Here is a 70,250-nt window from a genome sequence, read left to right as displayed (position 1 = left end):
TCCGGATCTTCGGTCGCTTCCGGATCAAATTGGACCTCCTCCTCTTCATCGTCAACTCGTTCGTCGTCATCTTCTTCATCGATAGGCGGAAGGGCTATCGCTTGTGACTCCATGTCGAAGCTTGTTCACTTCCGAAGATGAAACACGCGTGTTGTGGTCGATCGGGTAGATGAGATGATGTAAGATGGTGATGAAGGTGAGCAATGGCGGGCGAGATGACGTGTCGAATGATAACAAAGACGCAACCAATAAGGCGGACTTAAAACCAAAGACGCAACCAATAAGGCGGACTTGGAATAAAGACGCAACCAATATGGCGGACTTTAAACAGGAAACGATAGGCACAACAAATAAGGCGGACTTGATAAAAGACGCAGCCTAAATATGGCGGACTTGACGGAAGCAAGACGCAGCCAATAAACGTACCAAACGGGAGACGCAACCAATAAATATGGCGGATTCGACAAGGCAAAGATGTGGCCGAAATAAATGTACCAAAACGAGAGACGCAACCAATAAAAATGGCGGACTCGACAAAGAAAGATGTGGCCGGAGTATATTGTATGAGGGACGCAACCAATTAGGCGGACTTGGGCGAAAGACGCAACCAACGTGGCGGACTTGCCGGAAGCAAGACGCAGCCAAAAAATGGCGGACTTAAAGGCGCAAGACTCTATCTATAAAATGGCGGACTCAACAAACAAAGCGAGAGACGCAACCAATAAGGCGGACTCAACAAACAATAGACATGGCCAAAGGGATTTATTTTAAAACGAAGCGCGATCAAAGGCGGGGAGTGGCTAACAAAGGACGCAACCAATATGGCGGACAAGGGATTTATTCTTGACGTCCTTCGTGCTGTGCGGTAGAAACTTGTTGATCGGTTGATTTCCTTTTGGCGAGGATCTGCTGCATAATTTCTTCTGCTTCTTTGATGAGCGCTTCACGGTTGTGAATGATCGGCGCCGGAGAAATTGGACGAACGGCCGGATCAGGATTTCGGCCGGCTCGGATGGTCTTGGCGATTTCTTCGGCTTCCTTGATCGCCTTGTCGATGATGGCCTGTCGATCGCTTACGGGTTGGACAATGATGCGGCGATCGACGACTGGTCTGCGAATGATCGCGCTCCTGCGAGCGAGCGCCAAAGGTGGCGCGCGTGCGTCGGGGAGAGCGGCAGGATTTTGATGGCGCGATCGACGGACGACTCTTCTCTTCTCTCTCAACACTGCCTTCTGTTCTTCGTCCTTCTTCTTGCCACGAGGCAGTTTCAGGCTAGGGGGGAGATCAGCTCTCCTCTGGCTCAAATTGGCGATGAAAGATGACGGGGTGGTAAGATGGCGACGATACGGGCGGATGTGTTGAGATGCGATGATACACGATTATGAACGATGGGACACGAGGGTTGACGGAGGGTTTCACGCGTATGCGCAAACGGCGAAACCAACGAATCTGCCACGCGGGTCTTTCTCGGGAACGTGATGATGATTTTCGGTATGACGGGGTGATGGTGCTGCACGGACCTGTAGACGAATGTACCGGGCGGGATACAGGAAGCACCGATCAGCCGAACGTCGGTATGCAGGAAGCGGGTCGCAGAGAGTGTAGTTGAGCTCAATCCAATCTCTGGGAATTTCCTGACGGAACGCGTGTGTGAGAGGGCCGATGGGCCGAGGAACGTCAATTCCCGGTCGATGCACCAAATGTTTGCTTCTCACACCGGAATGAAAAACTTCAGAGTCGCAATTAACTGGAGTCGAATGTATTTCGGCTCAGGGAAAAACGGGAACACAAAATCAGGTTTAGGCGACGGGACGATAGTTGCCAGCTATACGTCCCCACGTTAAACACAGAGAAAAATCGGAAAACGGAAAGCGAAACTGAAACGTAAAGTGTGGAGCGTCGGCACATGTGCGCTCTACACCAGAAAAAACTTTAAGTGAATAATCTTCTCGGTTTGGCTCCTCCCTTCTTGCCCGATTCCCTTACCCTCGTTACAGGTGTTGCCGGATTGATTTTCTTTGATTCGAGTGGGTCCGAAAAATTGACAGCCTTGGGAATCTTAGACTTTCCAACAAAGTGACCGACCCTCAACATTTTCTCCGGCCATCTTCTTTGCTGGCCTTTCTTCCTCCCCCCGCGCTTGTTTTCTTAGAATATTTCGGGGTAAAAGAACTCGCCAAGTGACTGCCTTTTCTGGTTTCTTCTCCGCACTATCGTTTGTTGTGTTTAATCTGAGAAACAGTGGAGTTACCGGGGTGAAACGTTTGTATAGTTGCCCGCGGACTGCTGCTGATCATTCCAACAGTTTCTATCTTTTTAACCGTCAAGTGCTGGACTCGGGAGTGGTGCGTCAGAAAATACACATACGTTTTCGAGAGAGGAAAAAGCTTTTCTTTGGCCTCAAAACTTTTTGTTTGTTCGTTCGTTTTTTTGGGGGTTTTTTTTTTCGTTTTCTTTTCTATTTCCCGTTTGAATATTGTGCAGAGTTTGTTCAACCGTTTCCAGCGAAGAAGAACGAGTGTGTATTCCATCCATTTTAGTGCCGTGTGCATGTGTATAGACTGCCGTTGCGCATCGCGGATATACAGGACAGCAGCGGAGCAGGCCGTGAGCGGGTCGGGTTCGTCCGTCCCCAGAGAAGACGGGAAAACGTATCATCCTCGTTGGGAAATGCTGCAAATTCGGGAGTCTCGTGTTCACTTGGTCGATTCGCTCACCAGCACGACAGGACAGTTGCCGGTGAAAATCGTACAGAGTGATCCGCTGCCGATAACTACCATCCCGATGTCGCTGGCACGAATATCTTTTTTCGCCGTTGTTTTCCTGACTCTGCCCGGTGAGTCCAGGTGAGTCAAAATCTAAAAAGAGACAAAATGTCAAAAGTATTATCTAACATCTTTTTAGCTTGTCTGTCTTGTTTGTTCTGTGTTTGTTTTCTTTGTTACCCTTTCTTATTACGACTTCCGAGTACTCTTTGTGGCCGTTTCCATGGACTTCCATCCAGCCCACGCGTTACCCCTTTTTATTTTATTTGATTTTGTTGGTTCCGGCAACAATATCGGGAGATGATGTATCGGGAGATGATCGCGAGATGATCACGCGAATCATTTCCCGTAAAGGAGAAAAACGTGACCATGCCTACGCATTAAAAAAATACACACACGGCTTATTTAGTACAGTGTACACCCACCCGAATGTGTATAATGTATAGTACGATAGGATATATTTATAAGTATTATATAGTCCTGTATAAAGAAAATCGCATCCGCACGATATTGGCTTTCCTATCTACGGGTGGAGTCTGGAGTGCCGGTTCGGTTGAGTAGGCGCCGGCGGGTAATTCATCATTGTATCCTCCTCCAAACAGGATACACTAGTCTAATTAGGCTGAAGCCGAAAAAAGAAAAATAAAGAAAACTAGGGAGAGAAAGAAGAAGAACATCCAAGAGCCACAGAAACAAAAGCACAAAGAAATAGCGAGGAACCTGTGCACTGGCTGGCTGGCTGGCTGCTATTATATATACCCTACTTCTACTACTGCTACTGCTACTACTGCTCATGATGGCTATAAAGAGACAGGCGTCTATATAACCACACACACACATATTATATGCTCGAGATCTCTACTCTCTGTAACATTTTGACGATGAGACTTATTGAGTACATTCCCCTCCTCTCCCCGTATATATACACACAGAGAGTGCTTGGCTTGTTACAGCAACAATCCAAAATTCCACGCAATAATTGTATATCTTTGATCTTCTCAATCTATTATTTTCTCTTTCGGTTTTTTCTATACATTTCCAACCCAATGTGAAATGGCGGCTCCTCCTGCTGCTCCTGCCTTCATTATATGAAAAAGGGAAGAAAATGTTTAGTTTTTTTATCTATTCGCTTTATATAGGCTTGTGTGGCTCCTTATAAGCCAACTTATATAGACATCCGGGAGCGAGTACCCCGAACAAAAGTGGTTGGCTACACAATGGACGTTGTGTTGAGTATTTTGGGGTTTTTGCATAAATTCAATGGGTCCAACTACGGATCGATCGTGACGATAATTCTTACGTCATACGCTTTTTCTAAGCAAAATGGCAAAGATGAACTGAGCGATCCGACTTCGTTTTTCAAAAAGGTTTATGTAAGCGAAACAACACCAACTAACGGCGTATACAAAATTAATGATTTATTACGCTCTTCCCAGGGAATTTTACCATGAAACCTTTGGCATCAATTACGAAAGTCTTTTAGTAGATTTGTATCAAAAACAACTTTTACCAAAAAGAGATTTTATAAGACTCAGAAAATTAGACATGAAACGACACGAACATCAAGTCGTTACGTTGATTGAAGAATTAATAGGAAAATGTGGTCCCGCAGAGGACGCCTTTTTGAAATTTCATGAGAATTTAAAGGTTTAAAAAAAAATGTTGCAGGATGATTTTCTTAGATTTACATACAGTCCTGTTATGAAAATAATTTTGGTGTTTAGTTTTAAAGGTTGTTTTAGCAGTTTTTCGAAGGTAAATTCTCTGCCTGATTTTTTAGACTCAGTTACCCTGAGTAATAATTGATTTTTTTTTTCATTTCGTATACGTGTTACTATCTTGGTGTGTATGCACTAGATGTTTTTGGAAAAGGTAATTACTTTTTCAATAAAATAATAAAAAAAAATTTGAATATAAAAAAGAATTACACGGAAATCGAAATGGATATATGGAACTGTGTGATCGATGGTTGCTGGGATTCAACGAGGGCTCGGGTGAGTTGAAGATCGTCGGTGAGATCACGGGATTGATGCCGGGCCAGCCAGCTTTCACGTTCAGGAATTCGGCGACTTCTTCAGCTACGGAAGCGACGCCTCGACTGGCCAACTAAACATTTCAACCCGACCATGACGGCTCACGGCCCGCGAGTGAATAATTTTCTTTTTAATTTGGAGTAATTGCCAGAATAAGAAGTACTTTTCCGTAAGCTCATGATGCGTAAGCCTATCTTTAATATACACAAGATGAAACCTTCCCCAAATTGAGGTCACGGTCACATACGATTGTGGTATTTACTAGTGCTAGTAATCATCGTGCGTGAAACTCGTGATTGCTAACAACAGATTTCATCAATTTATTACCATAAAATTTAACTTTATCGACGAGATAGAGAAGTCATGTCCGCCGTGGGTGGGTACTGGACCTAGACCAGCAAAAGGGGTTGATTGATGGCCTAATTTTATTTCATGTACTACGTGACAAAAGCATTTTTTGGGCGTAACTATTTTTCTTCCGGCGGATATCGCAATCCAATCAATGAACTTTAGAAATTACTTTTTAATCTTTTGAAAAAAACCCACATGAAATTGACTGATTGACAGACGAAAGTGATGTGGAACTCGATTGTTGAAGTATTGATTACCAATCGGTTATAAGCGGTTGCGTATTTTATAAATGTTGTTTATTGTCATTAAATTTACTGTTTAAGTTGTCACCTGAACATAGTGTCCCAGATAATTTCAACTCTTGGTGGACGGTCAATTCCTTTAAATGAGTATTCTAATTTATTCCATTCCAATTGGACTGAAATAATTAGAGTACACTATGTCAGTGCAACGTTAAATACACGGTACCTCAATGTAAAATCAATCGAGTATTTAAAGGTATACATCTATGAAAGTTCGCTAGTGTTTGTCTTAACGGTTAAAGGTAGATATAGAAACTTTTAATAATTCAAGTCGAATTTAGCTAAGGCTACTATATTACGCCAATAAGTAGTTTTGCATTTCACTTGCCCATTATTTGATTGCGTAACCGAGTAGAAAAACAAAAGATGGCTGAGACGTTTAGACGACAATTGGCCTCTCATAAAGTTCCACTTCGTCAGGTTCCACACGAGAGCGACGGAACTTTCACTGGGGGAACTTATTCGATTTTTGAAATTTCAAAAGTTCTTGCCTAAATAAGACTTATAAATTCAGGTTCGCCATTTTTGCTTTTGAACAAGCCATAATATACCATGAATGTTTCTGGTCCTGTGGTCACTGGTACTGACCATTTATGAATTTTTGGAATTTTGCCTTTAATTTGAATAATTCAACTTAACGGCAAACGGCAATAGAGTCTTACATTTTATTTGCTCTTAAATTTAAGTTTATTTAGCGTCTTGTTCAAAACTTGATTATTTAATTCATTCAATTAAAATGTATTGAGCAATTGCATCAGGAAGCATTGCTTAATGGCTAACACAAAACAAGGAAGTTCTTTTAAAGGGTTTTGTATTTTCCTTTATTTTTCATGCAGTTTGTGTTTGTACACTTTGACAATGTGCAACAAAAATAGACGATGGTAAACATCGAAAAAAAAAACGAAGGCGCAGAGGAGGGGGTATAAGTAGATGCAAGGAAGTTGCTATATGAATCACAACAAAAATAAGCCGTTTTGGTTTCCTTTGAAAAAAGAAAGGAAATGTTATAAACTAGCCAGATTCGATGTCCAGCGGGGTTCATTATTCCTAGAAGACAACCCTGTGGTGTGGGGAATGAATAAACATGAATAATTAAGGTGGAAGAAATAAGCGATGGAGGTGGAGAGAATCTATAGCAACAATCAGCTGAATCTTTTTTTAAATCCAGGGATAGACGGAAAACACAGACGACATGAGCCGATCTAAATAGCCAAAATTCGATTACAAGGCACCGGATTCACACATGTACAACGGTTGAAAAAGAGAAAAAAATGAATGGGATAACATGGAACGATGGAAGGTAATAATGGGACGAATGGCAGGATTAGGCCGAAGATTGGAGCAGCTGCCTCAACTGACGCAACACCGTTTCCATCAGCTTCTTCTTGTCTCGCTCGCTCTTTTTCAGGACGGAAAACACCGTTCGCTTGTCAGCCTCACGCAACCTGTTAAACGGGCAACAACAAAGAAACGCAAGGCAATGAATATGGGCAGCAGGGACGGTTGAGACAGTTCGAATTACTTTTCCAAAACGGTAATGGCTCGCTGGGGCGAAACACGCAAGTATTTGCTGGTATCCTGACCATAATCGTGAAAGTAAGCTGACCAGTCCCAGGACAGCAACAAATCCAGCAGCTGGCGCAGGTCCAAAAATGAAGACAACAAGGTCCCGTCCTCGAACCGGTTCGGAAGCCGCAAATTCTAACATCAAAAGGAACATGCTTTATCGATTAGAATAATCTAATTAATTGGGTAGCAACTTACGCTCGCATTGAATGACGTCAAGGTTCACTTGCTGAAGGGCTCCCATGGAAATTGATTTGACATCGTCGCTGAGTAGAAGATCCATCAGAATTTCAGCGATGTGACGGCAGGCCGTCAGACAGGCGTTTTGGGCAACGTGTTCCTTTTGGTTTTTAAAAGAAGAAAAAACAATTGAAAAACGGTTAGTCCCATCCGTCATTGTCATCCGCATTTGGAAAGAAGAATCGATTAAAACATTTTGCACGAGGACGTGGCCTTATTTGGTCAGATAAGCGCCACTCCAGTCAGGATGAAGCAATTGCCCATCTGGTTCGAGCAGCCCAAAGTACTTGCCCACCTTGAGATTGGTAAAGGCCTGGAAGGTGCTCTGCAGGAAGGCGATCAAGTCCATCAGAAAAGAAGAGGCTTGACCCGATGGCTCATTGAGCTGCCAGTCGTAGTTGGCCAACTCCATAAACTCGTCCATTTTGCGCTTGAGGGCCTCGTAGATCTGCTGCTCGGCGTCGTCCCTCACGTCGCGGAAGACGGCCCGCCCTTGCAGCCGGGCAATGTGCGACAACTCACGCGAGGCCCCCGTCAGCTGGGCGATAAACTCCTCCAGCCAGCCGTTGGACTCCTCCAGGTAATTGGTGTTGATCGAGATCTGAATGAGTTGGAGGAGCGACAGCGACGGCTTGCGGATCAGAGTCGAAAGGCATCCGCTGAGCGTCCAAGTCAGCAGCAAATTGGTGTAGCGCCTCAGCGTGTCGTCGATCTCCTGGTCGGCCAAATTCAGATCCTGCGATTTATCCACGATTTATCCACCTGGCTGGAAATTCGCCCGTCAAAGGTGTTCTCAACTTCACCGAGTGCTCGGGTGAGTTGAGGATCGTCGGTGAGATCACGGGATTGACGCCGGGCCAGCACGGCTTTCACGTTCACGAATTCGGCGACATCTTCAGCAACGGGTGCGACTGGACTGGCAAACATTTCAACCCGACCAAGGCGCTTCACGGAGCCCCGGGCGATGCTCCCGACCGCCGTCACGCCGGCGATTACGGCAACATTTTGGCCGATGCTTCGGGAGTGGCTAAGGTCGACATGGTGGACACGATGACGGCGCTGAGCGGGCCGAATTCCATCATCGGACGGGCCATGGTCGTTCACGCCAACATGGACGATCTCGGCCGCCAAGACAACGAAGGCAGCCGGACGACGGGCAATTCCGGGCCCCGCATCGCTTGCGGCATCATCTTCATCGCCCCCTGATCTATTTCCTTAAAAAATTAATTCGCTCTTTTTTTATGCCATATCTTATATGACATTTGATTTTCAATTGTTTTAATTAAGTGAAGCAAAATTTATTATTTTCTGATTGCTGCGCATGGTCATTGTATAGGACCAATTGGATAGGCTGTGAAATGTTTTGAATTGAAGAAATTTGGGATTGCTGGCCTGAATTTTAAAAATAAAACAAATAAATACACTGATGCTATTAATTGAGTTTTATTGTTTTTATTTGATCTCTTATTCGAAGTCACCGTTTGTATTAACTCAAAGAATTTATGGCTTTATAACGTCTGCTGCGTTCCGTGTTAAACTCTTATACTACTCTTTCTCTATTCGCCGGAATGTTCGCAAGCATCGCGATCGTCTCCAAACGGTCAATCCTTTGCAACATTTGCCTGTGTTCCAACTGGAACTGTGCATTTTCGATAGCAAAATGCTGATTTTGATTTTCCATCGCGTTGTTGGCATCTAGTTGTCTGTGCCGGTTGCAACAGAATTCAGGTTGCTGCGTTTTGACGGCGGGTGTTTTGTCTTTATTAGGTTGCGAAATCAATTTTCCATAAAGGTGAAAGCCCCCGCCCCCTCCACCGCCTTCTCGAGAAACCACTTTTACGTCAAAGAAAAGTTCTTGGAAAAGTTGAAATTCATGTTTATCATCTTGAAGTTGGTATACCTTTGTGGCTCGCTTATCTTATTGAGTTATTAGGTCCTGATATGCAGTAGGTCGCGTGAATATCTTTATTAGTAATGTTGTTATTAGTAATGCATTGTGCATTTGTAATACACACAACGTTGTTATTGGAAACAGGGATCAACACCTCTTGATTCAGTAGTTGAATAAAGCAGTTCATTATTTACATCAAATAAAATAACAACCATTTCGAGAATGCCGCGCATTGAGACGGGATTCAAGTGAGTTAAAGTATACCGAAACACAGGATTTCATTTGGCCCATAACTAAGAAAAAAGTTGCGTGTTGACCTAAGTCTTTTTGGCTACCCATTCATAACTGTATAAAAATGCGATGCAGTTTATTCACGTTTTTTTCATGAAAGCAATTTTTGTATCAGTAATGCAATTGACTAACGTGTGGTTACAACAAGCAGCGTCGTCACTAGTCGCACTAGTCTGCGCTGAAACTTGGGCTGCAGATGGTAAACCCACGACGGGAATGCGACTTTGGCACCCCCCCGGCAACAGCCCGGGCTTTACCCCAACTTTTGCCTCCGCATCGGTTGGAAGATCCGATAGATAATAGAAAAATGGTGTTTCTTTCATTATGCTGGCTATAAAATATATTCTGTTGATCAATGAACATCAGTCGTTTTTGCAATTGGCATTGGATACTATTTTCATTTTTTATATAGGGTTAAGGAATTAATTATTTCAACTAATAAGCAGAATTCTGAATTCGTTAACACATTTAATGAACGATTTATTATTATATTCTGGGTCGCAGTGAAATCTGTAATCAGTGCGGATCTGAAGATTCAATTTCTGAGAAGCGAATTGAGTACTTCACTCCTGCTGAGCACCTGTGATTACGGGTCGATAAGAATATCCGGTAACATTTGATTCTAATCGACATCGATCTTCACTATGGGTTTAGATATTTGTAATGAAAAGATCAATCAACCTTATCTCAAAATGTTGTCAAGTTGACGTTGTTCAACATGCACCTTTAAACAAGTCGACGTCGTCAATACATTGAGACACTTAGGTCGATCAATGAATTATTATATTAAACGCCAACATATCAGCAATGTTCATTGTCCAGTATCTGAATAAAACCACCGTGATTCGATTTAATTCAATTAAATGTTCCTCACCGTAGCCGAAAACACCAATGCGACGGGAAGAGGTCATTCACGTCCGCCTGTTAGCATTCCAACAATATAGCTTCATTCACGTTCCGTGTCATAGATTTCACTGAATGTTCATGCAAGGAATAAAATGAAAGATTGGATGATTTCTAACACTGAATATTTCATTGATTGTTCGCAAATCGGCAAATCGTTACGAATAATCCTAATGACAGAGTTGAAGGGCAGAGAATAATTGGTAATCTTGTAGGGGATAATTGGTCACACAATGGCCGCATCTGGCACTTTTTCGTGAATTAATTCTTAGTTCACGCCACCTAATCTAATTACACGCAATGAGCCACGATGCACAAGCCGTCACGCATAGGAAGCTGTGATTTGTAAAGAAATTCGTTAACTCACTGACAATTTTTTAGTCACTTTTGCAAGAAATGGTGTGTTATCAGTATTGAAGTGTAAACACTGCACACATCAATTGTGTTACCTTTCGATGTCTCGGCAACATTCTTAAACTCGAATCTCATCATTAACCTCTAATTATTTGCGTCACTAGAAAGCCAGTGTTGACTTCGGGATGAAGAATTTTTCTGTGATAGATCTCATCCCTTCAAAGATTAATCATAATAGTGCATAGAAAATTAAAAATAATTGGTTACTAAACCACAATATGAAAGGTACATGACTCGATATCATGCTAGCGCATCAAAACGACGTTTTCCTGATATGGTTAACAAATAGTACGTTGATTTTGGAAGGAGGGGTCAACACCTCATAATTCAGTAGCTGATTAAAGCAGTTCACAATTTAAATCGTCCGGGAGGAAGGCGATCGCTTCCTACGAGTGGGAGGTGGCTTCTTCTTTATTTTTTTTTCTGTAGTGGAAATAGAAAAACAGAATAAATAGGTTTCCATCCGCTGGCTGGCGGTGGCGGCGGCCACTGCACGCGGGATCTTGACTGGCAAGTCAATCAGCTGTATAGGTTAAACAAGCGCTCGATGGCTCGATCCTGCAGCCTTTTATGCCGTGTGGGTGTCTGTGTTCAAACTGATTGTTTGCTCGCCTTCTTTTGTCAAGACAAACACATTCGAGACGAGAGCCCAACGATTTGGATTTGCTGCGAGAAAGCATTATACACGCACAAACAGCGCCGCCTAGATATACGCGGCTATACGTTATATATAATCATTTATAGGTAATTAAGACATTCGTATAGCAAGCACTTTACGGCATCCGAGATCATCAATTACACGCGCTTTCATGTGCAGCTTTGATAATATAAAAACAATGACATTTCACTATATATAAACGTTTTTGTTTGGGATTGTTTTGACAATTTCCAAGCATGAAATCGAATTTTTGGTGTTTCACGCTGAAGCATATGTGTCAGCTGACACCGCCAGCCAGTCCCGTCATCAACAAAACATGTTTACGTGATGTGTCTTGAGTTTTTTTTTTTTTTTGGGGGGGGGGGATAAAATGCCGAGTTCAAACGTGTCGAACCTCATCCACTAGGCCCCCAAACCGTTGCCGTTTGAATAATCGTTCACGAAAATTGGCGGTTGATCTTATTATTATTTCCTCGCTCAAAGTGATGTAGGATGAGAGAGAAAAAGAGAGAGACGACGACGATGCCTAATCACCACCCGATCTAATTCCACGTCGAAAAAAAAAAATCCTTTCAACTGGGAGAGTTCATCGAGTTTCTGGCTGTTTTTATGGCGGCCGTTCAAGGAAGAAAGAGCCGAGAGAGAGCCGAGAGGGACAAATAAATTTTGGATGCACTCCCACCAACAAAAGAGAAGGGAAAATAAATAAAAATAAAAGACGATGGCGAATGCGCAGCAACATAAACATGCAAACACCATCGCACAAATACATAACAGTCAATGCTGATGCCAAAATTATACGAGCCTACTTGAAATCTTTCGGAAATCGGAAAATGACGAGAACATTTGGAAGAAAAAGAAACAAAAAAAAAAAAAAGAACGACAAAAATTTCATTTTTCCCTCCTCTTTTCGACTGTATCCGTCCTATATATACATCTACAGACTCTACACACAACTACAAGCGTGACGTGTAATTGCCAAGAGCAATCCATCACGGGAAAGATGCGGCTGGTTGGCCTTTGGCAATGAGTCCTAACCGGGACTGCAGAAGTGATTGGGAGCCATCGACGGAGGATTTGGCGATTCTATCGTCTATCATTTTCAAATTGCTCAGCTGCATCATCATCGTGCATGCTGCTGAGCGCATCGATTTCATGTTGATTTAGATGTGTATAGTCTGTGGGCATGATGACGCATGTCTCCTCCTTGGCGTGTATATAGTATCTCTATTCAGCTTTGTTTCTCAACAGTTATTCCCCAACAGCATTGTTGCATTTTCGCCAGCGCTGGATCGCGCGATTTATATGTACGGCGGCAATAACAAATAAAGAGGCGGAGAAAGGAAAAGAAATAAGACAGGATTTTTTGGCGTTTGGTTTTTGCGTTCGTCGGTTCCTGTTTTTCTGGTCGTTGCCGCCATCCTGCACAGACACGGAGCACAAAAGGAGCGTGAGAGGAGAAGACAAACACAAAACAAAAAACAAAAAAAAAAGAATAAACGACCGGTCTTAAATAACTGGCGTATAGGAATCGACTCGGTCGGTTTCTGCTTTTGCCAGGAAGTGCGCGACTATTGCGCCATTCTTTTCTATGCTGCTGCTGGGCTGTGTATGTTTTTCACTTCACACAACTCTTCATGACAGACAGGCCACTTGATCATTTTATTCAGCACATATAGCGTTCGTTCCATATATTCCATAAAATGTGCAACATCAAAACTATGCCCGTTCAAAAATGTGTAGACCTACATAATAATACAGACGAAGAAACAGCAGGGCCTCGCTGATGCATGCCGACTCGCTCGACCGGGGCGGGTGGAAAATATATTCAAGCGGAGAAGAAACCATAAATATGAGCACAGAACAGCCGTGGCTAGATGTATGATGGTGATACCTTCTAGTATATATCTATAGATAGTATTATTATTACAAAGTATACGGAGAGCGACATACATAGTGTCGAAGTGTCTGCTGGTGGTTTTAGCGGAGAATATGTGTGTGTGGGGAGGGGGATTTTCGCTGGCGGTTAAAGAAAAGTTATCCACAAAATCTGGTGGAAACTTCAATGCAAGTTTTCACGGGAAAGTAGGGTGGAGGCTGGTTACGTCGGCCATGTAACCAGTAAAGAATACTGCACTAAGGGTACGGATGGTAGTTGTGGTAGTCGTTGAACAACAGTCCGAGTGTTTTTTAGAGGGCCAGGGATGAGTTTGAGTAATGGTTTTTTAATTATGTTATATATTTATTCAAAAGGTAAGTAATGGCTTCGTTTGGTATACCAGGAAAGTTCTTACTTGTTGCTTCCATGTTTTTATGGATTTTTGATAAAAAATGGAAATTAGAGCTAGTAAGGGGACGGTCGCAGTTGGCTTCGTCTTCAGTGGGGGTTATGAGGTGGAGAGACGAATAAATTTCCAGAGGTAGCACAATTTGTTTGCTTTAGGTTTTTAAATTTTCAAGTGAATTCCTTTTGAGAGAGTTCTTTATACTTATATTGATAAGATAACTGTCTGTTGGTTTTATTATAATCTTTAAAATTCCAGATAACAGTGTAACAGCCTTTATCAGCAGCCTTTAAGATATAGAATTGTGCGGAGTGCTAGTTTCTCCGTTTCAGAAATTAATTTATCATGAAACAGATAAAATGGGACAGTATAAGGATTATAGAGTTGGGATAGGGATTGGATGATTCTTTCATCATGAACCCATGATAATTGGTGTTTGAAGGTCCAAGTATTTATAATGAAGGGTGAAAGCCATTATCTCTGGTAATAGTGGTAAAGTTTGGATTTAAAGAAAAGATGGGTGTGCTACCCAGGTAGCATTGGATGTCATTGGGATGTCTATTTGATATTCCCATGTCATTTTGATGTTCCTGTCAATTAGTTGAAATGAATTTGTTATAAATTATTTGACATCCCATGTATGATACGAAATGGATATGTATGTGACATTACATTTGTTAATGAACAATTCTACACTATTTTCTGATATTTTTTAATGTATTATTTACTGCACAAAAATTGACATCAATTTTTGTATATGCGAATCACGTGAATTTGACATTAAGTAATTTTACGTAAATTAAAAACATGCGAAAATAATGTGTAAAATTTGACATCATTTTTAAAATATCATAACGACATGTTATTGGTATAACGTTTTCCAATACAAATTTTTGAAATGCAAAATTGACGTGAAATTGATATATTAATATTGACATCATATTTCAAAAAAGAAAATAACTTGCTATTGACATGCTTTTTGTTATATCATTTTTCGAATAAAAAATGGACACGTACTTTACAAATTTATGTTCACATCGTTTTTCTTTTACAATTTATGCTATGAAACGGACATTTAAATGATGTACTATTTTTTATATAACATTTTCAAATAGAAAATGGACATCTTAATAAATAAATTAATGCTATTGTTTAACATCCTTTTTGAAATATGAAACGCACACATTAATCTTCCACTGCTTTTACCAATAACATATATTTTTTTAACTGCCCAAATAAAATTGAAAGGATAGATCACATGAAACTGACGTGCAGTGAACCAAAATTGTGTATTAATCATCAAATTTTTTAAGTATGTCTTTGTTTAGGGGAAAATAGTTACCGAAAGCATAACCCTATCTCAGAGATAACAATTTTAAGACAATTAGTTGCTGGGAATTTAAAAAATATGGTTCAAAAATGAAATCATAGGTTGTGAAGAAGTGGAAAAAAAACAAAGCTTTTTTCGTAATTTAAGGAAACACATTTCACAACATCCCTGCAATCAGCAATTGGCATAATAATGTTATCTCCTTCTTCATCCTGTTCATGTGTGTCACAGACGAAGATTTTTAGAAGATGGGCCTTCATTGGGAATTCATATAAATTAATGAAATTTCCGCGTTCGTCTTTTAATCAATATTCTTTGAAAGAAAGAAATTCTTTTGTATTTCCCTCTATCTTCAGGACCCGACATTTATTACTTATCACAAAAGAGTCAGCTGGCCTTGCTTTAATTGATTCAAAATGAAATGCATATGGACCATAATGATGTTTTATAACATCACCCTCAACGAAATTGTCAAAATTATCAAACATATCAAACATGTCTTTTGGGCGTTTTATTGATATTAAAAAATATTTAAAATGAAACATTAAAACGATATCTAATTCATGCATTTTTATTGAGATCAATGTCATGCGGTTTAATTGACATCCATGCTTAAACCAAGCAATAAAACCCATAAATAATGCACATCAATGGATTTGCCATGAAATTCTGCCTCGTTTGACATACAGACATTGTGAAATAACTAATTTTTTTTTTCGAAATTTGTTGTTCAAAAACAAGGCTGCTGTTCCAGAATTCGAAGTTTTCTTCCATTTCCTGGTAACGAAATATTTTAAAAAATACTCAAAATATTGAGAAAACCTTATGTTTTATTGCAGAACTTTTTATTCCCTATCTTTTGGTATAATTATTTATAGCATTGATCCACTTTCACTCTAGATATTCTTTACGACAAGATTTTTTCTTACAGCTAGCACAGGGTTCAAATTTCTTGTCCGTAAGGAAAATTGTGAGATTTTTAACAATTTCTCGCTTAATCCTAAGTATTACAAGATGCCATTTTGCTCAATTATAAAAAAAAATTCGTTGATACAAATAAATGCAATTGGCAAATTGGCTTGGATCTGGCCAGACTCGATCCAACGTCACTGGAATAATTTTTGGTTAATAATGCTTTTTACTAAGCAATAACACCCATAAATAATTCTCATCAATGGATTCCATGATATTCTGCGTCGATTGATATACAGACATTGTGAAATAACTAAAAATGTTTTTTTTTCGAAATTTGTTGTTCAAAAATACATTTGATGTTCGAGAATTCGAAGTTTTCTTCCATTTCCTGGTAACGAAATATTTCAAAAAATACTAAAAATATTGAGAAAACCTTGCGTAATATTCTAGAACTTTTTATTCCCTATCTTTTGGTATAATTATTTATAGTATTAGTCCACTTTTACTCTAGATATTTTTTACAGCGTTATTTTTTCTTACAGCTAAAATAGGGTACACATTTCTTGTCCGTAAGGAAAATTGTGAGATTTTTAAGAATTTATTTTTTAATCCTAAGTATTTAAAGATGCCCTTTCGCTCAATTATGAATAAATATTTATCAATTTCAAACAAATAAAAGTGGCAATTTTCTTGGATCTTGCCAGACTCGATCCAACGTCACTGAAATAATGTTTGGCTAATAATTCTTAAACTAAGCATTAAAACCCACAAATAATGCACATCTGAGATTTGCCTTGAAATTCTGCATCGATTGATGTACAGAAATTGTGAAATAACGAAAATATGTTTTTTTTTAATTTGTTCAAAAACGTGTCTGCTGTTCCGAAATTCGCAGTTTCCTTCCATTTCCTGGTAACTTAATATTTCAAAAATACTCAAAAAATAGAGAAAACCTTATGTAATATTGTAGAAATTTTTATTTCCTATTTTGTTGTATAATTATTTATAGTTTTAGTCCACTTTTACTCTAGATATTCTTTACAGTGTGATTTTTTCTTACAACTAGCATAGAGTACAAATTTCTTGTTTGTAAGGAAAATTGTGAGATTTTTAAGAATTTATCGCTTAATCCTAAGTATTACAAGATTCCCTTTCGATCAATGATCATAAATATTCATCAATTTCAAAAAAAAAGTGGCAATTTTCTTGGATGTGGTCTGACTCGATCCAAAGTCACTGAAATATTTGTTGGTTGATATTGCTGAAACTAAGCAATAAAACCCATAAATAATGCACATCAATGGATTTGCATCGAAATTCTGCATAATCGATTGATGTATTGACATTGTGAAATAACAAAAAAATTTTGTTGTCCTAATACTTAGTTCCAAAATTTGCAGTTTTCTTCCATTTCCTAGAAACGAAATATTTCGAAAAATACTCGAACTATCGAGAAAACATTGTGTAAAATTGTAGAACCCTATATTCTCTATCTTTTTGTACAATTATTTATAACATTATGCCATTTTTGCTCTAGATAATCCCTACGACGTGACAACAAGTTGCTCAAATTTCCTGCCCAAAAGGGAAATTGTGATTTTTCAATTTACGGTTTCTCGTTTAATCCTAAGTTTTAAAATATACCCTTTCACTCAATAGCGTATACCGCCCAATAGTTCAAATTTAGTTTCATTGGAATTCATATTTAACCTCTTATTTTTTTGTACGAATTCGTATTTTCGTTGATTGTGTCCCATATAGTTTTTTTTCCCATAACTTTTTCTTAGTTACGGTGTGAATATCTGCCATAAGATACCGTGTAAACAATAGTGGTTGTAACCGATAGATTTATTACATTATCCGTTATACTAAATGTTTTTACTCCAATATGGTTGGTCTAAATTCATTCATATTTGCATATATGGTGTAAGATTTAACAAGTTATTGTTTATTATTTTCCTTTATTTTTATAAGTTTCAATTATAAGTGAGAATTTGTCGGGAATGCCATATACCACTTTCCAAAAATTGTTGCTGAAGAACTTCGAAAAAGAATAACTTTGGAAATCATTTTCGGTAGAGGAGAATTTTGTTGAGGGAGTAGGAATGAGCAAATAATAGTATTGAAAGAGCTTTTGACTGGATTAGACTTTTAGGGGATCACTTATCGATCCACTCAGCTTTATTTTATGTCTTTATGAGTTTCGTCAAAGGTATTGTAATCTGTTTTGTAGCAAAATTAGCTACTCAAAGAGGCTAACTGTGTTTTTATATGCAAAAAGTAAATTACAATGTAGTGTGTACTAAACTCTAATTATTTTTAATTAGGCTTTGAAAATAAGAGTCGCGTGAGTCTACCTGTTATTTTTTGGGGAGTAAATTATTGAAATTTGAAATTAAATCCTGTGGGGCAGCAAACTTCATAAAATTTCAAGGAAATCTGTGAATTAAGAACATTACTTTTACAATACCATCGATATTGATTTTCATATAAAAGTGACGTAACTGTCGTATTCATGAACTCGAGTGTAAGTTTACATAAACCTACATTTAAAAAACATGAATTGAGAACATTACAATTTAAATACTATCTATATATTAATGGTCGTATTAAAATTGAAGAAAAACCATAACAAAAAAAAACGTGCTTAATAAATGCATTTTTTAAAATCAATTCCGTTAGTCGTCAAAAAGCAGTCATGGCAGATAAAAGTCAGTTTGTTTCCGATCTTGACTTGCAAAATATGTCAAGTAAATTGCAAAGAAAAAAGAGAAGATTGAATTAATTGAGCGAGTTAGTGCAAGACTGACGAAATATCTAAAGAAAATAGAGAACTTCGAGAAAATATTGATCATAGAAAAATTTTTGTAGTTGACCCGTCGATCAACGACATTGAATAAGAAGATGGCGAAGTTGTTGCTTTCGAAGAAGAAAATTTGTTAAGTTCGGTGATTGCAACATCTAAGAGGTTGTAGGATGGATAAAGTAATATTGCATCTGTCCCTTGGTCACATGTTTGCAGTGGAACCAAATGGAAGTCTATTTCAGTATGTTACAAAAAATAATAAAGATAAACCAACTTTTAATTTTAATTTATTTAGATTTAATCAGGATTAAGTTTATGATGATAGAAGAAATTGGAATTTTATTAAATCAATTTCTTGCGTTTATTCAACTGGCTGATCAAGACGACAATAACTTTATAGAACAAATAGTGAGAAGAAGACGAAGAGATATTCTCAGTCGGCTTTTAGAATGCCATCGTGTAGTTTTGATGCGAGTTGAAGAAAATAGGTCGGTATATTACTCGGCATATGTCAGAACTTGGTTTGAAACTTATCCCGAACGACATTTCAAACGAGACTTTCGATTTACTAAACCTACTTTTCGGGTAAGAAAACAAATCGTTTCAAAGCCAGAATTCTCTTACTGATTAAACAAAGCTATTTTGATAAAGAATAAGGCTATTGTTGCGCATTATATAGAAAAACATTGTGTTTTTAGGTACTTGTTGAGTTGGTGAGCCCCTTCATACTAGGAGATTATGTATATAACGGCCTTCCTGTCACAGACAAATTAATGATAATGGTCTGGTGCCTTGCGAATCGAGAAGCATATCGTGTTTTATCAAGACGTTTTGCCATTAATCAAGGAACTGTACACTACGTAGTGATGAAGACGATGAAAGTTATCTTTAATATGGCGAACCGATTCATAAGATGGCCAAGGTTAGAAGACTACCAAGAACTATCAAGAAATTTTGAAATTGTCAATACTCTCGGTTAGTTAAATGTCTAGTCAAAATTTTCTCATAGATTATAAATATTTTTATTGTATAGGGGCACTTGATGCTTCGGAATTTGAAATCCGCCAACTCTTAAATCAGCTGCCTTCATACACCAGCAGAAAGTGTAAACGACAATAAAGCTACAGATAGTATCAACGCGTGATTTAGAAATCATTGATGCAGCAGTGGAATTTCCCGGAAGTTTGGGAGATGGTAGAATTCTGAGAAACAGTCCTCTTTCCGAAGCATTGGGTGTCAGGCTTGGCCAAACAGATTACCATATCCTCGCTGATACAGCCTATCCTCTACGTGAACATATTCTTGTACCGTTTAGAAATAATAGAGATCTAGAAGACCACGAGTTAGCATACAACCGTGCCGTAAAAAGTGACCGTCAGGTTGTGGAGAGGGAATTTGGTTTACTCAATATGAAGTGGCGACGGCTTAAATTTTTAGACATATTCAAAATGAAGTACGCTCATCGAATGGTCTTGGTTTGTTGTTGTTTTCATAATTTCGGTTTACGTCGTGATGGGTGGATAGACGATGCCCCACAAGTTGACGATGATGATGAAGTCGATCCAGACTATGAGTTCGATGAAGAACGGGAGACGGAAGCTGGTGTCGAAAAACGACGACGCATCGCTGAGGAGTTCATCTTTTAGAGTGTCTAAAATAAACTTGATTTTCAACACAATTGTTAACCAAAATTTTCGTTTGTATTTCTTTCTTAAAGAGAGGATTGTGTTTAATGAGATCACAGGGCAAAAGGCATTTGAAAATGAAAACTTAAATTACAGTCGAATTCTAATTGTTAAATAAAACCACAACAAAAACTGAGATTCAAACGTTGCTGACTTGAACTAAGAATTGCTTATTTTTTTCTTGAAAGGACGAAACATTTTCTCACAGGGCAGTCTAGTCGATTTCTTCAATCTGAAACATGAGGTTCAAGCAACATCGTTAGAAAAATTAAAAATTGTTTAAAATTAAATAGATTATTAAATGGAACTTACAGCTTTGGCCACTTTATTATCTTCATCGACTCTTCTGTATTTGGCCAAGAAAGCCTCTGAAACCTTTTCAATAGCTTTAGCTGCAGAAATAATAGCGTTAGATTTAGCAGAACTCGTTTCGTTGCTTGCTTTTATCTCAGCTAGAAACTCTTTGTCCATTGCAGCACTATCCATTTCTAAATCTATAAGACGAGAGATTGATTCTGAATTCGGCATTTTTCCTTTTTGTCTTCTCGAGCGAGTTTCTTGGCTATTTTCCGATGACGGACGGCGGTTAGGTGAAGGAGTTAAATCCCTAGATCTCTTTTTCGAGGTTGCGGCTCCAACTCCATGGACATGTTCAAGAGTTGACGAATCTTCCAGCCCTAAGACTTGGTTCATTCGCGAAAAAAAAGGCCACTGGACGCGTTTTTCTTTGTTGGCTTCAGGAATTTGGTCATTGATTTCATTGAACTTTTTCTTCAGGGAGGCAAATTTCCCGCTGCACTGATCTGCAGTTGTATGAATTCCACGCTTCATCAATTCAACAGTAATCTGCAATAAAATTAATTGAGTGTCACTTTTACGAAATACTATGAGCTTAACTTACATGAAGATATATGCATTTAACTTCTATAACAATTGATAGTGGCATTATGAAATAGAAATGATTAAATAACTTTCGAAAGCTTATACCTCTTGCCACAATGTTGACGCACGCTCGTGTTTTTTTGTTAAATCGTGGCTGGAATTGTAAATACACGTCCAATAAAGCTTCAACTTCTGCGAATGTCCAGCGTTGAACGCCAGCGTTGATGGACTGTGGCTTGGTAGACTGTGATAAACCTATAACGAAACAAATCAATGAATAAAATCATTCAGCATGAAGTCTAAACAGAAAAAGATAGTTGAATATACCATCTTTCGTGTGTTCAACAGTTTGCTTCTGTGCGATCGGTATTAGTTGACTGGCCACAACTGGTTTTGAAACCGACAATATTGCTGAATGAGAAGCAGAGACATCACAAGATGCTGATGGAGCTGATGGAATGGAGCTGGATGAAAGTGCTGTGGTCCCACCTCCTGCACCTGCTAACATTAGAATTTTTATTACTAAAAAATACATTGGCAAAATAAATAAAACAATCAATTCAATTAGTAAATTACCAGTCTCATATTTTAAAAATGCAGGATCTCTGGCTTCTATTTTACTTCTCAAAATTTTTGGAAAATTTTGCATAAATGTTGGCTCTGCATACAAAATTCCAAAATAAATTGAAAGAATTAAGAAAAATTAGATTCACAGAATTTTTACCTGTTTGAATTCTATGTTGCACATCCTTATTTATTGAGATAAGAAATTTCCTCCCAGTCAATTGATATTCAAAAAATACGCAGTTTGGAGATTTTTCTAACGCTTTGACGTTCGCCATTTTCGGCTGCTAAACGAGTGTGACGAAAAGAAATTTTTATTCGATTTGTTGGCTACAGCACTCAATCAAATCGCCTAATCAAAAACTATACTTCGCATCAATTCTTTCTCGTCAAAAGAGAAAGAGAGAAAAAGGTCCGCCGTTTATTGCTAGAAAACTCTCTTCTGTATTGGCTAAGAAACCTTGTCACGTGACATTTGGCAACGTTGATTGGGTGGTTTTCAAGTCGTTCACTTAACGAACCCCTGGTCTCTACGGTGGAACCCGACTCGACCCTTCGGATTGGCTCTCTCATCATACAGTGTTGCCAAAATGCGCCTTAATTGTCCTTCCAGACTTCAGATTTCAAATCAATAGGGATAGACTATTTTCTAAGGATATTAAAAGGCCAAGGATATACTCCAGGGCAAAGGGGGAAGCCTAATTACGGTATCAGCAGTCGAAAAATTAAAATCGATGCCAAGCCAAGCAATCCCATTATTTTTCAAAACCTTTCGGCAAAAAGTCTTTTTTTAACCCATATCTAGGTTTTTGTCATATTTTTTTAGTAAAGAGTGGTTTGAGGTTGCCATCTTAGATAGTTTTTACTATAACGAAAAGTGTACGAATGGAAAAACAAAGGGAGAGTGAAAAAAAGAGAGACCGACCCCTTTTTTCCCTACTCTATTCTTCCCTTCCTTGACTTTCCTTCCATTCGTACCCTTTTTTTATGGACAATGCCAAAGCTTTTGGGTTGTGGTTGCACCAAACTGGGAATTAAAAACTATCCAAGATGGCAACCTCGAACCACTCTATGCCTGTCTTTTTTCTCCCCCTGCCCCTAACATTTAAAATCTCGGTATTTGGAAAAACCGGCAACTACGGGAGGGGGAAACAAAGAGAAAATAATTGAGAAATGAAAACTTTACATTTTCACATCGTCGTTTCGTCACATCGTTTTCACAAGTCTAAGATTTCCCAGTCCAAAAATCATTTTCGTCCGACGAAAACTTGAGTTTTGGCGAATTTTCAAAAAGCCGTTTTCCCATAAGCTTCTCTCAGCTGTGCGGAAACTTCAGTTAGTTACTGTAAGAAAATCAAAATTAACGTGTAGTTTCAAATTGGATGTTTTTTTGTCAGATTGACTGTACTACTAGACCTATTTTGTATTTTCGTCACTTGATCTTCATTCTTCCACAATTTTTCCAGGCGGCAGGCGCTCACTTCAATAGGATCGCCACCTATTGGGCTAAATTAATACTAAAGCCATCTATGGGTAAGAAAAAGCAACTTTCATTGCAAAAAAAACGATCTGTCTCCATCCCTTAAAAAAAATAATCTGAAAATGAAAACAATAAAGAGACAAACGTCCGATCGAGATCCAAACATTCCATCTTCTAGCCTTTTTTTGATTTATTTTATTATTATTTTAATACTTTAAGTTTCAGTGCGTCAGCAGAGCTAATGCGTCCTATATAAACTCTGCCGACCGGCATCATATCTATTAACTGGTCGGGAGCGGACGCTCGGGACTTGATATATTCCGGCACGAATCAACTTGATTGCCTCCAAACACGGAATGTGCAGCTAAGTGTTGCTTCTGTTATTTTCCTTGGCTGCCAGCTCTCACTCTCTCATTGTCTCTCCCCCCCCCCCTCGTTATAACGCAAGAGTAATGAATTATAATCAATCTTGGTGGTCGTCCTCTCTCTCCCGAACTGCGTGGAATTGTCAGAAATTACCTACGCTATATCTACTATATGAATCGTATATGTAGACTACTACTATATACATACTATGCAGACTAAAGACTCTAATACATATGAGACTGTTTCCCATATAAACATTGCGGCTCTTTTTCCCCTCTCTCCTTCCAATCAGGAAAAGTGCCAGAAAACGAGAAATGGAAAGAGAGGAGAAAAGAGAAAGAAAAACGATCCCGTGCGGTCATATAAGATACTGGCTATATAGAGCGACTCCCGTTCCGTGCACAGCCGAGCTAAACCACCAAGGTATAGAGAGCAGTCATATTCGTCGGTCCACAGGGTACAAAAAGGGGAGAGAGAAAAAAAGGTCACGGCGTAACCCATAAAAAGGATGCCCATTATAGATCGGTTTTCACGGCGAGGAAAGGAGAAATGCGCAAGGAAAAAAAAGGGCGTGTTCGTTTTTTTTACGTTTTAGAATAGAACGGGTGAGAATGTCTACATATGCATCAGAGCGGCCTTTTATGGGTGTATCTTCTTCGTCATCGTCGTAACGCTGTTGATCGGCTGTACATATGTCACTTGAATTATGGCGGCCTCTTCATGAATTCTTGATTGAACCGCCAGGTCAGCAGTATGCAACAGGCCAACGACGAGATGGAGGAGGACGGCATCGACGAGGAGTATCACCTTTCCTATCCCATGCTAGACGAATTGAGAGCAGTAGCTGCATCGGATACTGATTATGTCGAGCCCATGGCGGTGATATCAACGGTGTTCCGGACACCACGCAATCAGACAGCCCTGGGCGTTCGTCAAAATTGGTCTTTCCGCGAAGAACTATCGGTAGACGATGGCCTTGTCCTCTTCGGCCGCCGCATCATCATTCCACGGCCGGCCCACCGGAAGTTAATCCAAAAGCTCCACGTGGCCCATCAGGGAATCTTACGATTGAAGCGCCGGGCGCGTCAAACCGTCTTTTAGCCGGGCATGTCCCACGACATAACCTTATGGGTGGAAAGCTGCCAGGCATGTCAGGAGCGACTCCCGCATCAACAGAAGGAGCCTCTAATGCGCGGCCCCCTGCCAACACGGGTATTCGAAGATGTTTCAGCCGACCTTTTTCAGGTGGGCTCGCTACACGTTCTCGTCTACGCGGAACACCTGTCCGGAAGACCCATCGTTCACCAATGGCGCCACAACCCGTCCGTGCGGGAAGTTACACAGGCCATCATTGAAAATTTCGTCGACCTGGGCGTTCCCGTGCGGCTGCGGTCCGACAACGGCCCACAGTTCGAAGCCCACAGTTTTCAGACCAAATTAAGCCAATGGGGCGTAGCATGGTGCAGCTCTACGCCACATTACCCCCAAAGACGTTTGAATCTCAGGACTGGTGTTTTGAATATTATTTCGTGAAACGCCATGGGCTGTTCCAAATTTATAACATAAAAACGTAAAAATTAATTCTACTGGAAATTCTCACATTTTGAGTTTGGGAGGAACAGTGGGTTAAGTGGTAGCTTGAGAACCGAATCTCCATTCTTGGTCTTTTGTTCGATCCTCAAGGCTGTCATTATACAAAAAATAATATTTACTCTTTTTCGTGCTATTTTCATTTTAAACCAAGACTTATGAGATAAATGAAAAACGTTAAGACTCGAATATCATTTCCAATAAAAACAATTGTGGGCTAGTTTTGTAAATTAGGTACGGCGAGAAAAAGAGGCCATTATCTAATTCAAATGTTGACATGAAATTCAAAATGTTTTGCAAAAATGACTGAATACCTATTCGCTTTAAAAATATAATTTTGTGAAAAGAAGTAAACAAAACCAACAAATAGAAGTACAAATTTTCTTGCCCAGACTTGATCCAACTTCCCTGAAAAATTTTGGTTTATAATCCTTAAACTAAGCAACAAAACTCATAAATGTTACACATCAATCGATTTGCCTTGAAAATCTAAGTCGATTGTTGTACAGACATTGGGAAATAACGAAAAAAATTTTTTTCGAAATTTGTTGTCCATATACGCGTCTACTGTTCCAAAATATAGAGTTTTGTTCCATTTCCTGGTAACGAAATATTTCAAAAAATACTAAAAATATAGAGAAAACATTTTTGTACTTTTGCAAAACTTTGTATTCCTTATCTTTTGGCATAATTATTTATAGGGTTAGTCCACTTTTACTGTAGATTTTCCATACAGCGTGATTTTTTCTTACAGTCAGCACAGGACCCAAATTTCCCGACCATTAGGAAAATTAGAGATTTCAATTAACAATTTCTCGTTGAATCCTAGGTATTTATAACAATATGCCCTTTTGCTCAATTACAAAAAAAATAATTTAAAAAAATTGGAGTGTTAATTTTCTTAGACCTGGCCAGACTCTATCCAACTTCCCTAATAATTTTTGGTAAATTACGATTAAACTACGCAATAAAACCCATAAATGTTCCACTTCAATCGAAAAGCTTCCAAAATTGAGTTAGTAGAAGTTGGAGGCCCAAAAGAACCCGATATTCGTGATTCTCGTCAAATTTTGGTTTAATTTCATTTGTTGGTGGAAAATTAGTTTTTTTTGTGAACGTTTTTGTCCACGAAAATTCTCGAATTGGACCAAATTTTGAATTTCATTTAAATTATACCTATTCAACCCTAAATTTCACGAATGTTTAGTTTGTTTCGACAAGAGATTTATGGTTTTAGCACTATTGCTAACTTAAGTGAATCTTCCGGAACCCCAAAAAACTGCCCGAAAGTCTAGCCTAAAGACGTAAAAAATCGTACTTGAGACCTTTTCTATAAGATATTATTGACAGTGCGTTGAGGATTTTGGCCCCGACGTAGATTGTGGTAACATAATTTATGACGTGGAAATAATTCACGGTATAGCAGGTGTGGCCATAAAGGAGCAAAGCCATGCGTGGGTACGGGCCTCAGAGTGGACAAGAGATAGTGTAACCAGGTTAGTGTGGATTTATAGCACAGTGTAAGTCCTTAAAGGATTGCCAAAGGATGATAGCCAAAACGGGGACCTAAGTTATAGCGTGGATTCAATTACATTATTTGTAGTACAAACAATCTCAATTACACCTTAATTTCTTCAACATAAATGTCTTTAAAGCGAACTTCTCTAGTATATCCTGCACGGTTTGCTAGTAATAAATAGTGGCACAAGTTCTTCTTATGCAAAAAATATTGTGCGTTCAAATTGATCATATGGTCCACTTACATCAACACTTACTTCACATTTAATTGAATTAGTTCAAGCATGAAAGTAATTTACGATTAAAAGTAGGACTAGAAAAAGATTTACAAGAAAAATAGGACACTTTGTATTCAGCAGCAACAAAAGCAAACTTAAAAACTTCCACTCTAGCTTATTAAAGAAAGGTTGGGTTTCTCGCAACTAAGGTATATGGGCAACGTTTTTGGCACATTCAATATCCATATACTTGCCTATACCACTTGGACAACCAGTAGTCTGATTTGCACACAGATATTAAAATATGAAAACTAAAAAGAAATTTATTACGTTTTCTCAAGTCGAGTTCCATAGAAAAATGTTGCATCCTTTCTGCGTAAAGTATACTAGCATTTTCGGAAAGCATTGTTATGAAAAAAGTTTCAAATAGAGAAATGGATAACTTGCAATGCAAAATTTTATGAACAAGGGGTGGGAACAGACTCCAGCGTAGGTAACCAAGTAATTGCGTAAAGAGACAGGCCACGGTGTGGATCAGGGAGTTGATGCGTGTGATGAGACCGATGGAAGCCCCAGAAAGGTGATGAGGTTGAAAGGACACACCGTATAAAATGTTTGTTTTAATTGTTAAGAAAACGTTGATTTTATATCCCTTTTTAATGAGAGTGTTGGAGAAAGTGATTCGCCTGATATGGAGTTATCCAAAGTAAATGAAGAAAAAGATATTCCAATTGTTTTGTTCGGGGAAAGAAATTATTTGCAACAATTAAACATTTGTCTTTTTTTATCGTTTGTTTTTCTAATTAATTTTTTGGTTATGATATGGTAAGTAATGGAAACAAATCATGGAAAAAATTATTGAAGGTGTGTTTTTATGATTTTGGCCCCGACGATCAGTTGTGGGTGCATAATGTATGACGTGGAAATAATTCACTGTGTGGATAGCAGGTGTGGTCATAAATAAACAAAGCCTGGCGTGGGTACGGGTTTCAGGGTGGACCAGAGACAGTGTAACTAGGATATAGTGTGGATATGGAGTGTAAAGTATGGATCATGTTAGGCGGGGACCACGGCGTGGATATAATATGGCGTTCTCCTCGTCCTGGCGTGAAAAAACATGGCATAGATTTTTCGGTGGTAAAAGAAAAAACCAACGTGACCAGCAATCACGTTGTTTACATACATACAAATTATTTGGTAGTGGCGTGGACGTGTTGGATTTTTAGTTGTTGATTGTAGTGTTTGAATTTAAGGCTGGGAATTGATGCAAGTAATTGCGTGGATTTAAACCAGAGTGTAAATAGGAACAAATGTGTAAAAAATTCATACGTACATAAGTCACAGCATCATCGAACAATTTTGAAGCCTTCTTGCGTAAAATATACTAGTAGTTTCGGAAAGAATCTTTATGAAAGAAGTTGCAATTAGAGATGTGGATAATAATTTTAGAGAAGAAATTAAAACTTCGCCAAAACAATTTGAGTTTCTTCCACTAATTAATGACCACGGTAGCTTATTTAGAATAGAAATTTTAAAATACAATTTTTGAAAATGCGCAAACTCTTTATGGGTACAACACTTATATAATGAAATAATCTGTTAAATTTAAGCTAATATATTGAAGTATTTCATTTTTTGTTGCAAATCAAGTGTATTTACGTTGTTTTGTGTTTTGATTGTCACTGTAATGCAAGATATCGTATTATAAATAAAAACAAACTTATTGAATTACAACCCATAGAAAGTGTAAAGAGTCTTGAATCATATGAGAAATATGTAAATGGATACTTAAGAGATGTGTACAATGAAAATATCGAACGGGATGTTGTAAAAGGAATGATATCAATTATCATAACTCGTGCATGGTGTAATAAATATCATTGTTAACAATGTTACAATGTAACAATGTAACTTTTTACCAGGTTACTTTTTATAACAGGTTACCCATTCCATGGCCTTTAGCAATTTTACTGAATGATATCACATTTTCATCCTCAGCCTTGATCAGCCTTGATGAAGTAAGAAAGCAATTGAATAAATTTGATGAAATATGGAAAGACATTCACAGAAATATTTCGTTTTAGCCAAATTATACGAATTTATAAATTAACCAGGTGTATAAGTTTCAACAGAGACCCCGTCAGGTCTGTGGGATTCAAAGACAGATGCTGAGGGATTATGTGTGGTTCCTACTTATTGTGAATTTTGCGTAGATTGGGCTACACTACCAGGATATAGAGCATTCAGACTTTGACATAATTATTTGTAATTTCATCAGTTTCGCTTGATCTGAATTTACTTACTTACTTACGCGGAAAGGATGTATGCATTCTGCCAGCCAGAATTGTCCCCACAGACTTCAGTGGTGGTGAAATTTTGCCTTTTTTCGGCGACTGAAGTGCCTGTACACGATAAAATTGGACAGCAAAAATTCGGCCGAACTGATTTTTTAAAGTTGTTTTAGACGTCCAACAGCTGCTTGCAGCTCTTTCAGATTGTAATTGTATGTTTTGTCGAAATTAAACAATTCTCTAGACCTAGAAGTTTTCACATATGCCCCGTCGTGTTCCAAGGAAGAGGGAGAGAATTAAGCAATGTGGTTTCTAATTTTTCGTTGTTTGGGCCACAACACCTTGAAATTTAGCATACAGGGATTGAGAGAATGATATGTATATTTATCTTTCAGTTTCGCTAGGTCTAAACTTACTTTATTCCGCGGAAAAATGTAAACCTATGGAATATGAAATAGGTTCATTATTCATGCAATACTTGTCCTTAACCGTCATCACATGAAACTCAATATGTTAACTATGATGACACAGATCACAACTTTCTTGGTTATAAGCTTGTCCTGATTGTATTTAGTTGAACATAATTCCAAGCTGTCTTTTTTCTATTTTTAATATCTTCCTACAAAAGGTAATAATTCCCAAATTGAAGCGCCGAAACGGGTGGGCACCAGTAAAAATCTAGGTCGGGCTTAAAATTGTTGAGCATATAATTACAATGTGTTCCTAGATCTCGAAATAAAGCAATCTCTACAAATCTGAGTGATCGAATAATGTACTCAGATAGATCTGCGTGCTTGCAGTTCTGTGATTTATTTCATTTTATTTTGTTATAATGGCTTCACGGAAAAGAAGAAGTGTAGACCAACAGCCGGATGATGCCAAGAAAGCCCGAATAACTTCGAATCTATAGGATCAGTCCCCCACCCCTGAATAGTTGAAGAGCCAGGGAAAAAGACGACTGTATTTTGTATTGCATTCTTACATACTTTTTATGTATTTCCAATGATCTTTATTTTCAATTCTAGAAGTCAAAGTGTACAAATTCCATGAAAGATTGTGTCATATCTAATGGGACAAATTAAAACTATAGTCAGCACAGATTTACTCGGAGGCCAAGCTGCACCGAGAAAGAATGGCATAGGATGAGTAAGCTACTTCGTGAAAAGGATAAGCTACTTCGTGAAAAGGATGAGCTTCTAGATGTCAAAGTGTGTTGATTGTGACAAAGAAGTTCTTATATCTAAAGAAGAAAATTATCTTCAACACTTAAAGGTATGTGGACGGCCTCGGCCACCAAGCTGCATCAAGGAAGAATGGAACAGGATGATGGAGTAACTTCATGAAAAGGATGACACAATTCGTAAATTACAGATCCAAATTTCAGGTAATTTAAAAAAATAATAATAAATGTGTATATATCTAAAGAAAAGACATGTAACACGGCCTTATTTCATTTCAATCTATAACTTAAAGAAGCTCAAAATCAACGTACTATCCCCAATGAGTCATCATCTCCAACGATTGCTGCTACCTCAAATCCTGATAAAGGTAGGGGGATTTTACTAGTTTTTATTTTCACACATTTTTTATTTTCACTTCCTCTTTTCGATTTACCTTACTCAACTTTTTGAGAATTTTTGAATCTCAAGACTGCGTATTGCCTGATATTGACATTCCCAAAGCATTTTTCAAAAATGGGGGAAAAACGAGCTAACATTGAACAAAACCAGAAAACAGATTGAGGAGTGGATAACAAAACTGAAAAAGATGGATCGGCCCCTATGACCATTTCATTATTTACATCTCGTCCCATGCGCAAAACAACACATCTCCGACTTCTGACTCCTGGGAAATGAATTTTGATTATTTGCAACAATAGTTTTGATTTTTAGTTCTCTGATTCTCATCTGTCTTCAGATATTTCTGGTAAGTTAATTCTGAGTCTGTGTGCAAGTTTTATAAATCTTGCAAAAATTTTGCATTGAGAGGTGAAGTTTTTTTTAAGATCGCGCCAAACCAATTCACATCGTTTCTTTTCCTTATTTCCTTGTTATCTAATCTTCGGCTCGATTGAAATTGACAAATGGCCGTAATATCAATTTTCGACTTCCGGCCACCTTGACTCTGATGTGCGTCCATTGTGTTGATTGTTTCCTATTCGGGGGGAGGAAAAGATAAATAATGTCGACCACGAACGCTGAACTTGTAACGTGAACCATTTCTTCTTTCATTTTCTTCTTTTCGCAGATGAAGGTGAATGCCAGTCGGCCGAGGATGAAGGCATCCAACAGGATTCGGGTGAAGCCAAAGATTCTGCAGCGGCGGCGGCAGCAGCTTTGACTTTGTATGTATTATCTGTGGTCATTCTTACTTTGTTCGTTTACGTGTGAAGATCCCACGTTCTAAACGAATGCGCAAAAGTGTAAATTATGCTGAGTCGGACTCTAGTTAACTCACGGAGCCTAGTTCACAAGTGTACGATACGTCACGACGTCGCTCACGTCGTGCACGCAATCAACTCCCCTTCTCCCCTCCTTCGCCTTCTGTGGTCGAAATCGCTTCCGAAAGGGCTACTAGCCGCAGCAGTATGCCTCCTTTGGAACCAATTTGGCCACCGACACTCCTCCCCGCCGAAGAAGAAAACTTCCGTGCTCCGTCTCCCTACGATTTCTGCTATCAGCAAGAGTTGGAAGCTTCCTATCTAGGGGCTCTACTAACAAGTAAGTGGTTTCTAAACACTTTTCTAAGTTTTCATAATTATTAATGTTCATTACATTTTTCATTTATTCTTATTGTACATATTTTTTTAAAATTTTGTAGGCCAAACTACTTTTGAACGGATTGCTGCTTATCGCGCATTCCGTACACAGATAGATGCATTACTTAATACTCTGTCGCCTGATGACGAGTATTCAGTTATACCCCCGGTTCGTTATTAACATTTTTTTTTAAATTGTCCTGGTTATTGTCATATGTCATCAATTATCTTTGTATCTCAACAAAGGAAGTATTATTGAAAATAAAATCCGATTTTTCCCTTATTCATTCTCTTGTTTTTTTTAAATTAATTAACTGAGCAAAAGGCTGTTTACTACGCCCTTATTCTCACTTTAATTTCTTTTTATATGGAATTAAAAAGAAAAGCTGTGTAAGCTGCTAGAATATCAAGATTGAGGAAATGAAAGGTAATACAATGTGGTCTCGAAGATTTCAAAGGTATGTAAAAGATACATGTCTGAATACATGTGTGGGAGCAACACATGCAGAAGCAAACTTCAAAACTTAAACTCTAGTTTTTGGAATAGGAATTAGCCTAGTCCTTCTGTTGACGTAACTTGCGACATTATACAAGTAAGTATTAAAATAATTTGGGTTAAAATATTTTATAAATATTTGTTAATCTTTTTGTTTTCCCAGGAGGAGCAGCTGGGAGAACTGAGACGCTTGAAAGAAGAAATTAATAATGAGCGGGTACATATAGAGCAATCTCACCAATTGCTGGAAAAAATTTTGAGGAAGCACGTCGAATACTCAAAGAAGAAATAAACCCCCGCAACACATGCAGAAGCAAACTTCAAAACTTCCACTCTAGTTTTTGGAATAGAAATCAGCCTAGTCCTTCTGTTGACGTAACTTGCGACATTATACAAGTAAGTATTAAAATAATTTGGGTTAAAATATTTTATAAATATTTGTTAATCTTTTGTGTTTTCCCAGGAGAAGCAGCTGGGAGAACTGAGACGCTTGAAAGAAGAAATTAATAATGAGCGGGTACATGTAGAGCAATCTCAGCAATTGTTGGAAAAAAAATTTGAGGAAGCACGTCGAATACTCAAAGAAGAAATAAACCCCCGCAACACATGCAGAAGCAAACTTCAAAACTTCCACTCTAGTTTTTGGAATAGGAATCAGCCTAGTCCTTCTGTTGACGTCACTTGCGAAGAGCAGGGGACGCAAAAAAGTGATGTTCGCTTAAGTGGAAGCTGTAACTGTTGCCAGCGGTGAAGAAGTTGCAAAACACCGCTTCCTGCGCTGCTGCAGCTGTGCACTCCGCCCCTGCTAGAATTTTACCGAAACCTATTTTATATTTCTTTCAAATCTATCGCTGGCAATGTATTCGCCCAAAAAGACGAGCAAGAAGGCAGCAAGAGGGGAAAATAGTAACGGAGGACTTCTTAGTTCTTAAACTTCTAAGTCTGGGCATTGATTCAAGCCATTGCTTGGATTTAAACCACTTTGTGGATGGACATAAGTGTATAAAGGGATATGTACCAAAGTTGCAACGTTTTTTACGTCCAAGTGTGGAAAAATGTTACTTGCGTGGATTGAACTAATAGTGTGGAGATAAGTAACTACGTGAATATATAAACCATGTGAACAGAATTCACAGCGAGAACTTAAGTTAGTCAGTTGGCAACATCCATTGCGTGGATTTAGACCGAGATATATTTGTGGGGAGCGTTGGTTTACTACATGAGATGATGAGAGACCAAAGTAGATTGAGACCTGAAGGGGTGTGAGCCTCTCTGTACTGTTAGGAACATCTAATAGGTTAGGAGAGGATTGGTTGCTGCGTTGCCAGATGAAGTTATCTGGTCTCTACGGTGGAACCCGACCCGACCCTTCGGTGTGATTGGCTCTCTCATCATACAGTGTTGCCAAAATGCGCCTTATTTTTCAAAACCCTTGGAAAAAATTTGTATTTTAACCTATATTAAAGAATTGTTATTTTAAAAAATCAATTTAGAAATATGACCGCGGTAAGGTTTTGTCCATTTGGCGTGGAATGTCCCATTATAAAAATATGTTTTCACTTTTTTGTAGGAAAACGAAGTCACAGAGGAAAGAGTTATCGTAAAAGCCGACTCCAATTTGTATTTCCCAGGAGTTGAAAAGTTTCACCGAGCGCTCAATGAAGCCAGTGAGGTGGATGCTGAAGGGCGAAGTCCTTGCTTGATGGTTGATCTCTCCAACTTCATGGAAATCGACTACAACGCACTAAAAGTATATAAGAAACTACAGCATTTATAGAAAATCAACATGTGTAGCAATTAACCGAAAGTAATAATCGTATTTGTTGGTGCGACTTCACAGATGTTTGTATCCGTGGCGTCTGAGTGTCACAAAAAATTTGTGCTTCATTTCGTAAATGCTACTCCCAAGGTTGCCCAATCGATTTCTTCTACCCTACCATCAGCAGATATAGCATTTTTGCCCAAGGTAATGTCAAATTGGTTTAACGAACAGCTTTATAGAAATCCATATACATCCTATTATTGGAACCCTTTTCATTCTGCCAAAGGTGGATAAGGATGACGTAACAAACCAAATTCAGATGGAAGAAATTGCCGCTTAAGCTAGTTGGGTATTTAAAAAACAGCTGATCAAATTTTGCAAAACAACGTGGATAACTTATCGATCAAATATAAGTACATGTTTCTCAGTCTATAAACAGTTCTATAGTGGAAGATAACACCCCTCTGGATGGAGATACAAGAGTGCCGTAGAAATCATAATTCTTAAAGAGGAAAAAACCTGGAGAAATACGCGAGTTCTTATAAACGCAATTATAAATAAAAACTGTGTTGAGAGAAATTGTTTCTTTTATTCACTTTATGTATTGAAGTTCATTGATTGATGACATGATTGATCTACATATCGGTTAGTAATTGCATTCGTTAGTTATATTACACTGTAGCCAAATGTGCTTACAAGGATGAATTACACATTTGTATTTCTTTGTGTTTCTATTTCTCCTCGAGTTTCTCGGGTGAAAAAATCGGGACCAGGTTATTTTGGGCTTTTATTGGCTTCCATCTTTCAAGAGACACGAAGGAGGAAATTAGGAGGCGCTGCCCCCCTATGAGGCCATGAAGAAAAAGTGTGCCGATGCTGATTCTGCCTCGGGTAGACAATTTAGGTCTTTTTCGGCCACTAGATGGAGAATTTAGTTAAAAACCTGCGTTGTGAAATTGCTGGAAGCCCAATTTTCCTTGGGCATTGTTATTGTTACTTGGCAACGTTGCCCCTTCTCTCCTAGAGTGTGAGAAGTGCAGATGTTTTTCATTTCTTGCCGACAAAAGTAACGGAAATCGAATGTCAATAAGATCCCGTTTATCTTAACTGCACTTAATAAAATAGAATAATCAGAAATAACTTCAGAAGAAAAGATATCATACATATTTCGTAAAATCTTAATATTTTATTTACATTTTGGGTCTAATCATAGGATGGGTTCATAGCATGGGTCGCGGTTAACGACTGTGTAAAAAAAGATAAAAAAGTTGCTCCATAAAGGATTGGCTCAAAAAGAAAAGGGGACAGCCGAGAGAGAAAGTGCTGGCCAGAGAGATTACCTGGAAAAGGATGAAGGGAGAAGAGTTTAGGGAGGTAGGGGTAGAGAGGTAGTGGGTGATTAGTCATAGTAGACTTCCGGGGTAGATTCAGATGTTGCAGAAACGAAAACGCCAACACACACAAACACACTAATACACACAAACTGAAGTAAGAAAAGACTATAGATAGAACAAGGGACTACAAATTTCAAAATTTTTCACATGATATCAATGATTTCACACGATCACTTAAGGAAGGAACAACTTCATTACTGAAATGGATGGAATCCGGCATTGAGGACAAGGGAACTGAGGTGTTAATTTACTTAATTGCAGGGTGCATCCATGGCAGAGGGTGTGCCCGCATGGTACTACAACCCAATTTATTTGGTTTAAAAGACAAATGGGACACCTTTGGAAAGGAGCAGGAGCGGGAGCAGGAGCAGGAGCGGGTGCAGGAGCAGGAGCAGGAGCAGGTTGTTCTTCATTTTGTAATACAACTTCAGCTGGAATTTGTATTACACGATTGTTCCTTGGCCTTATATTGTTCCCTTTTTGGATCCTCTGCATCCGTCGTTGTAGAGCTCCTTTGTATTCGATGTTCACTTCTGGTCGCCTAAAGATCAGAAGGAAAAAAATACATACACTTTCTTTTTTTCTTTCCACAATATGAAGTCTTTCATCCATTTTTTCTTTTTTGACAGAACAGGCACAATATTCGCAATATTTTGAACAGTAGCAAGAGGTTTCCTCGAATCATTCCGGGGTCGGTTCCCATTTTTGTTTTAACGATCTCTAGCATGCCATGTCGCCCTGGCTTCCGCCGTTCAATATCGGCTCTGAAGCGTATTCGATCATTCAAAATAGTGTCAATAAAATATCCATAAATACACTTTGACTTATGTCCCCTCTGTGGCTTATGTCCACGCAATAATAGTTTTTATTCACACTCCTGTCTCTTTTCCACCCTGAAGCCCGTACCCACGTCAGGCTTTGTGCCTTTATGGCCATCCCTGCCGTGAATTATTTCCACGTCATACCTCCTATTCCACAATCTACCTTGAGGCCTCTAGAATAAGTTATTATACAGTGATTTGTAGTGATAAAGACCGGTTTGTTTGCTACTTTAAATCAGCTTTTGATCACGTCTATTAGACTCATGGAACAATTAAAGATTCAGAACATGGAGATCTGTATCTCTCACCACAGGAAAGGATAAAAGGAAAGATTTTAAAGTGTTCCTTTATGTAATAAAAGTATTAAAATCTTTTTGTAGAATGCTGATTTTACAGCAATTTCACAAGCTAGCTAAAGACGCTCGTAATCAATTTCGATTCCTCGTTGACAGTCTGCATAATCGCTTGCCGTTCGGGGGATACATATCCGGTAACAATCCTTTCAACACGTCCTTTGATATAGAGGTAAATATATGCAAACTAGTAGTACAACTAATAAATCACGATTCACAATTTAAGGTTTTTTTGTTTTTGTTTTATTAATAAGTCGCCCGCTCGCCAGTTCATTTTGGGTAATCGTACACCGGTGCGGATAGTTTCTGAACAGTCCACTTCACGACGAGAATTAATTTTAGAACTAGATGCTATGGTAGAAGCGGATCATGATTGGAAGCAGATGCAGTTTCTCCACGTTTTCCAACAACAACTTCTTACTGGCTACAAATTGACTAACAACATCGCAACTCCGTCTAACGTTCCAGCTGCAGATACAGCAGTTTGACAATTTTGTACTTTTTAAACATAGTTTTTGTTCCATTTCTTTCATGAAGAAAGAAGTAGGGAAGTTTGTTTGAATTGCGGCTCTGATGGACGTTTAGAGAGGAAGGGGCGTTGTTGCCGGACGAATTGCCCAACTGGACAGAGCCGGACGCTGTGTGGAACTCGACGTCGACTGGCTGCCGAAGCGACGGCGACGATAAAAAGGGCGGTTTGTTTGAATTGCGGCTCTGATGGACGTTTAGAGAGGAAGGGGCGTTGTTGCCGGACGAATTGCCCAACTGGACAGAGCCGGACGCTGCGTGGAACCTGACGTCGACTAGCTGCTGAAGCGACGACCACGGCATTGAGAAAAAGAGCGGCTTCAAATCCTGTTTATTGGTCGACAATTGACTATCAGGTCTCATCTAACACAAGGATCGGCATCCCATCTTCGCCAATGAACCAGGCTTCAGCCGACAGTGCGGGTACGAGTCCAAGAGTGTTGGGGTACAAATCTTCCAGGAAGCCTTTCGATGTCCTCGGTACAATCGCCGAGATGACATCGCACTTGTTGGAATCGGTGATTCGGTAGAAGCGGGTAATTTCATTTTTTTTCACGTCCACACCGCGTTTGGGAATCATACCGATAGTGCGGTGCGTATCGGGTGTGATACCGGCTTGTTTGGAATCATGAATGTCGAAGGAATCAATTCCTGTTCGAAATACAGAAGCCTAGTTGAGCACATATCTCACTCTTATCCTTGTCTATTTCCAACGACATGTGAAGATTTTAGGCCTAGACCCAATCTTCGCCGCTGTTAAGCGGGATTGTCAGCACAGAGAGCCTTGACTCGTGTTATACTGTGCCGCTGAATTTAAGAATTTCTAACCGTAGTTGCTTACTGACAAACGAAAACCCTACTGAGCTTTTTTCTACTGCTCGTATCCTAGACGTGGTTTCGTTTAGCACCATCATCTGCAGCAAATCATCTTTACTCTCTTTGATGTTCGATATAGTATATGTGAGTGCCGTTATCGACAGTGTGGGTCCCCGTATGACGGAATTGATAGTTGTTACTTGTCTATCTGTGTCTTGGAGTTGTTCGCTGAACTCTGTCTCAATGGTGTATCGTATGTTTTTAGTTTAGTTTTTTATGTTTCTTAGCATTTTAAATGTTTTTTTAAGTTTGAACCTACGATGAGGGTTACTGATTTTTTGGTGCCAATGTTGGCCAGTAATTCAATAATTCTTATTCACAGGTGCACATACTTCAAATCTTTATTATTTAATGTAGTAAATATACATAAATTTAAGGTTTACGCAACAATTTGTCAAAAATTATATTGTAAACAGTTTATTTAGTAGACAAGCAGAGAGACCAACAACGGATCAACCCCAAACCCACAAGAACATGCAATCTGACTTGGGTCGCATTCAGGTAATAGACTCCATATATTACCATTTGAGCAGTAAGGCCAGTTAAAAGCAAGTTGATGCAAATCTAGGACAACGAAGAGGGATAAAAACTTGTTATGGTGGACTTCTTTGTCGATGCATGTATAAGACAACGAAGAGGGATAAAAACTTGTTATGGTGGACTTCTTTGTCGATTTTATTTTTGGTATTCGTTAGGCGTAAGTTCGTAAGTTTAAAACCAATTTTCCCAACAAAAAGAAGAAATGGAAAATGTCGATAGCCTATCCACATCCTCTGAGGTTCTTTCTGAAATCCAAAAGGACATATACATTGGCCTCACATGCTTTTGCGAATGCTATTATGGCCATTATAGTTTGTGGTGTATTATACAGTCGGAGAGACTGAACAGAGACTGTTAGGTACGTTCTTTATAGTGTTGTAATAACCCCATTTAGCACGAGTTGGATCCCTTTCATAGGAAATACAAAATCTCATACAACAGGTAGTAGATAAAGTAAAATATACATAATCTGTGCTGTGTTAACTGCGTTTATAGGGAAGTTGATCTTTTTAGGTTTCTCGTTTTTATGTTCTTCAATTTTTTTCGCCAACACTTCAATATTTTCCTCTAATAAGTTATTTCGATTTTGTAGCTCACTTACTGTTTGAATTGGTGTTTCATAAAAGTCAATGGATATTAATTCCGAAGCACGTTCACTGTTCGAGTCAGGTGAATTTGTTTCCTTAAAAAAATGTATTTAAGTAAACTTAATTTAAACCCATGGAATTTTGATTACTATATCATCTCGACCTTCATTTGTAAAATCAATTTGAAAAATCAATCTAACTCCTCTTCCACCTGGGCGAACGGCCATCAAATAAGTGAAATGGCTCTTCAAAGTAAAACCTTGTCACGTAATGTTCTAGCTCGCTATAAAGCCCGTCTAGTTGAAAAAGGCAACACTCAAAGCCATAGCATAGACCGACAGGACACAACAAAGCTACCTTCGCACCATTTTCTCTTGTTGCAGCCTTGGATCTAGAAATAATTCTACTCTATATCAAAACGGCCTCTCTCTACGGTGAACCTAAAGAAGAACTTAACATACTTAAGATACTTAGAACAACTCGAAGGTTTTGTCGCAGCCGGACGAGAAAAAGAAGTCTGTTGTCTCAAGATACAAAATAGAGAAACCGGATACATCTTATAGGCTATATGCATACAAGACCTCCGTGAATGACTCTCCGCTGGTTAATACGTCGTTAAACTTGACAGTCACAATTTACACAGCATCAGGAAGAAGTAACTCGGAACAAAATTTCAGGAGGAGAAGATGGTGGGGTATCATTAATTTCATATTCCTAAAATTCATCTGCCATAAATAATTTTTTTTTTTTGCTGGGAACTGAATTTGACGTTTTGGCACTTCAGGCTGAAATTATTCGTTTGAGGAAGGTAATTTCAGGGAAGTGGGGGAAAGAAAACCAGACCAAAGCGAGTTAATTTTTCCATAAATTCCGTGAATGTAGCACAATTAGTGACATAATGAGAACTTTAGTACCAATCATTAAAGATTACAAACACGAATTGGTTCTACTTAGACACATTTTGAACGGTTTCATTTTGGGTGTAAGCATTGCTTATATAACTGCCATTGTAGTTTTGCTGTCTGGGAGACCTTGACAATCCAGACTTGCGTCCATGGGTCAAACGACTGTGTATAGAAATTCGCGTCATCGCTGTCGTAAAAAAGTGTTAGTTCTATCACGAAAGTAAAATTGCTTAACAATATTTACTTGAATTGATTTACTACGATTTTTTGATGTCTTAACGATTTTCTCTGTCAGAAAAAATACAAATTTTTTATTTAAATAGAACCGGAAACAACAGGGTTTTTATAAAATTTTGTATTACATAACACCGACACTACACAGTTACATAATGGGGTTTTCTTCAGAAAAGAATTGTGAAACGCAATGTTCAAATCCCCCTATTAGAACACTTGAAAGAAAAACACTTTTTTATCCTGGTTTTTACAAAAATGATGCTGGTTCACTTGTTCCACTTCATGAGCTGCGCAATTCAATGACAGCCTTATCACAAGGTTTCTTGTTGTTATATAATAAAAAACATAGGTTACCCACGATCCAAAATGAAGTTATAGAAGTATAGAAGAGGGAAAGTAAATGGCAGCATCACCACAAGGTTTCACGTTTTACAAAATACAAAAAAGGAGAAAACTCACCTGATAAAGAACAAATCCTGCGTTGTAAACCCAACTGGCTAGAGCCGAGGGATCCTTTACCAGGGCCGCCGCTGCTGTTGTTGTTGGCAGATGGTTCGGTCGAAGGAAGCTCAAGATTCTGGCGGAGCCGGTGTATATTCCGGCAGCGGAGTGCTGACGTTGTTCTGCCTCGATTGCTGGTGGAAGTTGAACTAATTGGACAATTGGCTGAGACTCAACCCGGGCCGATATTCCGATTTATTGCTGGATGATGATGTTGTTGTTGCTGCTGCTGTTCCTGTTGCTATGGTCATCTGAGTCGTCGACTGAGCCATCCGCTCGAAACCGATGATATTGAACCCAGTCGGGCGAACGTCGCTAACGTCGTCGACATTGCCCTCATTAAAGGGAAAAAAGAGATCGAGAGGAGATTCGAGGGAACTGAGAGAAAATAGTGTTGAGGATCCGAGAGATGACGACGACGAGCTGAATGGTGGATACACGATTTTATCAAGCAACTGAATACCATGATCGGCACTCGGTCGTATAAGAGAAACGAAGGCATCAAAGATATCGAAGAAAATACGAAACAAAACGGTCAGAGCCTATCAAATGTTGACCGTGGCTAATCAACTGGCGTCAATTTACTATCACATCTCGAGGGATTACCCGATGCCCAGAGTTCATCGATTTCAGTTTTTAATGGATGTCAGTAAGGGGAATTACAAATTACGGCAAATTACTGGACGTGGGCGACAAAGATCACTATTCAACAATTGATTTTTGACGAGAAACGGAGGCTTTTGGCGAAGGGCAACGCTACTGTCCGCCAGATCGTCAAGTTGAATCACCGTCTCGTACAGATCATTTGAACCGATACGAATCCAACAAACAGTAGAGCCTAACCAAATTGTCCAGCGGTTGGCGCATAATGAATTGAATTGAAACATTTGCTACTATTATTTCGACATTCAATATCATATACCTCTCCAGGTCTGAAAAAAATGTAAAGAATCTATGCTTAGTGTGTTAGTCCGATCAAAAGATGCCTATCTGTTTTCAAGATAAAGCAGATTGTTCTTTGGCCTATACGCAATGGTTGCCGCAAATAGTAAAAAAAGATTTAAAATGATGTGTCCTACCTTCGAAGATGCTTTACTGAACTAACTACCGGTTGTTTTCAGTACTCAGAAACTAGGAGAACGGAATCTCGATTCAACACGAAAACACATCCCTTATTATTGGATGAAGAGGTAAGCACCATATATACAGTCATTTCTTATCTATTTGAGAAAACATATTTACTCACTTTTGGTATTGTATAGCCATGAAGCTTTGTTTCTTTGACGGCGGAAACAAACGGTGCAATAATGCTGTACCTTTCAGCTTCCATAAAAACAGCTTCAGCATAGGTAGGCTTAAGCTAAACTGACAGATGTCAAGTGTTGGCACATTTTCTCCACAAACGTGATGCAAATCGGTCGATTCACCCCTTCACCGCAGAAATCTGCGAACGTCACAACGAGTTGGTTGACTGCAACAATTTGATTAAATTAAGGGTTGTAAGTATTAGGCTTACGAGTAAAGTTCGTGTGAGATCTTTTTGCTTTTCATCTCGTTGGAGTAAAAGTCAATGAAAGCACTAGCTGCATCCACGGAATCGCACGGGAATCGTACCAAATTAAACCAAAATGATCAATCGATGCTTGCGTATACGGATACTCCATTTAGGCGCCGCTACAGACGGAGGCAGTATGGATTGTTGCTCCGTGGTTGCGAATTCAGGGTCGCTTGCTTTATAACCTGTCCTACCATCAGTTGAATCAATTCCGCCTCCTCTGCGGACGTCGCTGGAACCAAAAAGCGGAAGAAGCGCCTGATCCGCCATAAAACGCTGCCGATCGCGAACTTTATGCGATACAAGTGGTATCGTCCGATCGCCACAATCACACCAACGCGGTCCCACCATTTTTTTTTCGGGGTCTTGCACTCTTACTGATGCACCGAGGGATAGTGGAGGGGGTGGGGGATACGCTTCTAGGCATCATAACGAAATTGAACCGAAGCGTCAGCTGCCGCCTTGCTCTTCCGCACCGCTATAGCTTCTTTCCACTGACTCGCGTACGATGACCGGTGCGCTGGTATGATGGACTGAAGCTGATGACCGAACACTATCTGGGCCACTTTCACCGGCATATTGCGGAATTCCAATAATCCGGTGAGGAAGGCTACCGATTATAAGTCACCCGAATGTGCTAGCTTCGCCACCAACTCTTTTACCGCTTTCACCGCCTATTCCGCATGCCCGTTGATTTGGGGGTAATGCGGTGTCGAATTGCCCCATTCGACTCCCTACCGCCACAGCGTGTCCTGGAAAATTCCGGCGTTGAATTGGGGACCATCATCCGTTCGGAAGCGCATCGGCACACCTAATTCGAAGAAATTGCTCACGGCGGCTTGTACCACTTCACGTGTAGTCGGTTCGCGCCGCCACTGATGTACCACCGACCAACCGGATAGTCTGTCTGCGTACACCAGCACATGTAACGACCCGTGTTGAAATAAATCTGCAAAAACGTCTTGGAAAACGTACGTCAGTAACGGGTCGGACATCGTCGGCTCTTGGCAGTGACATGTCAAACGCTCCTGGCATGAAGCGCATCGCTGAATAAGCATGGTCACGTCGTTCGTGATCCCAGGCCAGTAAATCGTCTGCTGAGCACACATTTTCGTCCTTACGATGCCCTGATGATGCCCCACATGCAGCTTTTTCAAAATGTCCTGGCAGAAAGCCATAGGCAGGAAAATTCGTGTGCCATATAGAACGATGCCGTTTTCCACCAAGAGATCATTCCGAATCGACCAGAATTGCCGAACGTGATCTGGGGTGCGTGCGCGGTCAACAGGAAATCCGGACTCGACGGCGGCTACAAGATCAACGAACTGGGGGGTCCACTGATCCACGCAAATTGTCGAGCAAGTTTTCCGTCAAATGGCTCGACGGATCCAACTCGTCGTCCAGGTTGCAGATGTTGCTGATGTTTTGAAGGGTGAGGTGGTGGACAGAAAACGCCAAGTCCATTCCAACGCAGTCATCATCAGTCGCCGGATCATTCACAGGTCCCCGTGATAATGCATCAAGGATGGCGTGGTTTATCCCCTTCGGTCATACGGTTGTGAAGGAGTACGAAGAGAGTCGCTCCTTGAGACGCTGGATCTTGGGATTATCGATAGCGTCCATTGTACATCGATCTAAAATGGCCACTAACGCTTGATGGTCGACCATTAGTGTAAAATTGGGCAATCCGGGCAAATAAAAACGGCACTTCCGGATTTCCCACTCCACAGCCACCAAATCTAGCTCCACTACCGCATATCTCGACTCCGTATCCGAGCACCATCAAGAATTTGCGTCCACCAGCTTCCAAGAATCGCCATGGCGCTTTAAAAACGCATACCCCATACCATGTTTGCGCGATGCATCGACCTGGATGGTCGTCTATTGCATCGGGTCAAAATGCTCCAACACTGGTGGGGGATAAGGGCCAGCTTCACTGCCTCAAAGGCTTGGTTGTGATCCGTGGTCCATACGAAGGGATTGCGCGTGCTGAGAAGTGGGCGATGGGGACACTCGGCCGCTTCCACTTCAGTTGAAAAGCCCGAAAACTGCTCGACTAATTCCATGAAGGATCGAAGCTCCGACACATTGGTTGTCTTAGGGAAATGCGATAACGCTTTAAATGTTTCTTCCTCGATAGGTGATACCGCCGTTCCAGATATCATATCCTGAAATACGGGATTTGGCAAATCGATATTTCTCCTTTCTAAAGGTGATCCCTGCCGTTCGCGCTGCCTGTAATACTGCGCAAACTCCCGCGACGTGAGCTGGAAACGTCCGTTGAAAGCGCAACAAGTCGTCGACTACCCTTTACGGTGTTAGATAGTGCCGCAAACGCAACATCCGCTCACCAATTGTACTCGTCCCTGGAACAACACAATCTCGTGTATGAGTCTCATGCGACTCCAGAAAGTCTTATTATTTACGTAGTCAGATGCTGACTTGAAGGATGGAGGGGTACCTGATAGTACCCGTTAGCCACATCAAAACTAGTAAAATATCGGCATTCACTGTTCACTTCCGCCACCGCGTAACAAGGTGTACGCGTTGGAAAAGTAGGTCATAGCACGAATTTGTTTAGTGGCGTATGATAGACGCAAAAACGGATTTTTCCACTTTCGCACTCTGAATAACGAATTAAGGGGCAGCCCACTCCTACGCTTCGTTGACTAGAACGATCACCTTTTTCGTCACTAAGTCATCCAACACACGTTTCACTACAGCGCGGTCCCCGAAAGCAATAGGTCTCGCATCATTAACATAAAATGGGATGGCGTCGTCGAGTAGCTAGATTATCATTTCCGGTCCTACCATTTGACGTAAACCGTTGTCCTGGCCAAAGACCCCTTAAACTCAGCGATAGTTGCCGCCTCTATGACCAAAATCTGTTCTACACTTCCGTGAAGCTGTGGATGGCCCTGAAGGTATTCTGAGAAACAAGCTGCGGACCATTGACCGTTTTAAGCCATTGGCTTAAAATGTTATAATAAGTTACTAGCTTCCCCTGGAATCCAGCTCTCTCCTTACAGTTCTGTAATGGAGGAAAACGCACGATTGCGACAGCAACTAGAGATGAGTACAGCTAATGAACGGATGGCTTTAGAGGAAAACGCACGATTGCGACAGCAACTAGAGATGAGTACAGATAATGAACGGATGGCTTTAGCTCGGTAGGCGTAATTAGTAATCTTATTGTACTTTTCATTACTAAGATAAGAACGTCCCTGTTTTGTGATAGAATTGAGCGGCTTGAAAGTCTTTTAGAGGAACATCGTGGAAGAGAGTCGGAAGAGTCGGAAGAGTCGGAAGAGACTTCATCTTTGGAGCGATCCAGTGATTCCAGTCACATGAAAGGAGTTGATAGGTACGTAATTTCTATATCTAACCACACGCGAAACCGCGATGTGAATTTTTGATTTGATGTTTTTTTTTCTATTTTAGTCACCTGGATTCAACCAGGAAAGAAGGCAAGAAAGAAAACTTAATTGCCACTGTAAGATGCTACTGTGGGAGAGGGAGAACATTGAAAAAAGACGTGTGTGGGTACGTAAATTTAAGTTAATTAAAATAATTTTTGATTTTATGTTTTGTCTCTTTTTCTCAGGAGCTGTTATTGTGTACAGAACCAACGTCTGTGTACATCGAAGTGTCAGTGTTCAAGGCCAACCAAAAACCAAAAGTGTTTAAACCGAGGTGTTCACGACGGAGTCGGGATTTGAAGTTTGATCGTCATTTGTTTATTTTTCGTTTACATGTTCTAGGTGGCGCTTTTCTCGCCCCTTCCCCCGCGCCCTTTTCTATTGTTTTTATGTCACCCTACCCCTAATTCGAGGCCCAAGGCAAAGTGGTTCATGTCGTAATCTTCAATTTTTGTCCTCGTTCGCGTCTTCCGCCGTTCGTTTTCTTCTGGAGCGTTTTGGCAAAGCTATCCAGCTTATCATCGTTCATCGACTTTTCGTTTTGCCTTGTTTGCTGTTTATTATTCGTCTCGTCTTTTCGTCGTTGGTTCGCCACCCAAAGATATTCAACTCGCTCAACGATCGTCTAGCTTTTCATTGCGTCTTTTTCTGCTGGATCGCTTCGGCAAAGCGGATCTAGTGCGTAATTTCTCAATTAAAATCGTCGATACCTTGTATGGCACGTCGATTTGAATCGTCATTCGTAATTTTCTTCCGTTTCAGCTTTTGCTTGATCCTTCGGCAAAGCCGTCCAGCATATCTTTTCGTTGGAAGCGAAAGTCGTTGGAGCGAATTGACTTGACAATGGAGCAAGAAACTAATTTGGAGAAACGCACTCCAGTTAATATGGATCTCAAATCCTTTGCTAATTGGGTCGCCTTTAATTTAGAAAAGAATGCCACATCGTGGGTATCGTTTAATCTCGCCACTCTGTATTACCGGATCATCGGAAATGCAGCTCAAGCGCTTGAATGTTGTCGAAGAGCGCTCCAGTTTAGCCCGAGGGAGGTGCAAACCATTGCTTTGGTCAATATGGGTAACATTTTGACGCACAGTCATCAACAAGAAGACGGAATTATCGTGCTTCATGCTGCGGTCGATCACACTCCCAGTGATCCAATAGCACACTATACTCTAGCCAATAGTTATGCCCTGATCGGTGATTTAAATAGGTACCTTTTAATCTTAAAATCCTTAAATTCGATTAATTTTTTAAAACAGTTATTTTATTACTTCAACTGTTGTAATCATTCTTGATCTTTATAGGTCCGTTCTTTGCTACGAAAATGTTTTGAAACTGAAACCAGATCTCAAAATGGCTGTCCGAAAAATGCACGGGATTCAATGTTTGTCCAAATTGGAAAAGGCCCTAGAAACTCAACATAGGTTTGGCTCACATACAATATGAGATGGTCGATATGTCACCGTCACCTGTTTCACTTTTAGTGTTTTACAGCACACATTAACGGAACTGAAGGAACAACAACGCAAGTTTGAAGAGTGGAATCATCCGCAGGAAAAGATAGTCAGTGCCCAGGCCACAGTTGGGCAGCGACTTCGCAGCCAATAAGAATATCAAGAATTTCGTTTCCTCACCACTAAATCCCCTCCACGTATAAAACGTTTTCTAATTTTCTCAATTTTTTAAATTTAATTATTGCTTCGTTTTCTACAGCCGTGCACGATTGCGAGCAATAGAGAAGCCAACATAGCCGTGAAGAGACCAGGAGTCTATAGCTCTGACCTAGTTTCAGCAAAATGGTTTCTGACTTTCTGAACCCATGTCGTGAAGTGAAAGACAGGAGAAACAACGACGTACTAAGAGTTTGATATCATGCTGAAGCCGGCTGGAACTAAACCGCTTGGCGGCGCTGAGCGGTGGTAGGGCAGTTTTACTTTTTGTGTTTACAACATTAGTAGAAGTTAGCTACTGTAGCAAAGTTTTATTGAATTTTCAACATAGCTTCAGTGAATTTATTTTATGAAGAAGTGAATTTATGTTCTCGAAATGCCTATTTGAATCTTTATTTCCCTTCCCAGTTCCCACTGCTTTGCAAAACTGCCCTACCACCGCACAGCGCCGCCAAGCGGTTTAGTTCCAGCCAGCCTTCAGCATGATATCAGATTTTGGTCTGTTAGCCTATTCCGTTGTTTCTCCTGTCATTCTTCTTCATGCCCATCAGCCCATGTTCTGCCGTGTTTCTCTAAGTTTTAAGTCGTCTGCTCAGTCTCGACCAACGGAGAAGTTTTCGTCTTTCTCCGAGTGTGTTTATAGGTACTTAATATATTTTTTGTTTTCCATTTTCATTATCATTCATCACTATGGAAGATTTAGATCTAAGCGACCATAGAGTTACTTCAGAAGTGCATGTATTTAGTGAAGGAGAATCTCTCAAGAATGAAGAAAATATTGGCAAGTTCTCTTTAAGCTTATTTTGATTCTTTAAGCCGACCTAATAAATGTAACATATTAAATTTATTTATAGTTATCTCGAGCTTCAATTTTAGTCTACCTCCAAAACTTGCCTTAAGTGCTACTCATAATGCAAATCAAGAAACAACTGCAGATGATGACGGAGATCTACTGGTTTGCAGAAAGGACTTCACACCTGACTTCACCCTTTCTATAAGTAAATAGTGCACTAAAAAATATTCTGAGTAAATCGTCGCCAATTAATGTCTTCAACAAATGGAAATGATAACTGAATAACATAATGATGGTTGACTAAATTACAGAACATCACATCAACACCTCACTGGACATGGTGGGATTACAAGTCTGGAGAGGCGCTTTTTTGTTAGCTGATTTTTTATTACACTCTGCAACAAATGAAGATAAAAACTTAAAAATTTTTCATGATGATATTGTGATTGAGCTTGGAGCTGGTACTGGTTTGACAAGTATTGTTGCTGGAATGGTTGCTGGCCATGTTGTGAGTACAGGTATTCTACCATCATTTAAATTTTACAGATTGAAAATAATAATAATAAATTTACTGTAATACTTTTATTTTTATTTAAATTTCCAGATATTTCGAAAGGAAATATTCTCTCTTTGATTGAAACAAATATTGAACAAAATTCAAAGTGGATTAGTGGCCAGGTGGAAGCAATAGAGCTGGACTTTTACAATTCAAACTATTCTGACAAGCTAGTTAGTCTTATTGAGAACTCTAACCTCCTAATAGCTGCAGATGGTAAATTAAATTAAACTTTACGAAAATATTAGATTAAGTTGACATCGCTTCTTTTTTTCAAGTTGTGTATCACGATGAATTGACGGATGCGTTTTTATCCACTTTGAAGAGACTGATGGTTACAGGTCGTCCAAAAACTGCCGTAATTGCTCTTGAAAAAAGGTAAAACTAATTCATTGTTTTTTAAAAGATTTTTGTTGTTAACTATGGAAATTTTCCTAGATTTGTGTTTACTTTGGCCGATTTGGATATAGAAGCACCGTGTTACGATTATTTTCATGAAAACCTTTTAAGGGAGTTGAATGCATACGACATTTTGCAGCTCGACACTAGTCAAATACCTCAATACTTTTGCTATGAACGAGTCAAAGAGCTGGTCTTGTTCAAAATTCAAAACAAAAGCTCGTTGCCTTAGTTGTTAAATGCTCAACAAATAGAATTTATTCTTCATCATCGAACTAATCATGTAAATAGATAGGGATGTTTTAAGCGTGTGAATATTAAGTCACTGGTTATGATTTGTTTTCGCTTTGCTTTGTCCGTGAATATTTAGCCTCCGCTTTTACATTTCAAGCAAGTGTTGATGGAGGAGAGGTGGAACGTGAAGGACGAGATGTGTAACAGGTTAACATCGAAAAATACAGACAAGATCATTTTTCCCCTTCAAAGTCGTCATGGATATACAGAATTGTGAGTGCTTTTTTGCCTGTTTTGTATTGACGAGGGCCATTGTGTGCTTGAACTTTCTAGTTGCCTATTCACCGTTTCACAGCGAATCCAAGGCGGCGTTACTCAACTGGGACGCATAGTAATTAACCGACTGAAGAAAGAAAAATTTCAACATGATTAATTTAATGTCTAAAGCGGAATTTGTCTTAACGATAATCTTACCTTGTAAACGAAAGCGTACTGCTCTCCAGTTTGTACACAGCCGGCCCTATCCTGTCTGAGGCGATGGACAGATCGAGGGATATCAATACTTCGGCTAGAATCAAGATGTCGCATACAGACATCAATGGCCAGGACAGCCCCTGTCCGTCCTGTTCCGGGACTGCAGTGCACGACCATAGGAGATTTGTGTTCCTTGGACTGACCTTTGCGAGCTTCCATAAGTAAAGAAACAATAGTTTTGCCGTCCTCTGGGACGCCAGTAGCTGGCCAAGAACTGTACCACAAGTGCGTTATGTCACGCACTAGATTGTCTTCCATTCGCTTCAGCTGGATGTGAGATGTGACGTAGTTATCGCGTAGTTCTCTCGACTTGAGAGTAACCTATTAAAATAGAAACAAGTTAGAAATGCTTCTTTCCTACTAACGAAAATTAACATATAACAGCAGACCTGATAGTCACCATAAAGTCGGTGGCAATCTAATACTTCCGAAGGAGGAAGATACTCGGCACAACGGGCTACTCCATTTTCAGACAGATCTGTCAATTGGATGATTATCTTGCACTGATTCTCCCAAATCATTTGCCAAAAATCTTGAACCGTATCTTCCATGGGTCCCTGGCACGCTATGTAAAAATGAGGCTCCTCTTTTGGACCCTATTCATTCCAAAAAAAAGGTTTAATTCTTTCTCTAGAAAATGGTTGCGAGATGTGCAAAGCCCATACCTTGATGTAGTTGGCATTGATATATTGTTCAATGGTATCCATTGGCTGATTGTCTTGGACACGGATGTGTACTCGTGTTTCTGGAACGGGCAGGACATTGGCGTAACGATTCTTGGTCTCTACGCCTGCAGGTAGTTCATCGATACGTACAGTCGAAGTGGCTATATTACGAAATTCGGCTTCAATGCTGGTAATAGGTTTCTCCATGTACAAGGCCAACTGAGCCGCTGTTAAGGGGACCGAAAACACCGTCTAGGAAAATTAATAATGAAATTCAGTCAAAACCACCTTTTTGAAGTGTAAATAATAATAATAATTACAGAATCATCGAATGCCTGATTGCAATATGATCGTTTAGAGGCACGAAGACTATTGCGCACTTTGCCCCTTTGCCATGTGTTGGATTGGCTGACATTGTCCAAACTGTAGGCATCCATCCGGGCCGGCTGGCACGTTCCCTGGACTGCTCTTGCACGGCGTCGACGAAGCACCAACAGAAGAAGAATTGCAATGGCCAGACAGAGGATAACGGCAATGCTGACAGAAATGGCCACAATAGTAGTGGTGGAATCCGAATCGTCAGCTTGAGAGCCTTCCGTACTTGGCCATTCATTATCAGGGAAATATTCCGTCGAAGTTGGATGGTAAAAGTTGGGTGCCTCGTGGAATGTTGGATGTGGGTTATGAGTTGTTGTTGGCCACCCAGCTTGTGGGTTGACAAAGTGGGGGATGGAAGGTGGCGCTTGTTGTGGCGTGATTGTCCAACCGGACGACGGGAATACAATACTGGACGATGTTGTCGTTTTGAGTGTTGTCGATGGAGGCGATGTTGTTGTTGTTGTTGTAGTCGTCGGCGTCGTCGTCGTCGTAATTGGTTGGGTGTTGATTTCTGTCGGTAAGGAGGTAGTACTGGGTGGACGTGTTAACGCGGGAAATAGAGTAGCTAATCCAGAAAGAGCCGAAAGGGTAGTCGAACGACCTGATTCTTCGCGATTTTGTTTCCCGTTACTGGTGTCTATTTCTTGGGCAGTAGTCGATTCGAATGTGTCGGGCTCGGAGGTCACGGTAGTGGTAATCGGAACACTTGTACTCACCGAGACTATGGCTGCCTTCAAGCTAGTCGATGGCACAGGGATTTCCGTTGTCAATAAGACAACATTAGTGACGTTAATAGGGAGAATTGTCGAAGAATTGGATAGGAAAATCTCTTCTTCAATTAAGGAGGAATTGGATAAGGGAATTCCCTCATCAATTCCAGAAGAATTGGAAAGAAAATCCATTGTAGATGAAGTCTCGTTATTGAAACCAAAGCCGGTTGACAGATCTGTCGTCATTGAACTTTGATCTTCAATTGGTGTCGTAAGGATTTCTTCTCCTTGCCCCGCCTCTTCGTCTATCGTCACCAGAACCGTCTCGTTATCAGACGGTTGTGTCACGAAACTACTATTAGCCATGGACTCATCATTTGATAGTGGCATAATATTTTCTTCCTCTGTGGTATTTGCAATGAAACTTGTGTTGACGGGTAATACAACAGTTTCGTTGAGTGTTGTCTCATTAACGGGAATAGAATCCTTGGTAATGTTTGCGATCGATTCTCCTTCTATTTGCACAGATTGGTTATTGGATTCTGTTACTACGCTTACAACAGTAACATTATCATCAGCTCGGACATCTTCCAAAACGGTCGTCGGAAGAGAGCTGTTGTCGGCTAAAGGTGGTTGGCCAATGAGTTGTGCCGTTTGATTAACGACAAGTGCAGTGGCGGGAACGGGAATGATGATGGAATCATTGGATGCTTGTGGATCGGCTACTATAGTAAAATTGGGGCCTGAGCTGGCATCTTCCAGATCAAAGTGAACAAGGGAAGGTTGAGATGAAATCGGAGGGAGTGAAACGGTTGGTGCATCCGTGGATGGTCGGATGCTGCTAGAAATCATCCTTTCGGTACTGGGCGTTGCGATTCGTCCAGGAGTTGCCAAAATGGTTGGGAGAGGCCGCAGTAATGGTGTCGGCCGAATAACAAGTGTAGATGGTCCAGGAGCTGGTGGCCGGATGAAAACTGGAGACGGAAGGGGAGTCGCCTGAGGTAGAGTAGTGGACGGCAACCGTGTTGACGCCCATACAATTGGTGTCCAGTCATTATTATTGGTTGATCGCAGACTGTTATCTAATGTTGAGCCAGCAGCCGATGGGACGCCAGGCTGCGAAGCTGCCAACTGGGTGGGATCATCTTCAAATTCCGCGTTGAGAAGAATTCTGGCCCGTAAGTCATTTGGTGGGAGAGCCGTTGTTTCCCTATCCGCTGGGCGAATACTAGTCACATCCAAGGCCGACATCATCGTGACTGGAGCATCTGTTGTGAACCATTCCGTGGTGATCTCATCTGGCTGGATCTCCTGACCAGTAGCGACCGTCACCCAACAGACGAGGCCAAGGATCCCGACAATCAATTCGATCCGCATCATGAGGTCCGTCTTCATGGCAACTGGAAAAGCAAAAGGACATTTATTACCAAAACATTTCAAACCAGGACGAAATCGATAATCTAGTCACGCACGTTCGTATTTCTACCTGCGACCGAATGTTTATCATTTCAACCTCTTTTAATAAACATCCATCCCCTGGACACAATTAAGGACCCATTGACATTGACTTGCTCTAACTACTAATAATAAAGAAATTATACACATTGCCGAAATGTGAAACAGAAAAAATTACACAATGGGCGCTAGTGGTGTTAATAATTTTCAGTGACCAAACCTCGTTATTCTACCGGATCACGTCGCACACGGGCAAAAATCGGTTTTTAAAAATAAGCGGAAAAAGAAAAACACTTGATTGTCTGGGTGGCACGTTTTTATCAAGTTTTTTTTTTTTCCTTTTGCCAAATGACGCAATAGGCAACAATGAGTAAGGACAATAGAGCACAGCTCGGGTCGAGCACAGATCTGAAACACGCCTACCATTCAAACGGCGTCGTATTGCACGGATTGGGAACGCAGGTTAGAATTTCTTCCTGCCAACCCAACCCCCCCTCCTGGTAACCATAACAAAACGTGCAAACACACAACATATTGGGAAATGTAAGAAGAAAAAGAGAGAAAAGAGACAAGTTGAGTGTTGTTTATGTACGACCGTAACGGGCCGCCCCCCCCCCTTAACAATTTTTGGTCTATCAATAAAAGGTAAAAGCGGCACCATTGCGCAAATTCCAGTTCCCATAACGAACAAATAGACGGCAGTTGTACCCCATTTTGTAAATAATGGAATCGGAAAAAAGGTACATAAAGGAAATTGGGGTGGAAATGAGGACCCGTCATGATACACTCCTGCCAAATTTGGACAGTAAAAAAACAGAAACAGGAACACAAAAACGCGTAATACGTTGAGAAAAGAATGAAAATAATAAAAACAAGCCACTTCCGCTGGAAGCTTTTCTCCCCCCTCTGATGCTATAACCTAGATCAAAAGTTCACCGTCAACGACTTGCTACTCTTTTTTCTCTGCAAACAATTCTAATCTTCTGCTTTTATTCGTATTGTCTCCTTAGAAACACAACTTTTTCATTTTTTTCTGTTTTGGACGCCAGACGTTGACAGTGACGCGGGACCGTTATGGCGCCGTCCACTATAGGAAATGCGCCGTTGAAGGAAGTGAAACTCTTGCGGGTCTTGATTTTAATGGCAAAACTTTAGAGTCATTTCTTTTAGCGTATTCATCGGAAAAACAAGTTTTCTTTTTAAAAAAAAATATGGTAGACATGGAATCAATGGAGATGATATAAAACCCACGGGGGAGAGAACTGAATTCAAGGTTAAAGGAAATTCCTCGAGGCCGTGTCGTACCTGGTTGGATTTTTTAAAAAAGGAAAAAATGGACAAGAAACAAAAGAAGGATATATGCTGGTTTTGTCTGACAGACTCTTTGGGGCCTTCGATGGAAGGGTGTGTTCTGGCCTCCATAGTTCTCGCTCATTTTTGACCCGTTTTCTTTTCTAAAAATATGAATAATTCAAAATAGGCACACGACTCATTCACAACCAAGTTTTTAATCTTTTGCTATCTAAACTGCTAAGCCCCCCCACCTATTCCACACACAAAAAAAAATCACCTCAAGGCGATGAAGCAACAAACCTGTGTGTCTGCTGTGTTTACCGTTTGTTATGTTTTTTCCTGGCGAGTTCACAATCGTCGTGGCATTCTCTACTGCTGATCAAAGCAACTGCGTGACTCACGCGGTTACACTGTCCAAATTCCAACGTAATTCTTCTTCGTTTCGTTAGTGAACCACTGACGAAATGGACGCACCAAAAAACTGCAAGCACTTTTCAAATTGGCACCACTCGATTTGGCTCTGTTTTTACGAGCCCAAATGGATGAAGAGAAACTGTGTGCGGTTATTTCTGTGTGTGGGTTTTCTCCGTTGCAGAGGAAGAAACACAACCTGTCGCTGAGCGATGCAGAACTAAGAATGCATTGGAGAGAGAGAGAGGAAACCATGGACTCATTCGGTTGCCCCAGGCTACCACCTTATCTTTTTTGTGTGCTCATACCTGCGGGTCGACTAGGGCGCCGTACAGCGGCCAACTCTCCAAACTATACCTTTCTTTCTTTCTTTCTTTCTTTCTTTCTAATAAAGCGGCGCAACATATAGTCTGACCGTTAAGATTTTTCTTCTACACAACTAAAACACTTAACGTTCTTTCGTCGTTAAAAGAAACCGTCGATTCCGTTGGACGGTCGTCATTTCCCATACATTCCGTCTGCAATCTCATCATCATCCGTTTCTTTTTCTCCATCCGAGTTAATTTAGAGACTCTAGAGAGATAACTGTATACTGACAATACTTTCGCGTTAGCTCTCGGTTCACTGCACTTTCTCCGTTTCAAGTCCTCCCACGTCGTGACTCGTCATTCCTTCCCGCACACAAGTCGCCAACGAGCCTCCTGAAAATTTTCTAGAAACTCGATATCTTCTCTCGATTTCATTCACGTGGAAATGATGTGTGCACAAATGATGGTACTGCAAACAATCCGTGGGAATATAATAACAAAAAATAATAGAATTCTAAATTGTCCGGTTATTCTTTTATTTGACGACGAGTTTACTGGGCGCTCGATTTCTTTAGAAACTTTTCTTCTTTACAGGCGTCGGCGATGTTGGCCCGGAGGTACGCAATCTCCTGTTTAACTATGTAACTGAAGCGAGTAAGCCTGGTAATTCAAAAAGAGAAGAATTTTTCAACTTCCGCAATATTCGGAACAAACTCGCCCATTGACGCCGTGTGGTGGTTCCGCGTGAGAGGGAAGCTCAACGACGCTCGAGTGGTTAGACCGCAAGAATGTCATCGCATGTATTTTTGCGTCGTTCATTATTTGGTTCATTCCAATATCCGTGAGAAAAAAAAATCTCCAAGGTTAGACGTCATACATCATATTTAGAATACATGAAACGTGATGATACTCTATCATTCTTTTTACATTTCAATCTGTTGACTAGGGGCTCACGCGCGTTCTTGTGCACTACTCGAGAGGAAAATCCCGTGCGAATTTCGTTCTTACCTTTCGGTTTTCATGCAGCGATTTCTTTTTCAGAGAAAATAGAAACACCCTCCTTCTCGTCGCGGTTGAGTGAATAAAGTTGTCGTTGTTGTCGAACAATGGAATTTTCCTCTTGAAATCTAAAAGGAAACTCGGGGGACAAACAAAAAATCACCGCTCAACTTTCTTTGCTTCTTCGAGTGTAAACTTGGCCAATGTCTAATAAATAAGCTCGGAGCTGAAGTTGTCGCACAGGTCGAACATTAATTCTACACGCTTTTCTCTTCTCTGGGTGTGCTCCACAGAAAAACCGTGTTTGGGGAAACCTTACCACAACTATTTTGGTTAGGTTCTCATCTAATTAATTTAAAAAAAAATACCCCGCCATTGACATATCGATTGAGCGGATGCAATCGATCTGAAAAGTTTAGCAGACGAACATAATATCCAATCCAACCTGTCAAGAAATCCAATCGTCTATTTATTTTCACCATGGCCGAATTCGATGTTGAAGCAGTGTTTACCGTCGCATTAAAAGCAGTGAAAGATGCAGGAGAAGTACGATTCTATTCAACATGTAATTCTGATATTTTATATCTAATTATCTATTGTGTCGTCATCAATTTTAGATTATCAAAGAAGCATTTTACAAGAAGAAAGCTGTGCTCACTAAATCATGTGCTGTCGATCTCGTTACCGAAACTGATCAGGCAGTGGAGAAAATGTTGATTGGTAGAATCAAAGAAAATTTCCCTAACCACATGTAATGACTTCATTGTTTAATTGCTGTGGTGGTGTTTCAACCAGTGATAACATTCAATTCTGTGGTTTCCAGGTTTATAGGAGAGGAATCTGTGGCAGCAGGAGAAAAATGTGACCTAATGGATGAACCCACCTGGATTGTCGACCCAGTTGATGGAACAATGAACTTTGTGCACTCATTTCCTCATTCCTGCATATCACTAGCAGTGCTGTACCATAAAGACATCCACATTGGCATAATCTACAATCCAATTTTAGACCAAATGTTCACTGCCAAACTTGGCCAAGGAGCTTTTCTAAATGATAAACCCATTCGGGCCTCTGAAGAAACAGGTATCACAAGAAAAGGAAACTCTCCTCTACTTTCACATTTGAATTTTCTTTTAGTTTGATGTATTTTTTTTCTCCCAAAGAGCTGGGGAAATCTCTAGTCATTGCCGAGTTTGGTACGAACCGGGATCTCCAAAAAATGGAAAGTGTACTTAAAAATATAACAGCGCTTATGAACAAAGTTCATGGGTAAATAATTTACGATACCGTATTTTTTTAAATAACTGTGCAAAGATTTTTTGAGGATAAAACTCTCCTTTCTGAGTCGTAAGACATCGAATTCAGCGGAAATCTGATTTAATTGGTAGATTAAGAGCTATGGGAAGTGCTGCATTGAACATGGCCTCGGTCGCTTCGGGTGGAGCAGACTGCTACTTTGAATACGGGATCCACGTGTGGGATATTGGTAAAATTCTCTCCTCATTTTTGAAACAGCAAATTTAAAAATGTGCTTAATTTATTCCAGCCGCTGGAACATTAATTGTAAGAGAAGCTGGAGGTGTTTGCATCGACACGGAAGGTAGGACTTCATAATGTGCTAGTAATTCGCCGTTTCCGTTTACAAATGATTCTATAGCAATTTTTTATTTTTGTTATGTAATAAAGGAGGACCATTGGATCTGATGTCTCGGCGGATGATTTGTGCGTCATCTGAAAAACTGGCCCTTCAAATCATTCCTCTTCTTACGCAATTGAAATTAGAAAGAGACTAACGATGGAACTAATTTCCCGGTTTATTCCGAAATCAAAACCAAAGATATTCTTGGTTAGAGACCGTCTAATTTAAGATTTCTTTATTACCGAAGAATCTTTGAAATTGTATGATGTAGGACTTAATTATTTTCTTAATTGTCCTCTTAATTCCCTGTCGTGTATTTGTTATCACAATACAAAATACAGCTGTTAGTAAATGAATAACGAGTTAATAATATTAAATTTCTACCTTATAGTTATAACTAGCGAACCCTGATGAAACAAGTTTTTTTGTGTTCTATCTGGTAATCGGTTTTATTTTTGTTTTTAAAATGGTAGCCAGAAGTTGTAGCATATTGGTAGCCACTAGTAGCAAATATCGCCCCCATCGGTAGCCAGAGGAAAATCCGAAAAGGTGTCCTATTGGCGATTCCTGTAATTTTGCAAACTCGTTTAGGAAATCATTTGATTAAGACTTGAGAGTTAAAGCGTGTGAAGGAAAGCTACAACAAGTTGGGCTATCACTCTTGTCAGAAATAGTTGCTTAGTTAATAAGCTTCTGCTAAGATATAACCTGGCTTTCATTAAGAAAAATGGAGCAGTCAGAAACAGTTCTAGACAAAGATGCAAAAGTTGGGTAAGCTTAAAGATAACCTAAATTTGTTGAACTACTAATGTATGCTAATATCTTACTAATTTTCTAAGGAGATTGCTTGAGGAAAGACGGGAGGAAAGAAAAGAGAAAATGCCGGTGAAAATAAGTCGTATTAAATTTATAAAGCCAGCAAATGACGCTACAACAAGTACAGTAAAACACAAAATACCCAACACAAATAAAAAAATTTCAGCAGGGATAGGCTACACAATATGCACAATATGAAGTGAAAACAAATGGATCAAGACCATACCAACGAATTTTACCATTTGGTCAAACCAAAACAAGTCTTAAAAGAGCCAACTTGGCTAAAGGAGTACGTGGCTTGGTAAGGAGAAGTGTGGCTTCAAGTAAAATGGCACCAGTTCCAAGTATCCAGGTCAATTCAAACTGTTTCCATCATCGTCACAGAAAGCTCTAGACACTGCAGGCACTATTCCTAAGTTAACTAAGCGTAAGTCTATATGAATGATACAATTTACTCTTGGCTTCAAACCCAAGCATGGTTGCTAAAAGTAAAATGGCAACAGATCCAAGACTGAATCTCGCTTATTTGGATTTAATCTCGCTTTCCGTTGGAGTGTGGAAGTTGTCCGTCTCCTCTTCCATCGCGGAATTTTCTTTCAAAATCGGCGAAGCAGCGGGCAAATCTTGGTTCTCTTGATCGTCAAATACTTTTAAAACTGATGAATTGCGCGGCGAATGGGCTGGAGGGCTGCTGCTTCTTCTTGGTCGTTTTCGAAATCTGGTTGAGGTGGTGGTGTCAACACGCACTGTTCATCTTCATCTTCTTTTTCAAAATTGGTGTTCATCACCGAAGACTTGCGCTAGTAATTTCAAAATGATCCTTGTATAAGTCAAACCGATTGGTTTCTGAATAGCAATAGTTTTTAAATGTTAATACCTTGAGTAGTGTAGGGGAAGCACACACACTTCCTTCGACGGTTGAGGGGACATCAGATCGGCCGGTCTGGATGCTCTTGACGCTGGCAGATTTTTCCTCTGGCACTTTTAAGTCTTGCATCTGGTGACCTAAACTTCTCCAGTGGCGAAAACTGACAACGCTCCAGCCTCTCTTATCCAACAACTGCTGTACCCTTTCCCTATGTGAAGGAATGAAAGCGTTATAAATAAATTCCTTCTCCAGGGACGAAAAGAAATGGCTTACTTTTTATAAGGTTCCTTTGAGACATCCCAAACTGAACGACTACTGCTGTCGTTTCCTAGAAGGCTGGAAGTGACGCTCCAACGAGGAAGAGTTAAAGATGATGATCGAATCACCGAAACAGAGCTGACGGAACGATTGATTTGAACCGAACCGTTTGAAGCAGTCTTCGACTCGCTAAACGACTTCTGGTTGAAAGGCTTGACGTTTGGTGTGTGCTGGGCATTTGCAACACTATTGGAAAGGGATGCTTTGCTCGCTGTAGAGTAAGTTGTATCATCCATGACAAAGACTTACGCTTAGTGAGCTCAGGAACAGTGCCTGCGGTGTCTAGAGCTTTCTCTGACGATGATGAAACAGGTTGAATTGACCTGGGTACTTGGACTGGTGCCATTTTACTTTCATCAACATGCTTGGTGCTTGAAGCCACACTTCTCCTTACCAAGCCACGTACTCCTTTAGCCAAGTTGGCTCTTTTAAGACTCGTTGCAGTTTGACCAAATGGTAAAATTTGTTCGTATGGTCTTGATCCTGATCTTAGGCAGCATTTTCTATTTTAACAGGAACATTTTCATTTGGAACTAAAACCGTCTTTCATCAAGCAATCTCCTTAGAAAATTAGTAAGATATTAGCATACAATAGTAGTTCAACAAATTTAGGTTATCTTTAAGCTTACCCAACTTTTGCATCTTTGTCTAGAACTGTTTCTGACTGCTCCGTTTTTCTTAATGAAAGCCAGGTTATATCTTAGCAGAAGCTTATTAACTAAGCAACTATTTCTGACAAGAGTGATAGCCCAACTTATTGATGGGGGCGACAGTGGCGACACTTGCTACTAGTTGCAAACTTGCAACTTCTATTCACTATTTGGCAACCCAGACCGAGTCTAAACAATGAAAACTCAGTTCCACTGTCATGTCCTCTAGGTTTGTCAATCGAATTAAATAAAAACGGAATATAAATCTTTTTAAAAAAAGAATGAATATCGGCTGCAGTTCGCCTATTAAAAACGGATTAATTTACGCAGGATTTAATCAGGATCAAGGTATCATGTTGTTATTGTTTTTGTATTGGATACATTTTGAAGTGTTGACATGAATGTTTTTTTGCAGGATGTTTTGCTTGCGGAACAGAAACCGGGTTCCGAATATACAACTGCGATCCTTTAAGGGAGAAAGAGAGACAACATTTTGTTGATGGTGGTTACTTATAATTTTATGGTTTGTGTGATTTATTATTATTTAAGAAACTCCATACACAGGTGGAGTGGCACATGTCGAAATGCTTTTCAGGTGCAACTACTTGGCACTTGTAGGGGGAGGAAATCAACCAAAATATCCCATAAATAAAGGTAACTTTCTTTTGGGTTTACATATGTAACTAAGTTATGATTACTGTGTATTTTGTTTTTCTTCAGTATTGATCTGGGATGACCTTCAAAAACGACCAGTGATAGAAATTGAACAGTCCAGTCCAATCAAATCAGTACGATTGAGGAGGGATAGGATTGTTGTTGTGCTGGATACCATGGTGAAGGTGTGTATTAACAGAGGTTTTCAAAATAAAGATTGAAATTTTGATTTATTTTCTTATTTCATGCTTATTTAAGGTGTACACATTCACACTTATCCCACAACAGCTACATGTATTCGAAACCTGTGCAAATCCTTGTGGGTTGTGTACCCTCTGTCCCAGCAGCACTAACTCACTATTAGCACTTCCAGGTGATAATTGCTGAATGAAGTATTTGGTCTTGTAACTGACTGATTACATGTGATTGCAGGCCGTAAGCCAGGTCAAGTGCAACTCATAGACTTGGCTCGGACAGAAAAGGCTCCAGTTGAAATAGTAGCCCACCAAGCTGCCCTTTCCTGTTTGGCTCTCAATTCTCAAGGCACTCGGTTAGCAACAGCATCTGAAAAGGTAATCATGTGAATCTGATTAGTTCTAGTGAACTGAAAAACTTAAGTTTCTATTTTCTTTTTACTTAGGGCACACTTATTAGGATATTTGACACATCATCAGGTAATCTGATAAGCGAACTAAGACGAGGTGCTCAACCAGCCACAATCTATTGGTAAGAAAATGTTGGCCGAAAGAACTTAAAATAAATAGATCTGCATTATCTGTTATGTCTGCTAAATTTAGTTTGAATTTCAATTCTGATTCATCGCTGCTTTGTGCGGCAAGCGACCACGGAACAGTCCACATTTTCGCGGTCGAAGATTCCAAAAAGAATCGACACTCTTCGTAAGTACTTTATTCAACACTTATATTTATTAAAAGTAAACCGTTTTTTTTTTACGTAAATTACTAATAATATTTTAGTTTTGAAAAATGAACTCTGCTGGTGTAACGGAAGTACGATAATTTCCAATGTTTTTCTCACAATTTTGTTGCAGATTGTCGGTGAGTTTCCTTCCCAAATACTTTTCGTCGCAGTGGTCCTTCACAAAATTCGACATCCCAGGTAGCCATAAGTGTATCTGTGCCTTTGGAGCGGAGCCCAACTCAGTGATAGGTAGCTGCAATCGATATTGTTGGTTGATTTTTATTTGTCGTGTAATGTTTGACATTGTTTTGTAGCTATTTGTGCTGATGGATCGTACTACCGCTTCGTATTCAACTCCAAGGGCGAATGCACTCGGGACAAATACGCCCAATTCTTGGAAACGGACGCCAACGATTGAGAAATGCTGGACGGAGAGAAGCGTCCATATTATTCCACCTTTTTTGTACAGTACTACGCGCGCCATGACGTTTATTTAGATGATGCATTCATAACTTGTATAAGAGATGCTAGATGGATACCAAACTATCTACTTTATAGTCTCTAGCCACATTTCAACGTCATACTCATTTCAGAGGTGATCATTTATTAAACAACAACAGCAGACGCAGCATTCAATATGTCAAATTGTACGCCCGAGTCATTCTCTCCCTTTTGATCCCACACTTGTGTCCGGCGAAATTTGTTGGTCACCCAGAAAAACAAAACAAATTATGGTTTTTTTTTTCTTCGTTTTGCTATTAAAGAAAAGTGCGGGTATAAAATTTCTTGATAAGAGAACAAACATTTTCCTTTGACGGTTTTTGTTTATTCGATTTGGACGTTTTCCATTTCTTTTGTTGTTGCGCTTGAATCTATTTAGTTTTTGCTCCCGTTATCATGTCCCTCTTATTTTTTTTGGTCGATTTGAAACAAAAAATACACGTGAAATATATTTCAATGGATGGAACATTTTGGTTGGGGTTGAATCCAACGGGTCGGTACGAGCCACCCGCAGTGGAGATTGGGATCATGCAGCGCTTAGTTGGAACGGGAAATATGAAATACAAAATGCGGGATCACGTGATCGCATAGCATTTTCTGGTATCTCTTATTCTGTCGATTCCTTTCTACTGCCTCTATCGTCGATAAAGTTCGTAGTAAAAGTCTGTCCCCGGTTTAACCAGCATCTGTCCGTCTCAGACACTTGTTCCCGTCCTTGGCATCGGCCCCAGCAAATTGCCATTTTCATCGACGGATAAAGGACTAAGTACTATACATTCCAACTGGGAGTGGCTGTAGTGGCAGTCAAAACAAATAATCGGCCCCAAGTTGGTGGGCAAGATGTGGTACACAGATCACATGTGCGGATGAAAGGATCATCGTCCCATTGACCTACATGTGAGACGACCGACGACTCATAGGGGAAAGTGCGCAAGGATCGATATGATCAATAACCGGCGACAGCATGCGGGCTAGTCGCATCCTATTGCGACCATTTTATTTTTCTTCAGGTGTAATGTGCTGGTAAAAAATGACGCTTTTGGCTTTGACCTCTTCGCAAGGAGGACACCAATATGAACGACTTCATTCATGAAATTCTCCAGGCGTTCCGCCGAAGGAAAGTGAGAAAGAAATAGCTACATCATCAGCCAGCCTTCAACCTTTTCTTCCTTTTTTCCGTAGATATATTTTTGAGCGTGTGTCAAAAGCAGTGATGTGCACGTCAACGGGATTTGTTGACGTACCAAAAAAACGTAGAAGTCATACGTATTTTAAAAGTACTACGTAATAAGTAAAAAAAAAAACGTCAACGTAACGTAAATTTTTTCATACTTCAAACGTATGACGTTACGTCACATATACATCATTACATTATTTATTGTTATTGCCCATAATATACACAGATTTCATTTGGAAAAAATAAGAATGAAAATTAAACATGGAGGGCTATTTTTAGAAGAATTAAAATTTAATAAATTTAAAATGGCAGACGAATTTTCGCAAAGCAAATGTTGCCAAATTTTTAAAATTGTTTCTTGACTTTTACGGTAATAACTCATAACTGGACTTTTTTACACGTCAAAAGTATACGTAAAAAGTCAGTATTTTTTTCACTTACGTAGAAGTCACCGTAAACTTCAAAAACAAGGAAAATTGACGTAACGTACGACGTAACGTCAAATTTTCGAATAAGTCACCGTATGACGTGCACATCACTGGTCAAAAGACGTATACAGGGGGCCGTGATTGCAATTCACGTGTAGTGTTTGCGACTTTGACGAGAGTGGCACACATACGAAGCGACGGAAGTGAACGAAATCCAGGGCGTACCACTGCTGTCGCTGGCATCCAGCAGTTCAGCGGCACGTAATTGGACAAGTCTGACGATTTCTACCCGATAACATCACCCAAGGCAAACTGTATTAAACGTGACTAGTAGGTATACTCGAGTTGGTGGTCTGTGTACGTACATATGCTGGATGCAGCAGCAGCTGAATAGACGTAGAATAACTCAAAAGATGGGCGTATACGTATTTACTGCAAGTCCTATATATAGTAATTACTCGGCATCCAAGTTGGCGATGAATTGATGAGACTTTTCTTCTTCTTCTGCTTTTCCATTCCGACCGATTCCGACAGAGTGAGAAAGTTCCAGTCTGGCAGAGAAGAGCATCTTGATAGCCAGCCAGCCAGCCATCTGGATTGAATGATCCTTGCTCCATTGCGAAGGAATCTAAACGCGGATCGAAAAAGGGGGCCCGGGAAACTTGTGCTCTCTCCGTCAGTTCCGGCCTCTTTCGGGGGCTATTCATCACTGTTAGTCGCTGACTGACGTCCTCCTCAAGTTCCGAGTAACCGGCCGGTAAATATACTATTTGGGCAGCAATAACTTTACCCGTGATAATGTTAAAGAATTCCAACTTAACCAGACGGCCAATCAGGAAGCATCCGTGCAGTGATGTGGCAATTCCGTTGAATGACTAATCTGATTGCAACTAAATATTTATGGAGCGTATTATCGGAATGGGATTTTCACCACTTGGAGATAATAGCATACAATGCGTAGTATTTGCTGATGCTATGCTATTTTGGGGAGGGGGATTTCCATCTTTGATAATCTTTGTATAGAGCATCTTCGGTCGTGTCGCACTTTCCGTTATTGATAGCCGCGGGGAACTAGATATAGAGGCCTATACTATGCACTAGGTGGAAGTGCGCGGGCGGCGTTCTACTATGCCATCAGAAAACCGAGAAAACTATCAGCAACCTGAAATAGACGGAAATAGATTTCCGTGGAATAAATGAACATAATATCAGGTACCTTCTCCAGATGCGCGATTTCCTGCTGTCAGAACGCGCTGCTGTCGATCCTTCGTCACGGCTTTCATTTTTTCGAGGGTATGTTAACAATACGATCCATCAGCGGTTGAATATTCATATAATATTATTGTCGGTTGAACAAGAAAGTGTTGAACGCACACAGCACACAGACCTGAGATTTGAGGAGAGATGGGGTTGCCATGGCGACGCTGTGAGGTTATTTACCCGCCAAAGTCTCTTTCTCTCGCATTCAAAAAGGATTAGATATACAAAAGCGACGGGCTGCTGCTGTCGTTTAAATATTATTTTTCTGCCTGTGCCCACTCGCCTGAGTGAATCCATAGTGGGCAAATCTCTCAGGTTATTCAACATGCTCCGAAACTTGTGACTATACGTGTACAACACTTTTTTTTCCCTTGTTATACCAAACGCCTAGTATAGATTGTATGTGTATTGTGGTGGGTAAATGATCCTAAACGCATCTTATATAACACTCGGACTGATTGTGTGATGAACCAAAAAGGGAATGAACAACTACGCGAAGAAAAAAGAAAAGCGCTGCCATCCATCACGTTGGCAGCAGCTAGCAGACGTACAGTACGTGGACCTTTCTTCGGGGCTTGTATATTTGTCTGGTTTCTCTTTTCTTCATTACACCGCGCTCACTGCTGATGTGAACATGTCTTGAAAGTTGAATAGCCGTGTGGCAAACACTCAACCCGGACATCAAATGCTGATGGTTGCTCCTATGAATATGAAAATCTAATTGATCAAATAAGAAGACGGAAATGTCTTTGGGGAAGGTAGTCATTTGGAAAATTCACTTATAATTGACCGTGTGCTACTGCAATCATCAGTCGACCTTCCTGAGATCTGCTGTCGGCCATCACGCACTTAACTAGGCGAAAATACATGACATTTTTTTTCTATTTTTCTTAATGTCAAAGATAATATCGGGGGTTGGCAACTCACAACTTGGGTGTACGAAGATTCGGGATTCTAGAGAGATTCTAGAGATTCCGAAAGATTCTATGAGAGGAGAGATAGGGAGATTCTGGCCAGGGCGGACCAGGGTGTACGAAGATTCAGGGGAGTTGCCAACCCCCGGATAATATTTTAACTGACGCGTGGCGTCCCACTTGTCTTTTTTCCACATTGCCAAATAATTAGATCGAGAGAAGATGAAGAAGAAGAATAACAATGAGAAGATTACTATAAATAAACTGCGAGCTTTTATGTATATATTTCTCCCGTTGCTGTCTGTCGAGACATTGATTGAAGGAAAAGAAAGAAGAAGATTGGCCAACTGATGCTCGACGAACCCCACACGGCCCAGTGAGTCGTCAGTTCACGGCGGCTCATCTTTTCTTTCCGCAGTGTATAAATAAAGACTCGTCGGTCGCCGGTGGCTGCTAAAGGCAAAGTTTGGAGCAGCCAAGCCCAAACTTGTGTGCATAATTCAAAGTCCAAACATCAAGCGCAGCAGCAGCTTTTTGATCTATTAATGAAAGGGCCAGCGAAAATATATAGAGTAGAAGGTCCTCAGACCTTTTTGATATTTATATTTTGATATCCGCCGCGCACCGAGATGATGACACAAAACGGAAGCATTGCTCAGACTATATAAGAAAGGCCGGCTCACGAAAAATAACTAACTGGTCGACTATAAAAGAGTCTTTTGAAACAAAAAATTAACAAATAGTTAATAGCTATAATAAAAGCCAAGGGAAGCCTTTTATAGTCGGGAGGGCGTGGCTATTACCTTCAACTTTCCAGCTGCGACAATTTCTAGCGCACACACGGTCGCCCCTTTCTTTTATTTTTGTTTTGCTGGGAAGGAGCTCGAGTTGATTGTTTTCCCTTAATGTTGTTGTTGCTACTGCTGGGCAATTTCCTTGATCAAGTCAAGTGTATTTCTTGTTTTGGCTACTGAATCCAATTGCAGACCGCGTCTATAGCGTGTGTCAACATGTTGACTTCTCAGCCACTCATACGGAAAAGACGAAACTTTTATTGTTGTTTGATATTCACGCCGGCGAATTGATTTTTCGTACTTCCCCCCCATCTCCCGTCGTAGACATTGGTTCTATACAAAAAAGGCTTCCGGTCACAGGGTTCACTGCCTGCGTAATCTAGTTCCCGTATCTAATATATGTATCTAAATCTCACATTTGCAATTTCATTGGCCATTTTTCTTTGTTCTCCCCTTTTAAGATTATTTTTATTTGTCACTTTCGGTCCAATACATGTCACACGTCAATGGCGACAAAAGAGGCCCTGCTGCTGTTGTTTTCTTACATTCACGTGCCGGATGTACAGTATTTTTATTGCTATATATTTCCATCAGCAATGCCCCGATGTCGTGAAAATAGGGCGTGAAATGATTCACGCCGCCCTTATCACCGGGCTTGCTCTATCTGATCTCTCTGGTCTCCGCCATAAATAGACTTTTGGGTGCTCTGCATACACGTATAAATAGATCTTAAATCTAGTCGTCATTCCATCATACAACACTTTGATTCAGCCTACAGATCTAAAACGTCACAGCATTCTTCAAAGTATATCGACCGATTGAAAGAGCCGAATAGAATTCCGCGTCTATATAACAGCTAGTGTTGTGCGATGATATCGTGGTGCAGAGCAGCTAGAGAGGTAGATGACGTCTGGTCACGACGTGATGCGCTACGTGCCAAAAGCTTCGACAGATGGACGGATCTGCTGTTTTGTTGAAGAACTCTGCACTGATGCTGCAGCAGTGTAGAGTTCGGTACTATAGTTCTTGATTGGATGCGGGGGTCTCTCTTAATACATTTCATACTAGTAGACTAGAAGTAGACTACGCGGTAGTAGTTCTTATTCGTTGGCTCCGTCGCGTCAGTTCTTTTTGAATAGCTGCGCCATCATCCAGGAACGGGATCGCGCTGCTGCTGAACTTTGCCCGTGAAGAGCATAGACGAGAGAAGGAGGACAACTTTATTTCTTTCTTTCTCTTTTTTCTTTCCTTGTTGATGATGATGTCGTCCTCTCTACCCCCCCCCCCCTGACGTCGCGACGTCGTCCAAGGATCGTCCTGGAGGTTGTTCGTCATCCAGCTTATAGTATACTGCGCGTTTTGGCTTGGCTTCAGCTGCATGTCACGATGCCAAACGATGATGATGATGATGAGGGCCGTGAATAATATATCGATTGATGACAGCAGCAGCGGCAGCAGTATCAGCGAGCTCGGCATATACCCACACCGGTGCTAGCTATACACACACATCGGAGCCGCCAGATGAAAGAGCTCCAGGTCGCTCCGTCAATAACTTTTCCAGCTGCATGTGTAGACCGAGTTTTGCTTTTTACGTCATTAAAATATATAATATAAAATCGTCGCTGTACTTTTGGTTAACTACTGAAATGGTATGTACATATCGCATTTTTTCCTTATTCCGCCTTATTCAGTCATCGCTCGTGTTCATTCGCCGTCCAAACTAGTTTCTATTGGCGAATTATTGACGTCAAAGCTGAATGAATAATATCTTTGATTACATGCCAGAAAAAGGTATTTATTATATATGATGTACGTTGTATAGAAAATATTTACTTTTCAAATGAAATTTTGATTCGCTCGGTTTGACAGCAGGTTTCACGCCATTGTTGGGACTGGACTGGACTTTATTTTGGCACAAAATAAAAATGTACGGCTGCGTGCTGTGCTGGCCATTGCATTGACGTCACAGCCGTCCGAAAAAGAAGTTTGTATAGTTACAGCTGTATGTTCATTTCAGATATTATTACGAATGTCGGCTTGTTTATTTTTTGATTTTCTTAGATTTCCAATTTCCGGGTGTCGGCAATGTTATAGTAGGTGATAGCGCTGTATAGTTTAGTGCTTAGCTAGATAGTTATATCTAGACTTTATCCGTTCAGCGTTTGGCATGGAACCCACGTCATATCGTCCGACGCAATTCCCTGATGGTGTCGTGAGCCCCGGGATTCCGAAAACCTCTTCTCGGTGTGTGCGAGAATTACGTAAGCGCCTGATTGGAGCCCACGTCTCATTATAATTAGGACGAGAGCGAATGACGAATAGTCATCAAATTGAAAAGTTGGCCGTCTCAATATTCCATATAGATTCTCCAACCAAGTTACACATAAGTATATCCCGACGTGTTGCTGCTGCTGCTGTCCAGCATCACTGTTATTGAGTGCAATTGCCCGTCGGCCTTTATTTATTACCGTTTGGCACACATTATAAACTCACTGATGTATACAATCAAATCTATTTATGTCTATATGTCTCTACCGATTAATATATTCGTCTGTCTGAGGCTGCGAACCCAATTTGTTAGATATGCAAAGTGGTGCGTATCATAGCCTATACGGCGGCGACGGGGGGCATATATATAGTTACGTAAAACGTTCCACCTCGTTGAACTTTGATTGCCATCCACTTTTTGCATAAGAGACGCGCGAGTCTACCTCATTCCTTCCTCGCATATTATCGTCTGGGAAATGCGATCAAAGGCAATTCTCCCTCATCCCTTGCCAGGTTTTATTATTCAAATAAAGAAGAAGACGTTATAATCTACTGTACATCT

General features: G+C 40.1%; 6 protein-coding genes and 1 pseudogene across 9 annotated transcripts; 4 read left to right on the top strand and 3 right to left on the bottom strand.

Moving 5' to 3' along the window:
* Positions 1 to 6,246: 6,246 nt before the first annotated feature.
* On the bottom strand, positions 6,247 to 8,352 carry LOC124192216 (annotated as a pseudogene).
* A 38,597-nt stretch (positions 8,353 to 46,949) lies between these two features.
* LOC124196269 (tetratricopeptide repeat protein 17-like) lies at positions 46,950 to 47,892 on the top strand. Its single transcript, XM_046591206.1, has 4 exons — positions 46,950 to 47,285; positions 47,380 to 47,499; positions 47,560 to 47,726; positions 47,789 to 47,892. The coding sequence occupies exons 1-3, from the start codon at positions 46,960 to 46,962 to the stop codon at positions 47,681 to 47,683; spliced, it is 570 nt and encodes a 189-aa protein (XP_046447162.1). The 5' UTR covers positions 46,950 to 46,959; the 3' UTR covers positions 47,684 to 47,726; positions 47,789 to 47,892.
* Positions 47,893 to 48,302: 410 nt separating this feature from the next.
* On the top strand, positions 48,303 to 49,828 carry LOC124196245 (methyltransferase-like protein 22). Its single transcript, XM_046591163.1, has 6 exons — positions 48,303 to 48,526; positions 48,600 to 48,743; positions 48,850 to 49,056; positions 49,143 to 49,310; positions 49,373 to 49,472; positions 49,533 to 49,828. Exons 1-6 carry the CDS (start codon positions 48,436 to 48,438, stop codon positions 49,723 to 49,725), a joined length of 903 nt encoding a protein of 300 aa, XP_046447119.1. The 5' UTR covers positions 48,303 to 48,435; the 3' UTR covers positions 49,726 to 49,828.
* Positions 49,729 to 55,429, bottom strand: LOC124196225 (mucin-5AC-like). Of its 3 annotated transcripts, none has more exons than XM_046591118.1 (6): positions 55,084 to 55,429; positions 51,247 to 53,414; positions 50,927 to 51,178; positions 50,651 to 50,857; positions 50,202 to 50,582; positions 49,729 to 50,130 (listed from the first exon to the last, which is right to left on the bottom strand). In XM_046591118.1, the coding sequence occupies exons 2-6, from the start codon at positions 53,407 to 53,409 to the stop codon at positions 50,077 to 50,079; spliced, it is 3,057 nt and encodes a 1,018-aa protein (XP_046447074.1). In that variant the 5' UTR covers positions 53,410 to 53,414; positions 55,084 to 55,429; the 3' UTR covers positions 49,729 to 50,076. The 3 variants fall into 3 exon arrangements, with proteins under 3 accessions (XP_046447074.1, XP_046447083.1, XP_046447091.1); XM_046591127.1 differs by having other exon boundaries at positions 55,063 to 55,411; XM_046591135.1 differs by having other exon boundaries at positions 51,247 to 53,417; positions 55,068 to 55,411.
* A 1,448-nt stretch (positions 55,430 to 56,877) lies between these two features.
* Positions 56,878 to 58,475, top strand: LOC124196253 (inositol monophosphatase 1-like). The gene is made up of 7 exons (XM_046591173.1): positions 56,878 to 57,026; positions 57,098 to 57,231; positions 57,304 to 57,563; positions 57,644 to 57,749; positions 57,869 to 57,966; positions 58,027 to 58,080; positions 58,167 to 58,475. The coding sequence occupies exons 1-7, from the start codon at positions 56,961 to 56,963 to the stop codon at positions 58,271 to 58,273; spliced, it is 825 nt and encodes a 274-aa protein (XP_046447129.1). The 5' UTR covers positions 56,878 to 56,960; the 3' UTR covers positions 58,274 to 58,475.
* Positions 58,476 to 58,999: 524 nt separating this feature from the next.
* On the bottom strand, positions 59,000 to 60,892 carry LOC124196262. Of its 2 annotated transcripts, none has more exons than XM_046591192.1 (4): positions 60,751 to 60,892; positions 60,077 to 60,682; positions 59,813 to 60,011; positions 59,000 to 59,755 (listed from the first exon to the last, which is right to left on the bottom strand). In XM_046591192.1, exons 2-4 carry the CDS (start codon positions 60,355 to 60,357, stop codon positions 59,720 to 59,722), a joined length of 516 nt encoding a protein of 171 aa, XP_046447148.1. In that variant the 5' UTR covers positions 60,358 to 60,682; positions 60,751 to 60,892; the 3' UTR covers positions 59,000 to 59,719. The 2 variants fall into 2 exon arrangements, with proteins under 2 accessions (XP_046447148.1, XP_046447141.1); XM_046591185.1 differs by having other exon boundaries at positions 59,000 to 59,735.
* Positions 60,893 to 60,897: 5 nt separating this feature from the next.
* On the top strand, positions 60,898 to 63,304 carry LOC124196240 (WD repeat domain phosphoinositide-interacting protein 3-like). The gene is made up of 10 exons (XM_046591148.1): positions 60,898 to 61,119; positions 61,187 to 61,273; positions 61,336 to 61,425; positions 61,492 to 61,610; positions 61,684 to 61,798; positions 61,858 to 61,997; positions 62,066 to 62,151; positions 62,223 to 62,324; positions 62,477 to 62,595; positions 62,661 to 63,304. Exons 1-10 carry the CDS (start codon positions 61,053 to 61,055, stop codon positions 62,762 to 62,764), a joined length of 1,029 nt encoding a protein of 342 aa, XP_046447104.1. The 5' UTR covers positions 60,898 to 61,052; the 3' UTR covers positions 62,765 to 63,304.
* Positions 63,305 to 70,250: the final 6,946 nt, after the last annotated feature.

Source organism: Daphnia pulex, chromosome 1 (assembly GCF_021134715.1).
Source record: "Daphnia pulex isolate KAP4 chromosome 1, ASM2113471v1".
Classification (NCBI taxonomy): domain Eukaryota; kingdom Metazoa; phylum Arthropoda; class Branchiopoda; order Diplostraca; family Daphniidae; genus Daphnia; species Daphnia pulex.
Note: the sequence above shows the minus strand (reverse complement) of the source record. Positions and strands in the feature narration are given on the sequence as shown.

Bases quoted from the DNA above. Each gene is read 5' to 3' on its own strand.
- LOC124196245 (XM_046591163.1), top strand. From the start codon at position 48,436: ATGGAAGATTTAGATCTAAGCGACCATAGAGTTACTTCAGAAGTGCAT. The intron at 49,311-49,372 runs GTAAATTAAATT...CTTTTTTTCAAG, and splicing joins CCTCCTAATAGCTGCAGATG to TTGTGTATCACGATGAATTG. The intron at 49,473-49,532 runs GTAAAACTAATT...AAATTTTCCTAG, and splicing joins GTAATTGCTCTTGAAAAAAG to ATTTGTGTTTACTTTGGCCG.
- LOC124196262 (XM_046591185.1), bottom strand. From the start codon at position 60,357: ATGGATGATACAACTTACTCTACAGCGAGCAAAGCATCCCTTTCCAAT. The intron at 60,012-60,076 runs GTAAGCCATTTC...TCCTTCACATAG, and splicing joins TCAAAGGAACCTTATAAAAA to GGAAAGGGTACAGCAGTTGT. The intron at 59,736-59,812 runs GTATTAACATTT...TGAAATTACTAG, and splicing joins CTTCCCCTACACTACTCAAG to CGCAAGTCTTCGGTGATGAA.
- LOC124196225 (XM_046591118.1), bottom strand. From the start codon at position 53,409: ATGAAGACGGACCTCATGATGCGGATCGAATTGATTGTCGGGATCCTT. The intron at 50,858-50,926 runs GTATGGGCTTTG...TGGAATGAATAG, and splicing joins TCAATGCCAACTACATCAAG to GGTCCAAAAGAGGAGCCTCA. The intron at 50,583-50,650 runs GTCTGCTGTTAT...CTATTTTAATAG, and splicing joins GACTTTATGGTGACTATCAG to GTTACTCTCAAGTCGAGAGA.
- LOC124196240 (XM_046591148.1), top strand. From the start codon at position 61,053: ATGAATATCGGCTGCAGTTCGCCTATTAAAAACGGATTAATTTACGCA. The intron at 61,274-61,335 runs GTGGTTACTTAT...CTCCATACACAG, and splicing joins GAGACAACATTTTGTTGATG to GTGGAGTGGCACATGTCGAA. The intron at 61,611-61,683 runs GTGTGTATTAAC...TGCTTATTTAAG, and splicing joins TGCTGGATACCATGGTGAAG to GTGTACACATTCACACTTAT.
- LOC124196269 (XM_046591206.1), top strand. From the start codon at position 46,960: ATGGATCTCAAATCCTTTGCTAATTGGGTCGCCTTTAATTTAGAAAAG. The intron at 47,286-47,379 runs GTACCTTTTAAT...TGATCTTTATAG, and splicing joins CTGATCGGTGATTTAAATAG to GTCCGTTCTTTGCTACGAAA. The intron at 47,500-47,559 runs GTTTGGCTCACA...TTTCACTTTTAG, and splicing joins GCCCTAGAAACTCAACATAG to TGTTTTACAGCACACATTAA.
- LOC124196253 (XM_046591173.1), top strand. From the start codon at position 56,961: ATGGCCGAATTCGATGTTGAAGCAGTGTTTACCGTCGCATTAAAAGCA. The intron at 57,232-57,303 runs GTAATGACTTCA...TGTGGTTTCCAG, and splicing joins GAAAATTTCCCTAACCACAT to GTTTATAGGAGAGGAATCTG. The intron at 57,967-58,026 runs GTAAAATTCTCT...AATTTATTCCAG, and splicing joins GATCCACGTGTGGGATATTG to CCGCTGGAACATTAATTGTA.